General features: G+C 41.6%; 1 protein-coding gene and 1 long non-coding RNA gene across 2 annotated transcripts; one reads left to right on the forward strand and one right to left on the reverse strand.

Moving 5' to 3' along the window:
- Positions 1 to 22,571: 22,571 nt before the first annotated feature.
- LOC125346220 lies at positions 22,572 to 23,110 on the reverse strand. Its single transcript, XR_007209881.1, has 3 exons — positions 22,804 to 23,110; positions 22,637 to 22,640; positions 22,572 to 22,596 (listed from the first exon to the last, which is right to left on the reverse strand). It is a non-coding gene; the product is annotated as an uncharacterized LOC125346220 (long non-coding RNA).
- A 647-nt stretch (positions 23,111 to 23,757) lies between these two features.
- Positions 23,758 to 59,972, forward strand: Rad23b (RAD23 homolog B, nucleotide excision repair protein). The gene is made up of 10 exons (XM_048338579.1): positions 23,758 to 24,023; positions 37,646 to 37,727; positions 40,328 to 40,407; positions 42,260 to 42,531; positions 43,424 to 43,479; positions 47,990 to 48,117; positions 49,966 to 50,101; positions 52,411 to 52,538; positions 53,385 to 53,582; positions 58,310 to 59,972. The coding sequence occupies exons 1-10, from the start codon at positions 23,958 to 23,960 to the stop codon at positions 58,421 to 58,423; spliced, it is 1,260 nt and encodes a 419-aa protein (XP_048194536.1). The 5' UTR covers positions 23,758 to 23,957; the 3' UTR covers positions 58,424 to 59,972.
- Positions 59,973 to 72,089: the final 12,117 nt, after the last annotated feature.

Below are 72,089 nucleotides of genomic sequence, written 5' to 3' on the forward strand. Positions count from 1 at the left end.
GAGATCTTATTGTCTCTGTTGGAAGCCAGCCCTGACAGAAAAGTCCATGAGACTCTTATTTCCAAATAACCAACAAGAAGCTGGTATAGGTATAGCTTAAGCGTGGCACAAGCTTTGAGCGGAAAAAGTCAAGGAAGAGGATAAGAGCTCTAAATTCAAGTCCCAGTACTGGAAACAGATGATAGATAGATAGATAGATAGATAGTCATCTGATTTCTTGAGCCACACTGGGGGATAGTTTACTATATATAATTTCTTTTTTTTTTTTTTTTTTTGGCCAGTCGTGGGCCTTGGACTCAGGGCCTGAGCACTGTCCCTGGCTTCTTCCCGCTCAAGGCTAGCACTCTGCCACTTGAGCCACAGCGCCGCTTCTAGCCATTTTCTGTATATGTGGTGCTGGGGAATCGAACCTAGGGCCTCGTGTATCCGAGGCAGGCACTCTTGCCACTAGGCTATATCCCCAGCCCCCTATATATAATTTCTCTGATTGACTCTCTATAAATGTTTAAAATTTTAAGCCAGTGTAATGCACTGGCTCATACCTGTAAACCTAGCTACATGGGAAGCTGAGATCTCAAAATTGTGGTTTGAAACCAGCCCAGGCAAGAAGCTGTTGAAACTATCTACAATTAACTTCCCAAAAAAGCCAGAAGTAGAGCTGTGGCTCTAGTAGCAGAACACTGCCATAAGCAAAAACACAACTCAGGGATAGCATCCAGGCCCTGAATTCAAGCCCCAAGACCAGCACACACACACACACACACACACACACACACACACACACACACACACACAGAGAGAGAGAGAGAGAGAGAGAGAGAGAGAGAGAGAGAGAGAGAGATCAGTAGTGGTGAGGGTGTCTCCTGAACTCCAACTTATTATGCCAAAGATTTTTTCAATATTTTTTAATTTCAGATTATAATCAAGGTAAATTTCTTGATCCAAAGATTTTTAAAGCTGTTTCTTTTTTTTTTTAAAGAGTGAAGAGTGCAATATAAGAATAGGCCCCTTCACAAAGGGTATAATAATCTTCTACATCATGCCTAAGGATTGCCAATTATTTCCCTTCTCAGATATTTCTATATAGTTCATTCGTTGCATTAAATAAAAGTGAATGATGGCATAAGCTTATATGGCTATCACTTGAAATCTCTCCAAGGACTTATTACTTTTAAACACCCCATTACTATAATTTATTATGATATCTCACTCATTTATATTACTCTGAGGGCTGTACTTAGGAGCCCTGGAGAGCAACACAGGGGCATAGGGCCATGTGCTAGCCATATTCTCAGAGACATTTACTAATTTCTTACTATGGACACAAATTTCTAAATGCCCCCAAACTCAGAAAAAACATGGGAACGATCCACCTTATACTCAAACCTTCTTCCATAATTCTAAGTTTATAATAAATCTTATTTTGTATGTACCTCCAACCCCTTTCCTGACACTAGACATCATTTTAGATTCCTACAAACCCTTCACCGGAAGTTTCACAGTCCTCTTTGTGAATAACAACTCTTATCTTCCTGGAGCTGTAGACTTGCTTGTCGATTTACAGCCTAAGTGCAGCCATCACAGAAGGGGAAAAAAAGCACATTTCCCAAGGTATTCTAGTCAAGTCACACAGGGTTTTCATCAACCATGTAAAGGAGGGTTTCACTGTTAGCTCAAACAATAGTGAAGCATCAGACAGACAGGATGGGTCACTGAGGGCAAATGATACTTTCTAGTTTAACCTGCCCAGCATCTGTGAACATCTGTAATCCTTATTTTGCCATAAATCTCTCCTCTGAGAGTGCCTTGAGTGAAAAAGCTAAAAGAAAGTACCCAAGCCCTGAGTTCAAGTCCCAGAGTGAGCATGCCCCACCCCCCAGAGATATTCTCTGGGTTTTTTTCCCCTTTTAAAAATTGTTTACCAGTCCTGGGGCTTGAACTCAGGGCCTGGGCACTATCCCTGAGATTCTTTTTTTGCTCAAGGCTAGCACTCTACCACTTGAGCCACAGTGCTACTTCCGGCCTTTAGTACTGAGGAATTGGACCCAGGACTTCATGCATTCTAGGTAAACACTACCACTAAGCCACATTCCCAGCCTATAAAAGGGTATTTTCAAACTCCAAAAAGAAGCATTTAAACTGCAAAAGGTCTGTCCTGAAAATGATTTTAAGCATAAAAAACAGAATTAGGACAAAACTAAGAGAACCTGGCACATCAGCCTCCAATGCTATGTTTGCACTACTGTATACTTGTTCCTGCTTAAAACACCAGCCATAGGAAACACAAAAGTTTGGAAACTGGGTATTTGTGATTCTGCTTGTGCCCACTAAGACTCTGAATTGTATAGTAGACTAAAGTGCTGCCTTGTCACTACCCTTGTTCCCCCTGTGTCTCTCAACTACAGCCCCAGAGGCCATATCAGATAGCTAAGTTCTGTCTCACTCAGCCACTGTGCCAGGATTCATGATCTGACCACGATGAGTCATTGTAGGGGTGGACCTTACTGGCCTGCCCTAGCAAGGAGGCTTCCTTGCTGGCCTCTTCCCCCAAGAACTTCAAGACTTCTGTTTTAAGTTCCTGATTTCACATGTGATCCAAACCCAGAGGCCTGACTCAGCCTGCTCTCAGAGATGGCGCCACCTCCATACTCCGGAAACCACAGTGAAGCTCCTGAAGTAGAAACCACCTGAAACCACACTGCCCCCTGCTGGATTCTTCCTGCTAGGAGATTCTTCCACAGTGGGGTAACTAAAGATTTCTTTGGGACCAAACTGGATTGTAATTTGCTACATCTGTGGAAAAACCTAATTTGGACTGTTGTATATTCCCCAGTGGTGTGCAAGGGATAATGATAAATTTTCAGAATTTTTGCAAGTTGGACTGTTAAACATAATCATTATTAAAAATTAAAATTATGTTAACATATCAAAAACTAAGATCATAGTCAAAATGTGTCACTCTTTATCTTATTATATTTAACTATTATCTATGTTCTTGGGTTATTTATAATATATTGTTACCTGTACAGTAGAATTTACTCCATCTGTCAAATCATGCTTGAATTACTTACTGTAGGTTATCAAAACAAGTTTCACCAAAAATCATTGAAAGCAATGTGTGAGAACCAATTGCCCATGTGTATTTTAATAATAAAATTATTTGTATTCAATTTTACTTTTAAACTTTTATTATCATCAATTAATTTCACAGGTTTCATTTCAACATATCCATATATGCTTATAATGTAGCTTGATCAGACACACTCCATCACTCTCCCTCATACCTCTTCAATTAAATTTATATAGTAATAAATAGTTGTTCACCAAATAAATAGTTGTTCACCATTTCCCAGCATACTACCATCTTCCTTCCACCCACTCCAGGGCCAGTTCGAGAGTCTCATTAACTCTCTCAGTTCAGATTGTCTACCATACTGATTTAGAGCCTGTTGAAAGGTAGGAGGGTCAACCTCAACCCACTCCTGGTTTGTCTCATCTATGCAGAGAAGCATTCTTACCCTGAAGAGGTAAAGTAAACCCCATTTTCAGGCAGCCCCAATTTTGTTGTCTGTTTAAACGATGAGTAACCCAGGCCACCAATTATCCCGGCTAGCAGGACAAGCTTATTAGGGCCCAGCTGGTCAGGAAATTCCCTGCTTAACTCTAACTGCCCTGGAATACCTTGAGCCCTGAGCCAATCAGATTTATACCCGTATCCTAATCTTGCTTGAACACCTGATTGCTGTAACTTTGGTTTTTGCCTTTATAAGCTCTGTGAAATCTCAGCTCGGGGCCTTCCTCCTAACCTCTGCTGCTTCGGTGGGTAGGACGAGGCCCGACCTGCAGCTCGCCTGAATAAAGCCTTGCTTTTGCATTTCGGAATGTCTGGCTCTCGGTGGTCTTCTTGTTGGTCTTCTTGCGACTTGGGCATAACGACCCTACCAGCCCTAGGCTTCTCTACTCCCTCCACTCTCATTCAGGGAGGTGGACTGACTTACTTAGTTGGTGAGTTTAGATGCAAGCAAGTCATCTATAGCTGGTTCTATGGCCTTCCTTTGGATCTACCCACAGGAGGGCCTTCTTTCTCCAGAGGGAAAGCCTGCTCTGTTCTGGTGCTGCCTTAGGCCAGTGGCTAAGCTGGATTGGAGCTGTTAGGAGCTCCACTTGCTCAAAGATGGAAGCTACACTCTCCAAAGGAGCATAAGTTGACAATGAGGACCATATATTGACTTCTGAGTGCTAACTCTTTTGTGTCATTTCTCAGTAAGTTCAACAACTGAGTAGAAAAAAAAAAATGAACTCTTATTCTGTTCCTTCAAAACTCCAAAGGTTCCTCTTCATCAGCCATAGAAGCCCCAAAATGCCTGTACTAACACTCATAAAAAGTACATAAGGGCTGAGAATGTGGCTTATCAGTGGAATGCTTGCCTGGCATGCATGAAGCCCTAGGTTTGATTCCTCAGCACCACATAAACAGAAAAGTAGAAGTGGTGCTGTGGCTCAAGCAGTGCTGTAGAGTATTTGCCTTGAGCAAAAAGAAGCCAGGGACAGTGCTCAGGCCCTGAGTTCAAGCCCCAGCACTGGCAAAAAAAAAAAGAGTACATAAGGCTTTTTCTAAGAAAACTTGTTGCCTATTTCCTAGTCCTTTTATTTCCAGCAGATATTTAATAAGCATAGTTCTTCCACATTTGAGTATCTTGTAGGTATAATATTATATATATAAACTTCTTGTGGGCTCTGAAATATAAGTATTATCAGCCCTTTTTATAGATAAGTAAAATTATAACCTAGAGTATGGAATTTGTCCAAGGTAACAGTGACCACCAAGAGCATTATTGGATTCCCAGGCCTTTCCTGTTCTTTGCATTATACTTCCCCTCCCTTCCTTGTCCCTTCCATTCCTGCAGTCTTGCCTCCTCCTCTCTCTTCTGTCTTGCACCAATTCCTACCCTGGACCACAATCTTTCTCTCACTCCTACATTTTTTTTTTTGTCGGTTGTAGGGCTTGAATTCAGGGCCTGGGCACAGTCCTTGACCTCTTTCGCTCTAGGCTAGCACTCTACGACTTTGAGCCACAGCACCAATTCCAGTTTTTGAGTGGTTGGAGAGTCTCACAGGAACTTTTCTGCCTGGGCTGGCTTTGATTGGAGATCCTCATATCTGAGCTTCCTGAGTAGCTAGGATTCCAAGTGTGAGCCACCAGTGCCAGGCTCACTAATACACTTTTTAGTCCTGAGACACTACAGAAAACTAAAGAAGCATTTGAAACCTGAGATTTCCGTAGATAAAAATACACTACAACATCTTTACCCCAACAGCTTAGCCAAAAAAAAAAAAAAAAAAAAAAAACCTGGCAGCAGGTTGTAGGAAAACTGTGGCTGTCTTTTTAGAATCCTCCTCAGGTTTCTCACAAGGAATGTCCAGCATCCTATTGAAAGGCCTGGGGGAGGAGTGGGAGAAGGCCACAAAGAAACTAGTGTGCACAGAGATCATAGCACTTCATCAAGCTGGATCTGTCCAGGCTCCACCTGGGAGGCTGGGTACTGTGCTATAAAGGCAGCCTTTCCACAAATGGTGTACATGCCTTTACCTCTGAATCGAGGTTCCTTTCCCTGAGGTCAATAGTTGTTTAACAAGTTTAAAGATTCAACAAATTGTTTGGCAATTACTTGGGAAATGGGAGAAAAGTGAGGAGAAAAATGAAGGAAAGGGGGAGGAAGAGGAAAAACAAATATGCTTGTCGTATTATATTATATCTCATGTTATCTATCATATTACTTTCCCTCCAACATTGCCTCCAAAGGGAGTGAAAATTGGTTCTTGCGGGAGTAAAATAATCTTAGGATTATTAATACCATTAAGCTATATGCTCTTAATTATGTCCCTAGCAGAGCTTAGAAATAATTCATGCATTCTTGCATTCATGAGGCTGTGGTAGAATCACTAGCATGTGCACACACACATATCTTATTTTTTAACATGTAAAGCTCAGATATACACTTAATACCTAAATAAACACAGTGTATATATATGGTCTTAAAATCTCATGGAGAGATTTATTCCAAAAAATATAGTGTTTAAACTGTGTTTCAATGGACTGTATTATGTACTTTTTGCTGAATTTTCTGTAAACACAATTGCCTGGTTCAGTTTTGTTGTAGATTGACTTAACATAAAATGCACTGTTGCCAGGCACAGGAAGCCCACATGTGTAATCCTACCTACACAGGAGGCTGAAATCTGAGAATCGCTGTTTGAAACCAGCTTGGGCAGGAAAGTCTGTGAGACTCTTATCTCCAATAAACTTCTTAGAAAAGGCCAGAAATGCTGCTGTGACTCAAGTGGGAGCTAAGGATCAGTACCCAGGCCCTTAGTTCAAGCCCCAGTACCAGGATCAAAAGAAAGAAAGACAGAGAGAGAGAGAGAGAGACAGAGAGAGAGAGAGAGAGAGAGAGACAGAGAGAGAGAGAGGTGTCTATAAGTTATTAGGAGAATAACAAAATATTATTCATATTGTGATAAAATACATGATTTAAACCTAAAAGGGAAAAGATTTAGGGCTGGGAATTTGGTAGAGTTCTTGCCTCGCAGGCACAAAGCCCTGGGTTCGATTCCTCAGTACCACATAAACAGAAAAAGCCAGAAGTAGTGCTGTGGATCAAGTAGTAGAGTGCTAGCCTTGGGCAAAAGAAGCTCAGGGATAGTGCCCAGGCCCTGAGTTCAAGCCCCAGGACTGGCAAAAAAAAAAAAAAAAAAAAAAAAAGGATATACTTTTGCCTCATGGTTGCTATAATATGGAGGTCAGATCTGGCCGGTGCCATCATTGGCTGTTGAGGGGTGTCAGATTGACTCCATCTCAGATTAGTTAAAGAGATCAGAAGCAGACTCCATCTTCACTGAGATCTCCCCAACCCTATCCAGGGAAGTTCCCCTTCGCTGTGATAAGATTGTGTAAACTGCTTGACCATCTGAGTAGTGGAATGTTCAAGGTTAAACCAGTGCCCTCCCATGAGTAGGCTTATCTGCCTGCATCATGTGAGCCCCACCAAATCCGTGCGCCAAGTCTAACTAAAGTGATAGGTTGGTTCAAACAGTTGCTATGAGGCAGATTGTAACTCCACTGGCCACTTGAGTGTGACCTGGCATGCTCTGTAAGTGTTGTAACCTCATTGACCTGCATGTGGCAAGCTTGACCATGTGGTATTTGCCTTTACAACCCAACCCCGAGTCCCGAGCCTGGGCTGTGGCCCTGGTTCACCAGCCTGCTTTTTACCGCTGCAGTCCCAGCTCCCGAGTCTAGGCTGTGACCCTGGCCCATCAGTATACTTTTTGCTTCCCCAATAAATCCATCTTTTTACTTGAGAATGTCTCTGAGTGGTGGTGGACTCTTGGAGGGATGGGGGATTCCCCCCCCCCCAGGCCCCATTATATTGTAGTCCCCTCCCTTGAGCAGACCCCATTACAGTTGCAATGCTTTCAGTTCAGAGTATCTGGCTCTGCTGATTCTGGACCCAAAGTAAAGCAAAACATCATAGCAGCAGAAGCATATAGCAGAGGCTATTTCATGGTGACCAGGAAGTAAAAAGAGAAATAGGAAACGGACCAGGGATAAGATACCCCTGAGGACTTACCCCCGTGATATACTTTCGCCAGCCAGGCCATACCTCCTAATGTTTCTAATACTTCCAAAATAGCTGCAGATGATACCTTAAAAATGAACATATGGGGGCTGGAGATATAGCCTAGTGGCAAGAGTGCCTGTCTCGGATACACGAGGCCCTAGGTTCGATTCCCCAGCACCACATATACAGAAAACGGCCAGAAGCGGCGCTGTGGCTCAAGTGGCAGAGTGCTAGCCTTGAGCGGGAAGAAGCCAGGGACAGCGCTCAGGCCCTGAGTCCAAGGCCCAGGACTGGCCAAAAAAAAAAAATGAACATATGGCTGGGATGTGGCCCAGTGGTAGAGTGCTTGCCTCGTGTACAGGAAGCCCTGGGTTCGATTCCTCAGCAGCACATATATAGAAAAAGCCAGAAGTGGCACTGTGGCTCAAGTGATAGAGTGCTAGCCTTGAGCAAAAAGAAGCCAGGGACAATGCTCAGGACCTGAGTTCAAGCCCCAGGACTGGCAAAAAACAAAACAAGAAAAAAAGAAAAAAACGAAGAGTTCCCTCTTCCTCATATCCAAATTATAACATCCCATCCCAACTTCTATAAGCTCATATCCATCTCATAATGCAAAATACGTTTACTCCATCTCTTAAAAGTCCTGGTAGTTTGAACAATTCCAGCACTTTTCTTCCCCCAGCCAGTCCTTGAGCTTGGGACTCAGGGCCTGAGCACTGTCTCTGGCTTCGTTTTTTTGTTTTTGTTTTTTTAAATTTATTCATTAATTAAACAGAAATTTTTTGATGTGTTGTGCAAAAAGGGTACAGTTACATAGTAGGGCAGTGTGTACATTTCTTGTGCTATCTTACACCCTGTTTTTCTTTCCCTTCCCTAGGTCAGGCAGACATTTATACAATACCCAATGTACCAAGAACATATACAGTATCCACGAGGCCTAGGCCAAAGAAAATTCGCCTAGGACTTTAAATGTAATGTCGACATTATCTGGCTTCATTTTTGCTCAAGGCTAGCACTCCACCTCTTAAGCCACAGCATCGCTTCTGGCTTTTTCTGTTTATGTGGTGCTTCATGCATGCTAGGCAAGCTAAGCCACATTCCCAGCCCTCCAGCACTTTTGAAAAGGTACAGTGACACGTGCCTATAATTCCAGATAATCAAGAGGCCGAGGCAGAGGATTAAGAATTCAAGGTCAGCATGAACAAAGTTAGCAAGACCTTATGTCAAACCACAAAAACCAAGAAAAGGTCTATGAAAGGGAGGCATGATTTAAATAGTGAAGTACTTACCTAGTATACGTGAGGCTCTAGGTTGAATGACCAAAAAAAAGGTGTTAAAGCTCAAAGTCTTGGCAGTAGGAAGTTTGGGACAGACATGTTGAAACTCTTGCTATTTACAGGTCACAGATCATTCTTAAGCAAGTTCCAGGGCTGGGAACATGGCCTAGTGGTAAAGTGCTAGCCTCATATACATGAAGCCCTGGGTTCGATTCCTCAGCACCACATATATAGAAAAAGCAGGAAGTGGTGCTGTTGCTCAAGTGGTAGAGTGTTAGCTTTGAGCAAAATGTCAGGAACAGTGCTCAGGGCTGGGAATATGGCCTAGTGGCAAGAGTGCTTGCCTCATATACATGAAGCCCTGGGTTCGATTCCTCAGCACCATATATATAGAAAATGGCCAGAAGTGGTGCTGTGGCTCAAGTGGCAGAGTGCTAGCTTTGAGAAAAAGAATCCAGGGACAGTGCTCAGGCCCTGAGTGCAAGGCACAGGACTGGCAAAAAAAAAAAAAAAAAAGGAATAGTTGTCAGGCCCTGAGTTCAAGCCCCAGGACTGGCAAAAAACAAAAACAAAGCAACTTCCACTTATTTGCTGTGGCTTTCCTTAAGAGACATTCCACATTTCTGACATCTCCTGTAAGGATTCTGACTCTGTTTCACGTTGCCTGGCCCCTAAGTCTTCCTCTAAAACCTCAATGGAAGCTTCTATATCCCATAATTCTTTTCTTTTTTTTTTTTGGCCAGTCCTGGGCCTTGGACTCAGGGCCTGAGCACTGTCCCTGGCTTCTTCCCACTCAAGGCTAGCACTCTGCCACCTGAGCCACAGCGCCCCTTCTGGCCGTTTTCCATATATGTGGTGCTGGGGAATCGAACCGAGGTCTTCATGTGTAGGAGGCAAGCACTCTTGCCACTAGGCCATATTCCCAGCCCTATCCCATAATTCTTGCATTCTCTATATCCATGAAACCAGTACTACATAGATGATATCAAGGTCTGCCATCAAGCAGCTCAAGTAGAAGCTTTTGAGTACCTGTTGGCTGAACATGGGGTAACACTTCTCTGGCTATCTCTGTACTGGTGGGGTTCTCCAAGCTAAAATCCACTGAGCTAAAATTTCTAGCCTGGCCAATTCTTGAGAATGCCTGTAGACCTATTTCCTGTTGTCAGTGCTTAGTTACTCTTAATGTCTTTGACCTCTTTATCAACCATGCCTTCCTTATTCCCATACTTTTTTCTTTCGTCAAACAGCAAGTTGTTCATGAAGACTTTGGCTCTTCCTTTTTCTACCAGTTCTCTGTAAATCTGGCTCAAAGTAGTAACCACACTATAGCTTGAATGCTATGCCACCTTGAAATTTCCTTACTAGGTCAGTTAATCTGTCATTGTTCAACTCAGCCTCCCCAAAAGAATCAGGATGTGGACAAAATGTCTCAGTCCTTATTCCCTGGCTCTGCTGAGGCTGGGCCCATGATGAGGCAGAACATTATGGTAGCAGGCACATGTGGCAGAGGCTACCACCTTTTCGTGGCCAGGAAGCACACAGAGAGATGTAAAGGGACCAGAAAAGTTACCTCCAAGAACCTTGATACAGTGATCTTCTACTTTTAGTTGGATGCTACCTCCTAAAGTTTCTATCCACTCCGTGTGTGTGTGTGTGTGTGTGTGTGTGTGTGTGTGTGTGTGTGTGTCAGACTAAGCCAGCAAAATATGAGCCTTTTGGGAGGACACTGTATATCCAAACTGATGGGATGGAATCAAGAAATTGGCCTTTGCCTTGGGCCTCACTGCCCTAGGCTTGTTAGGGACTTTCGTCACAGCTGTACCTAAAGTTTCAATCTCCTGTTACTGACAATTCCCATAGTACCTATTAGCAACAACCCTAGCTTTCTCCAACAGCCTTATCCCTACTCTTGGTTCATCTCCTGAAAACCCACAATCTGTATAAGGCACTCTCCATCTGTTTTCTCTCTTAGGTGTATGGTCAGGACGCCGAGAGACCCGCTCAGGTTTTCTCTAATAAAAGCTTATCTACCATCAAAGTCACTCCTATCTTTAACTCTCATTGTTTGCTCTAACCTCAAATGCCCTTCCTTCCATTTCCTAGTTCCCAAACCTAACTTTCACTACACAAACCACAACAAATAAAATTTTAAGCTGGACAGTGATTGCTAATGCCTATTATCCTAGCTATTCAGGAGGCTAAGACCTGAGGATTGCGGTTCAAAGCCAGTATGGACAAGAAAGTCTATGAAACTCCAATTAACCACCAAAAAGCCAGAAGTGAAGATATGGCTCAAGTGGTAAAGTGCCAGCCATGAGCAGAAAAAACTAAGGGGTAGTGTCCATGCCCTGAGTTCAATCTCTAGTACTAGCACCAATAAATATTTAAATGTTGTAGAGTCTAGCAGAGAATGCAATAGAAAATAAGTGTTTGATATAAGCAAGCTATGGTTACCATTATCATAGCTTTTGTTATATTCCCACAACCTAATTAGAGAATCTACATCAACCCTATAGGTTACAGTGGAGAAGCTGGTACTGTAAAAGTTCACACAAACTTAGTTTATGGTAGATCCCGCATATGGTCAAGATCTGAATTGCCTGCAAATCTAGAAAAATGTATAATTCTTGCACACTATTGGAATGAACTCTAGAACACTAGAAAATACTTGTGTACAATAGTGCTTTTTAAATAAAACAGTATGCAGATTATCATAAATGCCTGCTGTGATCCTATAAACAATAAACATGTATATTGTGCTTAGAGAAAATGCTGGACAGGTTCTTATCATGCTATTAGTTCTCTGCACGTTTGCGGAAAAGTACATATCTAATAGTTATTCTTAAAACATATGTTTTCATTATACTTACTGTACAAAGCAGTTGCTCATACAATACTTTATGAAATCATCCTAATAACCCTGCAAGGTCAGTACCATATCCTCATTTGAAGATTCAAGAAGCTGAAGCTGGCTGGACAAGAGTGACTTATGCCTGTAATCCTAGCCACTCAGTAGCCTGACATCTGAGGACCACAGTTTAAAGCCAGTTTAGACAGGAAATAAGACTCTTATCTCCAATTAACCACAAACAAAGCCAGAAGTGGAGCTTTGACTCTAGTGGTAGAGTGCTAGCTTTGATCATAAAATCTCAGAATCTCAGAGCCAGTACTCAGGCCCTGAGTTCAAGCCCCAGAATACACAAAAGAAAGAAGAGGAGGAAAAGAGGGAGGAGGAGGAAGAGGAGAAGGAGGAAGAAGAGCAGTTGCTGAAGCTTAGCTGGGGAATGGTGGGTCACATCTATAATCCTAACTACTCAGAAGGCTATGATCTGAAGATCCTAGTTTAAAGCCAGCCCAGACAGACAAATCTAAGAGAATGTATCTATAATTAACCAGCAAAAAGCTGGAAATAGAGTTGGTTCAAGTGGTAGAGAACTAGCCTTGAGTAAAAAAAAAGCTAAGCAAGAGCAGGAGGCCCTAAGTTTAAGACCCAGCACACACACACACACACACACACACACACACATGCACATGCACACTCACACACATACACACACACTGTCTCTCTCACACACACCTGAAGCGTACAGAGTTCACTTAATTACTTATTCTCCTCAGCAATCCAGCAATAAGTGTTGAAGCAAGCTTCCTTTCTACTTCCATATTACCTCTCTATTTCTTTCCTACAAATAAAGAAGACACATGAAATGAAAAACCTTTGGAGAAAAATGTTACATGCTGGGACTTGGAGACTCCCTTGTGAATGATAGTGGCCGTGAATATATACCACCAATCCATTCAAGAACCATTAAGTATAGGGCTGGGGATATAGCCTAGTGGCAAGAGTGCCTGCCTCGGATACACGAGGCCCTAGGTTCGATTCCCCAGCACCACATATACAGAAAACGGCCAGAAGCGGCGCTGTGGCTCAAGTGGCAGAGTGCTAGCCTTGAGCGGGAAGAAGCCAGGGACAGTGCTCAGGCCCTGAGTCCAAGGCCCAGGACTGGCCAAAAAAAAAAAAGAACCATTAAGTATAAAACTAGCATGTAGCAGAACCTGTTGAGGCTTCTCAAAGATACCCATTACTAAGTTTCAGGGAAATAAAACCTCATCAAAAGAGGTAACATTAATCAAGACATGTTGTACTCAAAACCTGACTTCTAGAATTGAAACCCCTATGTACAACGACTTAATAAATAGTTTTTAAAACCATCAAAATAGACTATTGAAGGCTTTTGAGGTGCTGTGAAATTTGACACATGGAATAATACTAAGGGTATAAATGCTGAAAATGAAAAAATATGACATAAAAATGAATAGGAACATTCTGGGTACCAGTTTTTATTTCAGGACTACAGCTTCAAATGTAGGAATGATGGGTATTTGGCTACGTAATGGAGAGCTTTTTCAAAGACTGAAAAGAATATGTTTAGTTAGAGACCAACTCATCTGGCCAAAAGGTCTGGAAAACAGGTGGGAAGGAAAGAAAAAAATGTAGATAAAACTGAGATAGGTTTCCATGAATGATATTAAGGAGGGCCTGGGACAAGTTCCAACAGTGAGGCAGATTCTGAGTAATTCGATGAGAAAGAATTGGAAGGACACTCGAAAGGAAGTGTAAGTAGCAGATGTCCAGACATAATGAACAGAACATGTGCAACATGGTCGCCCTGAGATTATAGGTTTATTGGTAAGACCTAGTAGATACCACGGAGAGGTGGCAGAGTAGCATGCATCCTTGGGAGCCCAGTGACAGCAGGATGAGCTGTGCAGCTGTGTACAAAAGACCTGTTAGGAGAAGGCAGAGCAGCATTGTAGGCTGGGATGCCAATGGATTCAGAGGAATCCCTGAACACTTGGATGCAGATGAAAGGAGACAAGAACTGAAGTAATGCTTTTGTGGAAGCAGAGAGGAACCACATGGAGGAAAGACATGAAACTGGCAAGCTTGTATGATTAATGAGGATAACACCCTGGGTGCTTCATTCAGATAAAAGCAGAGTTCTTCACTTATTTTCCGAAAGAAGAAATAAAATAACTGAGCTCTAGTTAGACATTATCAATGGGAAGAAGTAATTTGGCAGAATGGAAGAGATGAGAACCTAGTGACAGTACCTGTCATCATCAACAAAGGGCAAGGATGACCTGGAACAAAGACATACACAGGACATTAGGAAGCTAGATTTCAAAATATTTTATGAGAATATAGTATAATTGTACACTTTTTTTATTTATTTATTTATTATTTTTTTATTTTTTTTATTTTTTTGGCCAGTCCTGGGCCTTGGACTCAGGGCCTGAGCACTGTCCCTGGCTTCTTCCCGCTCAAGGCTAGCACTCTGCCACTTGAGCCACAGCACCGCTTCTGGCCGTTTTCTGTATATGTGGTGCTGGGGAATCGAACCCAGGGCCTCGTGTATCCGAGGCAGGCACTCTTGCCACTAGGCCATATCCCCAGCCCAATTGTACACTTTTTTTTAAGACAGTGGCAGTACCAGCAAGCTTCGGGAAATTCCAACGAAGAGAAAAAAAGATGAATTTTGTTTTTGTTTTTGAACAGTTCTAGGATTTGAACTCAGGCCTCATGCATGCTAGGCAAGCGTTATACCACTTGAGTTGTGCCCCCATTTTTACTGTTGCTTTAGTTTCTTTTTTAAATAGAGTCTTATGCTTTTTCCCAGGCCTGTCTTTAAACCATAAGCTGCACAGCTTGGATTACAGGGGTAAAACAGGTATTTGTTGGCTGGTAGTACTGAGGTCTGAACTTGGTCACAGACTTGCTCAGCTTGCTTGATCTGCTGGTATTCTACCACTCAAGCCATACTTTCAGCTCAACTTTTTGCCAGTTATTTTGGAGATGGAGTCTAGGGCACTTTTATGCATGGTCTGGCTTTGAACCTCCATTTATTGAACTTTAGCCTCCAGAGCAGGTAGGATTATAGGCATGAGTTTTTTGAGATAGGACATGCTACCTTTTTGTCTAGACTGACCCCGAACTTTAACCCTCCTATCTCTGCCTCTAGAGTAACTGAGATTAACGATAGGAGACATCAACGCCCAGCCCCATATAAAGAGAATTTTTTTAAAGGAACTAGACATGCAAACACACCCTAGTAAATACTAAGGAATAATGAAGACATGAATTAACAAATACATGTGAGTTGAACAAAGGGTAATGTATGATTTAACCTCAACATAAATCAGGTGCAATACATGATGCATTAAAATCAATCTTAACTGGAAATGAGAGATGTTAGAATTTTTTTTAAAGACTACTAGGGGGGCTGTGTAATATATTACACATCAGCAAAAGAACTATTCACAATTTGCTAACAATTTGTTTAACTCTCTTAACAAACATGAGAAAATCAGCTCAAATAAGAAAAAGGAATGTTGTGTAAATGGTACTGTTCAAACATAAAAAAGTGAGTGATAATCCTTTGCCCCAGTGACCTGCTGACTACACCAAAACCAGTTTTCCAAACCACATTACATAGTTAAGCCCAGCAAAGTAGCTTCAGGAGTATTCACGTAGAATGAGTTACACAGATTTGAAATTCTAGAAATTAAGAATCATATGGCTTTCCAAAAAATTAACATTAACTCACAAATGAACTAAAAAAACACTCCAATTCATTTTTTATATTGTTGATATCATTGGAAGTTATTAAGTCTTAACTATTTAATATATATAATAATATCATTTTGTTTCAACCTGCCTTTTTTAACCAGTGGCTGCTTTTGTGAATGTATATGTGCATTAATACTAGATTAAACTTTCCTACCCTGGCTGCCTTTGAGTCCTGATCCTCAAATCTCAGCCTCCTAAGTGGGTAGGGTCACAGGCATAAGCTACCAGAGCCTGAGACTAAGTTCACTTTTGTTATCAACTGAGCTATTTCTCTACTACATGCACATGGCATTTTGCAGGTCCTGGGGCTTAAACTCAGAGTCATGTGGTTTCACTAGGCTTTTTCCTTTCACAGCCACACCTCCAGTTCCTCAGGTACAAGTCTCAGTGTTTTAAGAATGTGAATGATGGGGCTGGGAATATGGCCTAGTGGCAAGAGCACTTGCCTCGGATACATGAAGCCCTGGGTTCAATTCCCCAGCACCACATATATAGAAAATGGCCAGAAGTGGCACTGTGGCTCAAGTGGCAGAGTGCTAGCCTTGAGCAAAAGGAAGCCAGGGACAGTGCTCAGGCCTTGAGTCCAAGCCCCAGGAAAGGCCAAAAAAAAAAAAAAAAAACAAAGAAAGAATGTGAATGAAACTAGGTGTGGTAACACACACCTATAAGCCCAACTTTCTGGAGGCTGAAGGAGGATCTGGAGTTCAAGGCCAGCCTTAGCTACATATTTGAGACCTTGTCTTAAATAAAAGGGGGGGAGAGGGGATTATGAATTCCCAATGCGAAGATCTCTGTTTTCTAGCAGAGGAGAAAAACAGTAAAAATAAATAAATACAATAAAGAAATAGTTATGCGGTATATTTAAAGGGGGAGGGGGAAAGGAGGCAAGATAAGGCATATAGGGATTGTTGGAGTGGGAAGCATGGACATGATATCATATTAAACAGGGTCATCAAAGGGTCAGGGTAGGGTTGCTTGAGACTAAGAGATTTAAGAAAAGATTGGAAGTAGTAAAGGAAAAGGTAATCCATGAAGTGTTTCATGAAGGAAGAAAAAAGTCCTTAGGGGAAGAAGGTCTGGCCAGTTTAAAGGACAGCAAGAAGCCAGAGTGAGTAGAACACAGTGAACCTGGGAAAATGTAAGCCAATGAGTCAGAAAAGAAAGGGGAGGAGAGGGGACAGATGGCACAAAACCTTCTCAGGACTTTACTGAGTGAACTAGGGAGTCATTAACAAGATTTTGAGCATGAGTGAGCTGACTGAATTCATGCTGTGATAAGATCAGGCTATATCTAGCTAGACCTAGTTTATTCTACTTAGAAAAGGCTATTGGGAGACAAAAGTAGAAGCATCATAGACCCCCTAAATGGGGTGATCATGATCATGGTAGCAGTGACAGAAACTATTGTGGGGGGGGGCCTCAGCATAGACTTTTACCAAGTTATTTGTTACTAATATCTCTGAATGACCAACTTAACAGAAGTCTGTGTCTGGGGAATCAACAAACCTCTCAGTAGTAACTTAACTGCATTTCAGCCCTTTGCATGCTGGAAAATCATGAAATTCATTCATACTGAGGTAGACATTTATTCCTGGCATATTTCCATTTTCTGCCCTTAGAGCTTCTGTCTAGAAGTTAAGAGTTTCTCATCCATAGCATAGCATCTCACCCAACATATCATCTAACTAAGGTGGCCTGCCCAGAGTATCCTCTAAGTGAAAACTTTCCTGTGAGAATTAAAGTTATCCATCAGTGCTTCCTGGGTAGTACAGAGCCACTGAACGTGGAGATGCCAGAGTCCAGGAAGTTTGTCCGAACAGTGATTATTTGGACATGATAATGTAATAGATAGTTTTAAGCCAGAGGTGTCCATACTAGATGAGACTTTGTCAGATCTACCTACATCATTCTCCTCTTTGGGTGGGTATTTTAACGTTGTTTTTGTTGTTGTTGTTGTTGTTTTTTTGCCAGTCCTGGGTCTTGGACTTGGCCTGAGCACTGTCCCTGGCTGCTCAAGGCTAGTACTCTTCCTCTTGAGCCACAACACCATTTCCGGCTTTTTCTGTTTATGTAGTGCTGAGAAGTTGAACTCAGGACTTCGTGCATGCTAGGCAAGCACTCTACCACTATGCCACATTCCCAGCCCCATCACTCTCCTCTTTAATTTACTTATTTCACATGGGAATTTACCAGCATGTTTGAAAACTTTCCCTGCCAGGTGGCAGAGTATTAGATTAGCAACAAAAGCTCAAGCCTTGAGTTAAAGCTCCAGGACTAACACAAGACAAAAGAAAACTTTTCTTCCCAGTCCTGCTTTCTTGTCTTTTTCACAATCGATTAAAAAAAAAATCTTAACCTTCTATTTAGTATCTATTTCCCAGGGATCTGAATTTACATAGTTGCTGAATCTCTTGTAAGAGATTTCATAGAACTAAGAAACTTGGGGGGTGGAGTACAGAAAGTCTATAGATTTCTTAAACTTCAGTTGTTAAACCCTGAAATTGCTTTAAAAAGTATTACAAATTATAGTATAATCCTGGAATGCTTTTAATAATGAAGTGAAAACTTTTATTATAATAAGGAAATATTTTCATTCTTAGCAAAATGTCATCATTCTACAAACATCTAGTTTAGAAAAGGTCTTACGAAAACAAAATTTGTATCATAAGTACTAATGAATTTATAAAGGAGGGGAAAGGGAACTACTGCTCAACAGCTAGGAACATATGAGTTTTCTTGTAGTGTTGGGAATTGAATCTAGGGCCTGCGCATTCTAGAGACTGAGCTATATCCTCAACCTTGAATTTTATTGTATTTTCTTTCTACTTTAATGTCGGGTCTCTTGAGCGTGGCCATTAGCCAAAATAACTACTTTCTAGGAGAATCATGATTGGTGAAGAACTGTGAAGAGAGGTTCATGTTCAGGTATGTCAGGTGAGACCAAAGAGAGGAAATAAAAATGTAAGTGTAATAAAAGAAGACATTGGTAGTTAGGAGAGTCAACAGGAAACCTATGGGAAGTATGGGGGCATGACATGCAAGTGGAAACCAGAGGTGGAGATAACTGTGGGCTTTGCCTTCATTAAGGTCTACGCACACTGTCACTTAGGCTTTCTCATAAGGACTGATGAAAGAAAACAGATGTTGGGGAGGGAAGGCTGTATACTTATTATGACTCCAGTGTTAACTATTAGGTTTTACTGTGGTCAGCATCTGTGGGATACATGTTTTGAGTCACTCCAGTGAGGAATAAACAAGCTATATTACAGATGGAGAAAAGGAACTTTTAATTAGGACAAAGATGATGGGGTACAACTGCACTTCAAATAATTTATATCAGACTTAAAATAGATGTAGGGCAACAACTCTATTAAAGCAATTAATGATAATGTTTTTCTTACAGAAGAGGTTAAATCAAACACTTCTATGCTTCTGAGGATCCACAATCACACTTGGTATATGATTGTATTTCTAACATAATTCCTGGGCTGAGTAGATGCTAGGGAGCATTTGCTGAACAGACTGGTACCATGAAGAATCTCATCAGTCAGGGTAAACCAGCTAAATAAGGACTAGATAATATCAAGAGAATTCCCTACCATAAACTCACATCTAGTGACCTGTCTCTCACATCACCCATCATTTCTACCAGCAAAGCTTCTCTGTCTTCAATACATCCAGATACCAGCTACTCCTCACTAAATATAGAAAGATTCTACCCTGATTGAAGATTCTACCTGGATTGTGTTCGTAATTTCCTGACTGATCTCTGCATCCTTGCTTCTCCTAGCAAGTTCAACAGAGCAATCCTTTCAAAACGCATGTCACTGAGCGTTGTGGCATATGCCTGTAATGCTAGTTACTCTGGAGGGAGGAGCTCAGGAGGATCACAGTTTGAGGTCAGCCCAGGCAGAAAGCTCCCCATCTTAACTAATCCCTAGGTGCAATGGCATGCATCTGTTATGCCAGCTCCATAGGAGCTGGAGATAGGGAAGGTCATAGTTACAGAATATCCCAGACACAAAAAACTTGAGAAAAACTTGGGCATGGAGGAATATGTCTGTCATCCTAGCTACATCATACATGGAAGTATTACAGCCCAGGCTGACTCTCAGGACTCCCCGCCCCGCCCCCCCCCCCCACCCCGCAAAGTGAAACCCTATCTCAAAAACAACCAGAGCAAGAAAGGGCTGGTAGTCATGGTTCAAGTGGTAGATGGCCTGCATTGCAAGCATGAATCCCTGATATCAAGCTCCAATATCACTAAAACAACAACAAAAAAGTCACTGCATGTCACTTCTCTGTTGCTACATGGCCAATGATTGCCCAGATTACTTAGAATTAAAGCCAAAGTCTTTGCCATGGCTTTCTGCCCATTTGCAACACTGTCCTTCCAGGTATAACCTTATCCACTGCCCTCTTGCTTGTTTCCCTGACTTCCTCTGATATGGCAAGGATGTTTCTACCTATGGTCTCACATCTACACATGACAGACACACAATGAACACTTATGGCTAGTGTTGTTGTTTCCCCATCTATTCTTCTCCACTCTAGTGCCACCCCTTCAAAGAGACTTTTCTTGATTAACCTGTATATCAATCTGGACATCAGCAGAAAAAAACAAATGTCACAACTTAGGGATTTTTATGGGTTGAACTGTGTTATAAGTTACACACACACAAACACACACATACACACTCACACACAATGTTGAAGACCTAAACTCCAGTACTGTAGAATCTGTACAATGTGACCTTATTTGAAAATGAGATCATTACATATAGAACTAGATAAAGTCACACCATACTAACATTAGAGGAGGTGAGCCCTTCCTTAGTTTAACATAAGCCTGATGTTCTCTAAGCCAAGTGCTGTGGCTCATGCCATTAATCCTATCTGCTCAGGAGGCTGAGATCTGAGGATCAGCAAAAAGCTGGAAGTGGACATCTGGATCAAGTGGTAGGGGGCCAGGCTTGCATGAAAGAGCTAAGCAAGAGCAGGAGGCCCCAGTTCAGGCCCCAGTACCAATACACACACACACACACACACACACACACACACACCCACAGAGAGAAAAGACTGTGGCACCATAACACGGTAGAAGGGAAGAAAGCACATGCCAGACAGAGAGCTTGTTCATTTTTATCTGTAAGCCATTCCTGAGATAACTAACCTATTCCTCTGATAATGTTACTAATCTATTGATAGGGGAAGAACCTTTATATGGGGGAAGAACCTTTAACATGAGTTTGAAAGAGGACAGTCAAGTCACATAGGCACCAGGCATGCATGTGTAATCCCAGCACTTGAGACAGGAAGGCAAGAGGATCCTGAGTTTGAGTCCAAACCAAGTTAGGTAATGAGATCCTGTCTAAAACAAACAACAAATTATCATAAAGAACGTAAAGATGAAAAAGTGATAGTCACTCACCAATTTGGAGTTCAAGGCAAAGGATCCTCAAGTACAAAGGCCCAGAGGGTAGAACCAGCTTAGCCAGTTTGAGGGGTAAAGGAAAGGTGGTATCTAGGGACACAGTGAGTGAGGGAGACAGAAGTGAACTCTGGGAATTTGGCAAGTGTTAGATCATGTGGGCTCTCAAAGGCTGGAAAAAGCTTGGATATTGTTTGAATATGTAATTATATTGTTGTTATAGTTTGGATCTTTTAAAAAGTTTCCTTTTGGGTACTGTCTCTTAGTTTTTCTTCACTCAAGGTTGGTACTCTACCATTTGAACCAAAGGTCTACTTCTAGCTTCTTTTTCTGTTTTTGTTTTGTCCATAACAAACCAAGTGGGATACTGTACATATGAAGATACAGGCCAGAGAGGTGATTTGCAACTGGTCACACAGAGATGGTCTAACTTTAAAACGTTTATATATTACCGCTCTCTGTCAAATATGACATTGAGTGAGGCACCCCATTAGGAGCAACACAACCAGCTACCTAGCTTTGAAGCCCATCATGAGTTCAAACTTGACATCTGCCACTTACTAGTTGTGTGACTCTTGGCACAATACTCAACCTCTCTCTATTTCCATTTTCTCATCTGTAAAGGACATTCATTAGACCATTGCATCTGTAGATCTATGGCACCACAGAGACTTTATTGAGGGAAATTTGTCAGTGTTCAGGATACATGGAGTTAGGTACTTTACTGGGGATACAAAAATATTCATTTTCCCCAAATTCTGCTAAAAATATGCCACCTTTTAACAAATCTAAAAATCTCACATTACTGCCTAAAGTCAGCATGTTAACATTTACTTTGCTGTTTTGGAACCATTTGCCAGATGTTTCGTAAGGGGCTATGAAATAGATCACATAATTTAAACACAACTGACAGTAGCGTGAGATGACAGTTCCCCCCCAACTGAGCTGCCTGATACATAGGTAGGAACTTGAGAACTTTTGTTTTTGAAATGTCATTATTACCACGCTTGGCGAAGCCATTTATAAGAATCCCACTAATAAGACGGGTTTACTGTACTAACATAACTGGATTGTCCATATGTTCCCAGTACTAAAGACTTAACCCGCATCATTCTAGTGACATTTTACTTATAAAGAACCCTAAGCACTCACTCATTGCACTAGTATTCTTTTATTGTGTGTTTACCACGTTTAGGCACGTTTCTTAGGAGCATCTAACAAGATTCATGCCTTTGTGCAGTTTGTCTGGGGTTTATTGAGTAACGATGAGAAAGGTAGCCAATACATTCGTTGGTTTTATGGCAATCGGAATGCTACAGAGAAAACCAGAGGACTTAGTTGGGGAGGGTAGTGTTCACTGACAAGGCCACATTTGAGAAGGCTCTCTAGGAACCGGGAAAGGGAGACTGAAGTGGGTACAACGGCCTACCTCCCTCACTAGATGGCAGAGGGCATTTCCTCTGGATAAAGAGAACCACAGGGCAGGGAACTGTTTTTTTCGGGGAGGGGTGGAGGGACAGGCGGGAAGGGGGGTGTCGGTTGTGGAACCTGAACTCAGTGCTTGGCTGCTGCCTCTGAGCCTCTTTGTGCTCAAGGCTAGCGCTCTACCACTTGAGCCACGGCGCCTCTTCCAGCCTTTTGAGTCGTTTGTTGGAGATAAAAGAGTCTCATGGACTTTTCTGCCCGGGCTGGCTTCGAACCGCGATCTCCGCCCGCCTGATGAGCTAGGATTACAGGCATGAACTTGTCGTGTCGGTACTGCGGTTTGAACTCGCGGCCTGGGTGCTTTTCCCTTAAGGCTGGCGCTCTACCACTTGGCTTTTGTTTTCCTTGCTAAGTAACTCGGATTCTCGGGGGCTTTCCCGACTGAGCTGGCTTCGAACCGTGATGCTCAGGTCTCAGCCTCCCGAGGATTCCAGGCATGAGCCACACGGGCGCTCGGCTCTTCGCTTCCGTTTTAAATCCATCTTTCTGTTTTGTCCCCCCCACCCCAAGGTTCCAAGGCTCGTGAGGGAATATAAAGATTTGAACCCAGGCCCTCCATGGCGGGAGTTGGTCCTCTCCGGGACTAAAGAAGCAGTTGTCAACCAGCACAAAACGCTCGCCTCACAGTAAGCGCCCCGTCATGGCCGGCCGACCACCACGCCGGGGACCACCACTTAGGCTCACTCTTCCCACTTCGGGTCACTCCGCCCGAGCTACCGCCCTCTAGGCCCCCCAGCTCCCGGCTCAACCTCCTCCACACGGTCGGGTTTCCACGTCGCAGCTCTGCCCCGGCGACAGATTGCGCAACCCGCGCCGAGGGGCGGAGTCTCAACGTAGGCGGCCAGGCCGTGGGCGGGATCACGCCGGCCGCGGACGCGCGACGAGGTAGTCCCTAGGCGCCGCCGACGCCCGCGGTGTGCGCCTGCGCACGCCGGAACCGGGCAGCCGACATTCCACAGCGTCCAGCCGCCCCGCCCCCAATTCCGGGGAGGAGTTCCTGTCTGCGCCTGCGTAGAACTTCGCCGCACCCTGCGCCTGCGCACTTCGTCAACCCGCCCCATTTTTTTTTCCCCCTCGCCCTACCCCTCATCACCACCTCCTACCCCACCCCCGGGTTTTTTTTTTTTCTGAGTGGGGGAGGGGGCACGTCTCGGCGAGTCACGGTGATGGCGGCCACCATCCTGTGGTGAGGTAGCGGATTCTCCGCGATCTCGGGGAGCTCCCTCGCGCCTCGGGAGTGCTCAGAGGCTGAGGGCCGGAGGAAGCACCGCGGCCCCGAGCTCGCCGGGGAGGCCGCGGTCGCGGGAGCTGCGGCGCGGCGTGGGGCGCGGGCTGGGCCGGGAGGGAAGGAGACTCGGCGGGGCGAATGTGACAAGCCCCCACCCCCACCGTCTTCCTCCCTCCCGAGAGCGCGAGCGGCGCGGCGCGGCGACCCCGGGGCAGCCCGGCCAGACCCCGCCCAGCGGCCAGCACCCGTCTCGGGGCCCGGCAGCGGAGCCACGGCGGCCACCATGCAGGTCACCCTGAAGACCCTCCAGCAGCAGACCTTCAAGATCGACATCGACCCGGAGGAGACGGTACGTGCGGCGGGGGGCGGAGGCCGCGTGCGGGCAGCGGCCGACTGCGGCCGCGCCGGGGAGCCGGGCGGGGGGCTGCGCGCGGGCCGCGTCCCGGAGCTCCGGCGGAGCGGTGGGGGGCGCGGGGCCCCGGGTGCGGGCGCGGGCGCGGTTGGGCCGCGGTGCTGGGCGGCCGACGCTTCCCCCCACCTCACCGCCCCCCCACCCCCATCAGCCTCCGCCGCCTTTGTGGCCGGAGAAGGTGGGAGTGGAAGCAGTAAGCCAGGCGCCCAAGGCCTGGAGGCAGATGGCGTGGAGGAGCCCCGTCCCCGCGGGGCGCTCGAGGCCTGGGCCAGGAGCGCGTGGTCGTGGGGCCGGCGGGGGGAGGGGAGGCCGAGAGCCGCCTGGGCGGCGGAGCCCGGTGGCCTGCGGTGGTGCTTAGGTGGGGGAAGGGAGCCGGAGGCGTTGTCACTGACCCGGAGGACCTGCTTAGGCCTGGGGAGCCCCAGGTATACACTGGAGATGATCAACTTTTTAAAACAACCCGATTGCGTCTGCAGCCGTGAAAGAAGAGGTGAGTGGGAAGGGTGGTGGAAATGGATCCTTTTGCCCCTTTCCCTCGTTAAGAGATGTTAGCCCTTTTTATTTGCGTCTCAGATCGTTTTGTTCCTTTCTTTTTTTTTTCTTTTTCAACAACGGTTCTCCAGCTACCGAACTCATACCCACACGTGGATCACACACCCTCAGACCTTTCCGTTGGTGAAAAATTTTTTTGTATTGCAAATCCAGGCCCAAATTCAACTCCAGATTTGACGAACACCCCCCCTCCCCCGTCCCTAAGTCTTGAATCCTGCACTCCCCCCCTCCTCCCTGAATAGTTTCCAAGGGGGTGGGGAGGAGAATATGAAAAACTTTGAAACAATTCTGAGTGAAAGCCTTTCAACTCTTCCAAGTCTACATGATAGTCATACTATCTTAAGCATTTTTGGTTTTGGGGAAAGACACGATGTTGAAGTTTAGTACAACTTCATACCAAGAATCAAAAACTGCCATTCATACATTCTGAAATGGTGATGTCGTCGCACGCCGCTAACATGGTCGTAATGCTAAGTTTAAATTAAACAGCGGCTTACTGCCTGTCTCTCTCCTTCTGTGTGTATTTTTTAAAGTTGATTTGGGTGGAGATCGTTGTGTTCCATTTGTGGCTCTTTAACTTACTTGCCGTGACCTGGGACAAATTACTTTCGTATCTAGAGTAGAAATAACACTTGGTGGAGAGATAGGAAAATTAAATGGTATTTAGTTGGTGGTCCGTAATGAGACTTATTTAATCAAAACAATTGTGATGTTTTACCTATTTCGTTTTCTAAGGTCTACCTCTTTTAATTGCAGTTCCTAACTTTAGGAAGATTGTGTCCTAAAATGATTTGATCAAGTTAGGTCCTTATTTGTAGACATAATGCTATCTAGTAACTTCTAAAAGGTATAGAGAATACCACTTAAATTGAGAAAGTTTTCATTGTCTTCAGAAGTAATTGCCAACACTATTTGGACTAATAACTGCTAATAGAACCAAATTCTTTTGAATTTTCCTGGGGTGTATTAGTAAGTTGAAGGATGAAAGTTTTACTGTAGTTTGGCTGTTTGATTTTAAATAATTGTGTAAAATATATCTTTGGCTTTGACTCTTGGGATGAATGATGTTAGTACCATGGGAAACGATAAACTGACAGTATTAAACTTTACTTTTCTCCTCCCTCCGCCCTCTCTGGTAGTAGGGCTTGTACTTGGCGTGGGTACTGACCCTGAGCTCTATAGCTCAAGGCTAGTGCTCTATCACTTGAGCCACAGCGCCACTTCCGGTTTTCTGGTGATTAATTGAGTCTCACCGATTTCTCTGGACTTTTCCACCCCAGCTGGCTTTGAATCACAATCCTCAGATCTCAGCCTCCTGAGTAACTAAGATTACAGGCGTGAGCCACCTGCACCCGCCTTATTCCAGAAACCTTTAGCCTTTTTTTTTTTTTAAGTCTGTGTTAATGAAGCTTCTCAGTGACTCCACACTATGCTAAAATATTACCAATCTGGCTTGAACTCCGAGCCTGAACTCTGTCCCTGAGCTCTTCAGCTCAAGGCTAGGACTCTACCAATTTAGCCACAGTGCCACTTCCCGTTTTCTGGAGGCTAATTGGAGATAAGGGTCTCACAGACTTTCCTGTCCTGGCTGGCTTTGAACCTAGCTTCCATCCTCAGATATCCACCTCCTGAGTAGCTAGGATTACAAGTGTGAGCCTCTGGCGCCTGCCAGGCATGCTGAAGTATTTATACTATGTAAAATTTGTATCGATCTTTAGATATGTGTACCTACACTAATAAAGGCAATGCTGTTTTTGTATAAATTTCTTAATCTAAATTTGTTTTACATTTTATTTCCAGGGAATGTAATACATTAGTTACACTTTGGGAAATATTCAGTAAGTTAGTTGTAGATAGTAGTTTATTCAACTTCTTGTTATAAGTTGGTATTAATACTGTGTAAAAACTGATGAGTGAGGTTTTCAAATGAGGTAATAACTCCCTCCTCTGATCCCTTCCTTAGTCTCCCTGCCTTACTAGGGAGACAATCTGGGGCCTCATGTGAAGTACTAGAAAAACACTTTACTATGGAGCTATACCCCTATCTTTTATTTTAATAACCTAGTGATAATTTTAATTGTTTTTGATGCAGTGTTTTAGAATTCCAGTTTTAAAAGGAACACCAAAAATTATCTTAATGACACTTAGCATCCTGTTTCTAATTTGCTGAGAAACTATGTAACCAGAGATATTAGAAATAGATCTAAAATAAGGGATTTTTGTGAGGTCTGTATGAATATGTCTATATTTTACAGCTTTTGACCTGAAACTTAATGTTTTGGTTATTTCAGGTTTGATCTTGCTCAATTTTTACCTAGAAGTGACAAAGGAAATTAAATACATATAGTAGGTTGTACAGAAACTCATGAACTTGAGGTGAACCTTAGCCAGAGTGAAAGAAAGTATTGAGAATCATGAGATGATGTGTTTGTTGAATAAGTAAAAGTTCAGTGAGCTCTGCTGGAAGGACTGGAAGAATACAAGGACATAAAGGAACACAGTTTGGGTCTTCTGGGAATTTCACTCACCTAATTGGGGATATTGAAAGCAGGAAAAGCAAGCAGTTTGTTTTTAAGATTTTTATTGATGTAGTTTCTGAAACTTGAAAGTTCTACCATGACATAACAAGACTTTATTATAATAACTATTTTGTACCAATTGACCATTATGTGCGCACTGTCTAGTGTTAGTTAACCTTTATAAGGATTTTGGTTTTGCTTTTTAACTACAGTATTACATTTCTTTGAACAAGTGACATGTCTATGAAATCGGGAGATTTTTTGATGAACTAGATTTTTCTTCTGTTATCTTTTGTTGGAGGTGTTACTGGGGTTTTGACCTTAGCACTGCTAAGTGATTTGATTGCATGGCTGGCACTCTACCAATTGAGCCACATCTCCAGCCATGGTTTTTGCTGTTCTGCTTTTTTTTTTTTTTGGCCAGTCCTGGGCCTTGGACTCAGGGCCTGAGCACTGCCCCTGGCTTCTTTGTGCTCAAGGCTAGCACTCTGCCACTTGAGCCACAGCGCCACTTCTGGCCGTTTTCTGTATATGTGGTGCTGGGGAATCGAACCTAGGGCCTCGTGTATCCGAGGCAGGCACTCTTGCCACTAGGCTATATCCCCAGCCCCCTGATTTTTTTTCTATTGCATACTTAAGTTTTAATTTCTTTTTTAGTCGTTGTACAAAGGAGGTACCATTTAACCAAGCAGTTTATGCTTACAATGCATATTGATCCATGTCAACCCCCTTCAACATTCTCATCCCCTACCCCCACCCCTTTTTTTTTTTTTTGCCAGTTCCCGGGGGCTTGAACTCAGGGCCTGAGCACTGTCCCTGGCTGCTTTTTTGCTCAAGGCTAGCAGTCTACTAATTGAGCCACAGTGCTGGCTTTTTCTGTACATGCGGTGCTGAGGAATTGAACCCAGGGCTTCATGTATACAAGGCAAGCACTCTACCACTAGGCCATATTCCCATCCCCCCCCTTTTCTTAATTGTGGTATGTACAATGATTTTTTTTATTTTTTTTTTACTGCTTTCTACCCCCTCTTCCTTTCATTCTTCTGCACCCCTCCCCTTGGTCCCACTCTTCATCTTTCATGTACCCATTACCTAGTGCTGATTTTTTTTTTTTTTTTTTTTTTTTGCCAGTCCTAGGGCTTGGGACTCAGGGCCTGAGCACTGTCCCTGGCTTCTTTTTGCTCAAGGCTAGCACTCTACCACTTGAGCCACAGCGCCACTTCTGGCCATTTTTCTATATATGTGGTGCTGGGGAATTGAACCCAGGGCTTCATGTATACAAGGCAAGCACTCTTGCCACTAGGCCATATTCCCAGCCCACCTAGTGCTGATTTTGTTGGGCTCTGACCTAGTCTTTCTAAAAGATTATAGTATTTGAGCTCTCTACATAGTCTGTGAATACTTAATTCATTTGTAACCACTTGCACCTTTGCATACTGCCCAACACATTTGCTTGTAGATTTATAGGTACAGTCTTATCTACTACAAATGAGGGAAACCATGCAACCTTTCTTTCTCTGGGTCTGGCTTACTTCCTTTAATAAAAAGTTTTGCAGGTCTTTTTGTTTCCTTATAAATGGTACAATATTTTTTCTAACGGATGAGTAAAATTCCTTTGTGTATATATACCACATTTTCTTGATCCATTCAGCCATTGAGGGGCATCTGGGCTGATTCCATATCTTGACTATGGTGTATATTGCTGCAGTGAATGTGGTTGTGCTGGTAGCTTTACTACAGCCTTGATGTCTTTTACTGGATAAATGCTCAGCAGTGGAATTGCTGGTCATAGGATAGATGGTTTCATTTTTTTGAGGACCTTCCATACTGCTTTCCAGAGTGGTTGAACAAGCTTATGCTCCCACCAGCAGTGTAACCTCTGGTGTTCCATTTTGGCCACATCCTCACCAGCATTTGTGGTTTGCTTGTTTTCTTCATAGTGGCATTTAACTGGGGTGAATTTTAATCTCAGATACACTTAAGTTGTACATGTGGTAGTTCTGGGGTTTAAACTCAGGGCCTGAGCATTGTCTCTTAGCTTTTTTGCTGGAGCTATGCCACTTCAGCCACAGCTTCACTTCTCAGGTTTTGGTGGTTAATTGAAAAGAATCTCACAGACTTTACTAGTTGGGCTGGCTTCAAACTTTGGTCCTTGGATCTCAGCTCCTGAGTAGCTAGGATTTGGGAGCTGCGAACAGGATACCTGAGCCCCTATGGCCTGACTTAGGGTAGTGATTTATTGTACCACTGAAAGTACATCAGAGATTAATCTTCAAGTCTTCCAAATCCTTAATACTGATTATGTGTTTTGGATAACCGGGGGTGGGGGATGTTCATAAATTTGACTTGAAAGTCAAATATACATGACATTGAATATACATTGACTATGTTTGATAAAAGAATTACGAAGGTTGTTTTAATGTGCATACATAGCATTTAGTGTGCTAGATAGATAATTTGCAAAGGACCATCTCACTCACTTTGTGGTTTACTTCTAATGGTGATTTTTATAAAATACTGCTTGTTATGTATGCAGTATTTTCTAGTAACTTGTTCCTGTTGTAATCTATTGTATTCATAAAATAGTCGTGCTAGATACATGCCTTATACCAATTTTTCTTGGTTATTAAAAGCATTTAGTATTTACATTAAAATACTGTATCATGAGATAAAATTAGGGGTTTTGGCCTATCGGAAGAGTAAATACAGGGAGAAATTAAGAAAAACTTGTTTGGTTCCTGTCAAATTATTTCACTTTCCATGCCTGACACATAATAGGCATAAAGATCTTTTGAGTGAATTAAGTGGTGAAATCATTGTCAAATCAGTGATCCCTCAGTGTAGTCTGTTTGTTTACCTGTTGATTCATTTAACAAACATTTTTGAGTGCTTACTTGAACCTGGTAAACATAAGTATGCATTGTAGAAAACAAATAGGATGAGGTTTTAATGCTTGGGGCTTCTTTTAATTGAGTAGTCACTGCTGGCTTTAAGAAAGTGACATTTAGGGGCTGGGGATATGGCCTAGTGGTAAGAGTGCCTGCTTCATATACATGAGGCCCTGGGTTCGATTCCCCAGCACCACATATACAGAAAACGGCCAGAAGGGGCGCTGTGGCTCAAGTGGCAGAGTGCTAGCCTTGAGCAAAAAGAAGCCAGGGACAGTGCTCAGGCCCTGAGTCCAAGGCCCAGGACTGGCCAAAAAAAAAAAAAAAAAAAAAAAAGAAAGTGACATTTAATCTGAGATCTGAATAATAATGAACACTTAGAGATGAGAGTGTTTTCTGTGGGGAACTCTTAGGACAAAGACCTTCAGAGTTTAGTAAGAGTATGTTTTGGAAACCAAAAAGACCTATTTTGTCTAGGTAAAGGGAGATTTATGCCAACGGCCTAAGCTTGTAGGCTGTTGAAAGCTGGGGCTTTTCAAGGAAACACTGCCTCTGTCTCTTGCTGTCACAGTGGCTCCCTCCATCCCTCTTGCACACACACAATTTTTTTGAGGGGGGAGGCACTAGTGCTGGGTATGAACTCAAAACCTCATGGTTGCCCTGTGGCAGGATTACAGGTATGATTTACCCGTGCCCAGCTCATTTATAAGTAAACGCTACCTTGATGTTTTGTGAAAACTGGATAGTAGGGTAGGTAAGAGGGGAAACGGGCACCAGTTGAGAGATTTATGCAGCAGTCTAAGCCAATGCCCTTGGGTCATGGTAGTTAGTGGCAGTGGAATTGGGTTATGCTTGAGAGGTAATTTTGAGGGTAGTTTTTGTGAGTCACTAGCACTAATTTTACTTGTTCTTGACTTTTTCCTCTTCCTTGATATAGTTGCTTTAATATTGTGTATTTTAAAATACCAAGTTGAGCTGGGCCCCAGTAGGACACTGCCCAGGTGGGACAGCACCCACACTCTTGAGTTCAAATCCTGCCAGGACCAACACTAAACATAATAGTAAAATAAGTTGAGCCAGGCACCAGTGACTTGCCTATACTTCTAGCTATTTAGGACACCTAGATCTGAGGATTGATGTTTCAAGCCAGCCTAGGCAGGAAAGTCTGTGAGACTCTTAATTCCAGTTAACCACCAAAAAGCCAGAGAAGTGGAGCTGTGGCTCAAGTGGTAGAGGGCTAGCCTTTAGGGAAAAAATGGTCTGGAACAGTATCCAGGATCAACACAAATGTGTTTTTGTGAAGTTGAACATAATTCTGAGCCTCATGGCTTTGAACTGTGATCCTCTGATCTTAGCCTCCTGAGTAGCTAAGATTACAGATGTGAGCCATTGGTGCCTGGGGAGTTGTGCTAATTTTTTTAAAATACAAATCTTGTTTTGACAATTTTCTTTTATTCCTTTACATTTCCTTTTAATCTTTTTAAGATTTGCATGAATGAGCTGTTTTCATTCTTTCATCTTGACATAGTCAATTTTGAACAATATTATAAACAGTAAAAGTTCTATGATTGTGACTTTAAAATTTTGAATTTGTTTGATATGTAATGTGTAAATTCATTAAACCTATTAAAGAAATGTGTTAAAAAATTAACAAATAAACCAGCCAGGTGCCAGTGGCTCATTTTTATAATCCTAGCTACTCAGGAGGATCACAGTTCAAAGCCAGCCAGGCAGGAAAGTCCATGAGACTCTTTATCTCCAGTTAACCACCAGAAAACTGTAAGTAGCACTGTGGTCCAAAGTGGTAAGGCACTAGCCTTGAGCAAGAGAAGCTTAAAGTCAGTGCCCAGGCCCTGTGTTCAAGCCCCAAGACAGACCAAAAAAAAAAAAAAAGGTAATAGTCCTGCTGAAGGACATTATACCACCTATTCCTTATTAATTTTAGATAAATAAGTTCTTTGTGTAGTATCTCTGAAAACCAATTTTACAACTGAATGAACTTTCTTATGAACTCCATAAGCATTGTGTCAATCTGTTCCAGCAGTGTAGGTAGGTTAGCTACAAATGACTAATAGACATAAGTCCTAGAAACTTCCAACAAGTAGGTAGAATTACTTTTCACCTTCTTTTTTCCCCTGCCTTTTTCCCTCTCTTCATTTTTGTAATGCACAAGAATGAGTTATTATTTACCTACTTAGAAACTTTGCATTCTGTAGGTATCTTAAGGTTCAAACTAATCGTATCTGTTTGGGTCTTGTTGAAATCATAATAATCTGGAATGTCTTTAGAAGTGATTAAATTGCTGGGTTTAGGTTAGCTTAAGAGTCTTAAGCCATTTTACAGTTTGTTTTGGATAAATGGATTATGAGTTTAAAATAATAGCCTTTTGGATCATAACTCTTAATTTGAAGGTTGCCTCTGTTTACTGTCTTCTCATAATATTATATTTTATTTCAACAAAATGAAATTTTCTTTTCCTGTACTTTTTTCCCTTGCATCCCTTGGGTCTACTAAAAAATTTTCCTCTGCACTGAATCAGCAGATATCTGTTAAATTTGTATAATTATCTAGAACTTATTTCATGAAATACTCCTTAGTGCTCCTTCCCTTTCCTTTCCTTCCCCTTTTCCTTCTCACCTCTCACCTCTAATATGATACTAGGCCATCAGTGCCTGAACTTGTGCCTTGTGCTGGTGTTTCAAATGAAAAACCATGCTGCTTTTTAATGGTGTGTGTTTGCGTGCATGTGTGCATGCCAGTACTCAGCTTGGGTGCTGCCCCTTAGTTTTTTCACTCAAGGCTGACACTACCATTTGGGCCACAGCTCCACTTCTGGATATTTAGATTTTTTTTTTTATTTTTTTATTTTTTTTGCCAATCCTGGGGCTTGAACTCCGGGCCTGGGCACTGTCCACTCTCTACCACTTGAGCCACACCACCATTTCTAACTTTTTTTGTAATGTGGTATTGGGGAATCAAACCCAGGGTTTCATGTATGCCAGGCAAGCACTCTACCACTAAGGCACATTCACCCCTTTTTAGATGTTTTAACTAGAGATTGTCTTTCCAGGCTAGCTTTGAAACAAAATCCTCAGATCTCAGCTTCCTGAATATTACAGATGTGATCCATTGATGCCTGCTCAAGATACTATTTTTATACCACCAACGTATAGTGTGAATTTACTGAACAGAAGTGACTAAGGTTGTTGTTCATTATTAACAGTTATGTAATCATATTGCTGGCATTTATGTAACTAGCAGCAGAGTAGAGTTTATACCACCATCATCACAAATATGAGGAATGTGTTATATCATATCATATATCATGTTACTGTGTTGTTGTGATGTCACGAGTTCATAAGAAAATTTTCAGTTCAGTTATATTAAGAAAATGGAAAATGAGGTAGAAGTAGCATCTCAGGACTAAGTTCTCAGTGAGATTTGGGACCAAGTATAGTGAGAAGTTGTTGAGAAGTAGGAATTAGAGAATGATAACTTAAAATTTCCAGGATACAATTTTAGACTAAGATTTTAGCCTTTGATGACCTGTGAGATAAGTTGTATGGATTAGAAGTAAAGATGATTATTGTACTGAGGCAAAGGAGCAGCACCCATATTTTAGAACCTGTCCCAATGTCTGGTATGATATTTACACAAGTAGTATTGCTTGCTGAATTTAGTGCTCCTTCCTCACTTGAAGATTTTGAGGCAATTGTATGTTCAAAAGAATTTTATGATTTGATTGATACTTTCATTCTGGGAGTGTAGTAAAATTAAGACAAGGTTAAGGTTTGTAGCCTAAGCTGTCCTTGAATTTGAGGTCTTCCAGCTTCCACCTCCAGAGCATCTGGGATTCCAGATACATAGTACATATGTGTTCTTATGTAAGTACAATTGTTTTTACTTGTTTGTTCTCATCTGTTAAAAAAAAGTTTTATTAGCATAAGTTATACGTTTTCATTTTCTATCACAACAGTCCCTCCTTTCTTAAAAATAATTTTACCTGGTTTCATTGTTGTATTTTCATACATTGGTTCAAGAATATTATTTACTTCTTAATTTCATTTGCATATTTTCTTTGTTCCCTTCCTTCTCTTTTCTTTCTTTCCTTTTCTCTCCTTTCTCTCTTTTTCTCCCTCCCTCCTTCCTTCTCTTCCTCCCTCCTTTTCTTTTTTTTCTCCCTCCACCCACCTTTCTTTCCTTTTCCTTTTCCTTTCCTTTCCTCTTTCATTCTTGGTATTATCCCTGCGCTTCTGTGCTCTTGGCTGCACTTTATCACTTAAGCCACAGCTCCACATCTGGCCCTTTTGATAGAGACAGGAGTCTCAAAGACTTTCCTGTAAGGGCTAGATTTGAACCTCAGTCTTCAGATCTTCCCTTCTGAGTAGCTGCAGTTACAGTCATGAGCCTTTGGCACCTAGCTCCCATATTACTTGTATTTCTTTGTAGTTTCACTCTTTCCTCTCTTTCTCATGTCACAGTTTGAAGCTCAGGCTGGCTTCAAACTCATCTTCTTCCTCCTGCCTCATTTTCTACAGTGCTGGGATTGCAGATGTGCCTGTACCACACTGGCCTTCAACATATTTTGTTACAGTCCTTTATTCATTCAACACATGGTAACTGAACCCTCATTATGTGCTGAACCACTGTGTAAGTTTTGAGAATTGGGTTTACACATAGTGGGACAAGTAGCTTGTAATTCAGTTGTGGTTTTCACGAAGTAATAGCATTTAGAAATACTACATCTTTTTCCTTTGTCTATAAACCATAGAGTTTAAAGAGAAATTTAGCATTCACCACAGGGCACTCCATCTGTGTTATGCCATCATTTAATTTTTAGTTGAGTTTGGCCATACCATTCAGCATTTTTTATTTAAAGACTCCTTTACACTTATAAGTTGTTGAGGATGCCCAAGTAACTTGCCTGGGCACTTAAATTTATAGATATTTGTCTTTAGAAATTTGAGAAAAATTATTCAAAAATGTTTAACTATCTCATTATTAAATTACTTATTAGATAATGTTTTGAATGTTTCATTTTATGAAAAGTAATCTTCAAAGCAATGAAGACTAACATTAAATTTAAAACTTCATTATTATTAAATTGTATTATTAAATAATATTCGCTATTATTAAATATTGTACAAAGGGGTTTCAGTTCTAGAAGTTGGGTTATGAGTACAATGCATCTTGATCAGTATCAGGTGTTGGCCCTTCCATTATTCTCCTTTTTTCCCTATCCCATCCCTACCCTCAAGTTATGTAGTTCAGTATTTACATTTTATTTATTGGTAGCACAAATCCAATGTTTGGCTTAATGGAAAATAACTAGACTCTTGCTTCTACACTGTCTTTCATGTGATATAAACACATCTAAGAAAATAAGAGTTTGCAAAAGGTGATTTGAACTTTTCTCCTATCTGAAAAATTCTTACGTCAGGAATGAACCATAGTTGTTAAGGAAGATGTGGGCTTTTTCTATTTCTTAAAATTCTAAGCTATTCCTAACAGAGAGTTTTACCATCTTATTGAAAAACGTTATACTAAAGTAGTTATAACTAATTTGAGTTTAATGCTGAGGTATTTTCTGAAAGTGGTAACTGTTTTGTGTGTGGTGTTGGGGTTTGACCCCAGGTTTCTACCATTTGTGCCATGCTTCCCACTTTGCTTTTAGTGCCTTTTCCTTTTTCAGATATTGTCTTACTGCTTTTTGCCTTGGGTTGGTTTCAAACTGTAATCTTTGCCTACTTTGTATCTGGGATTACAGGTGTGAGCCAGACATCCATCCTAAATTCTCTTTTAAATAGTGTTAGATTTGCCTTTAAAATTTAGAGCAGTGGGGAATCCTACATTGTGGTTTTTGTAATGTCAGGGAACATCAGAATAGCAATGGTGTTAACTGGCCTGTTTTAGGAAGATAAGTATACAAGTTTGATTTATATGGGCGCTGTGGGGGAGTCACATAGTTTTAGATTTTAGCTATTGCTACATACTAATGTGATGTGAGTCTAATGTAATGTCTTTATTTCCACTTTCTTATCTATAAAATTGAGTGGATAATAATTTCCATTGGTCTTAAGAGCTTTGAAGATTATGCTGAATTTTCTCTTTAATATATTTGAATTTAAGCACTGTTGTCTTTTATTTTTGAAATACTCCATCTCTTTTTTATTTTCTTTATTTTTATTTTTATTTTTTTTTTGGCCAGTCCTGGCTGGGCCTTGGACTCAGGGCCTGAGCACTGTCTCTGGCTTCTTTTTCTGCTCAAGGCAGCACTCTGCCACTTGAGTTACAGTGCCACTTTTGGCCCTTTTCTGTATATGTGGTGCTGGGGAATTGAACCTAGGGCTTCATGTATACAACAAGGCAAGCACTCTTGCCACTAGGCCATATATCCCCAGCCCTCCATCTCTTTTTTTTCTCAGAGAGATCTTGCTTTGTAGTCCAATCTGAGGATCCTTTCACCTTAGTCTCCTTAGTGCTGAATTATAGTTGTATACAACCATATCTGGCTTTCTACCATCACTTCTTAAAATTTTTGTTTTGTTTTTAATAGTACTGGAAATTGAACTCAGGGCCTCAGCTTCTAAGACACCTTAAGGGTTCTACCACAAGGAAGGGTTTCTCTTTATGACTATAGTGACCTGGATTTTGATCCTCCTTGTGCTTTCTACGTCAGTGGGATGACATACAGGCCACTGTGCCTAGCCATTGTATGTACTTCCCCTGTAACAGATGAGAGCCTTGTGCCACCCCTCCAGCCATTGAGTGAGATGGACTATTGTGCCTATGCCGTCGTACAGCTTTGTGAATACATCCCCTTCCCACATATCCTGTAGCCTCCACTACTCTCACTCCTTAATTTTACAAAGAAACTCTTTGTATCCCTTTTTCTCAGATAGTTGTTTTTTTTTTAACCAGAACCAACTTAGATAATTTTCAGAACTATTCTGGGAAATTAGAGGAAGTGAAATCTATCCCTTGATTGTGTGCCTTCAAAGTGATGCAATTTTATTATTGGAAAGCCAACTTAGCTCATCTTTTTTAGTCCTGTACCACCCTACTTATCATTTTCACAAGTTAATTAGATTCCTTTTCTAACTCATTTATAGTGAGCTGTGGTTCAGGTGTTAGAGCACTAGCCTTGAAGGAAAAAAAGGCTTAGGGACTGTGCCCAGGCCCTTAGTTCAAGCCCCCCAGGAACAACAACAACAACAACACACACATACATACATACACACACCTGCTCTTCTATGCATCCTACCTCAAGGAGCCACAAAGGGCATTCATTCCAGTTGTCATTTAAAATAGCTTAGTAGTTCTCAGCCTTGGTGGCTAAACTTTGGAACCACCCATACTGGTAAACTCACGACTATGATCCTGGCTACTCTAAAGACTTGAGATCTGAGGGTCATGGTTCAAAGCGTATGTGTAATATAGGACATTTTTTAACTTAGTATTGGAAAGATGTGAGCTTTTGAATATCTGGAAGCAATAAAAATTGTAATTTTGTCTTGCATCAGATTTTTCAGTTTGGTTTGTGATTTTTTTGTTTGTTTAGGCTATGAAGATTTTTATTTTACCTTTATTTTTCCTATAGGTGAAAGCACTGAAAGAGAAGATTGAATCTGAAAAGGGGAAAGATGCCTTTCCAGTAGCAGGTCAAAAGTTAATTTATGCAGGTATGAATTAAATAGTGAAATTAATATGCCCTGTATTGTTGATAGTGACATTCTTTTTATTTTAGGAGTACTTTATTATATATTGTAGTAATTCAAATAGATTAAGAAACATGATTACAAATAAAGTCAGTGATCAATTATTTGAAAATGGCATTAGTATTCAATCTTCTCTTTATTCACATTTGCTCCATACATTTTGTTCATAGAATGTAATTTTCATTTCTTACTACTCTTGTAGTTCTCATCAAAGTGTGAATTTTGGACTTTTTAATATATTGTGTTGGAATATATACTGATTGTTCATTAGTGTACTTGATAGAATTCCTCTAACATTAAATTTTAGTGTATTTTTTATATTTTGGAAGGCACAGAACTGAGGTTTGAACTCGAGTTTTGCCGTGATTCTGTTTCAAAGTAAACTAGCAAAAATGATTGAAGACTAGAGAAAGCCTTATATATTAACATATATATATATATATGTTAAGCATGGTGGCACATGTTTGTGATGACAGCATTTCAGAGGCAATCTAGGCTTACATAGTGAGACCCTGACAAAAATTTTTAAAAAGGTGGAACAGGAAAGGAAAAGGAAAGAAAGGGGGGAGAAAGTGACAGGATTATAAAACATTAAAAAAGTAACAAAAGGATGCGCCAAATTTATTTATTTATTTATTTATTTATTTTGCCAGTCCTGGGCCTTGAACTCAGGGCCTGAGCACTGTCCTGGCTTCTTTTTGCTAAAGGTGAGCGCTAGCACTCAGCCACTTGAGCCACAGTGCCACTTGGCCATTTTCTATATATGTGGTGCTGAGGAATCGAACCCAGGGCTTCATGTATGTGAGGCAAGCACTTTTGCCACTAGGCCATATTCCCAGCCCTGGATGCTCCAATTTTAGAAAGCAGATAGCTATGGATACATATGTGTGTGTGTGTGTGTGTGTGTGTGTGTGTGTGTGTGTGTGTGTGTGGAAAGTTTCAGATTTAACCTCATTAATAACCAAGAAAGTGTATGTTAAAATAGATTTCATCCAAACTTAGCAGAGAAAATTTTCATTTTTGTTTTGAGAAGGAAATTCTAAACACTTTATCACTGTGGATGTCAATAAAAAGTGGTTTGTTGATTTCCTGCAATTCTTGTCCTTTTACTTGATAGATTTTTATGGTATTTCCTTTTATGAGGTAGTTTAGAGGAAATGCTAGCCCAGTGACTCATCACTACTATTTTTATATGTCAAAGACTAGAAGCCTCAAGAAGCAGGTATAAAACTACAAATTGTAGCTGGGCGCTAGTGGCTCAAGCCTGTGATCCCAGCTACTCAGGAGGCTGCCATCTGAGGATCGCTGTTCAAAGCCAGCCCGGGCAGGAAAGTCTATGAAACTCTTTATCTCTAACCACCAGAAAACTGGAAGTGGCGCTGTGGTAGAAGGCTAGCCTTGAGCTGAAGCTCTCAGGAATAGTTCTTTTTTTTGTTTTGTTTTTTGTTTTTTTTGGCCTGGGCCTTGGACTCAGGGCCTGAGCACTGTCCCTGGCTTCTTCCCGCTCAAGGCTAGCACTCTGCCACTTGAGCCACAGCGCCGCTTCTGGCCGTTTTCTGTATATGTGGTGCTGGGGAATCGAACCTAGGGCCTCGTGTATCCGAGGCAGGCACTCTTGCCACTAGGCTATATCCCCAGCCCCTCTCAGGAATAGTTCTCAGGCCCATAATTCAAGGCTCATGGCTGACCAAAAAAAGAAAAACACTACAAATTTTAGTAAATAACCTGCTTCTCATTCCTATACAAAATAGAGACTACATTCCTTTCTTTTTTAGTGTTCCTCAATCAGTAGTAGTAGGGCTTGATCTCAAGGCTTGGGTATTCACTCAAGGTTGGCACTCAACCCCTTGAGTTACAGCTAGTTAATTGGAGATAAGATCTTACTGACTTTCCTGCCATGGCTGGCTTCAAACTCTGATCCTCAAATGTCAGCCTCCTAAGTAGCTAGGATTATAGGCCTTAGCCCATTAGTACCTGCCCGTTTATCATTTTTCATACAATACTTAAAAATAGAAAACTAAATGTAGGGGAAAGGATGAATGAAAGTGTTCTTACCAAACTTTCTGACCTTCAGTATAGCCACAGTCTTATGTGCTGTGTTCATTAGTGAGTTTTGTACCATCTTCCCTTTGTGTGTGTGAATAGATAGATTGATTCGACACATTTCAGTTTCCTAACATTGAAATATTTCTGATCTCTCAAGTATCTGGTATTTGGGCACTGGGAAGTTAGTTCTCCCCTTCCCTCCTATCAGAAAAAAACATGCAGGGTATTTCACAGGAGATACCTGGATAAACAAAATTTTGTTTTTCTTTAAGATCTCCTCTTAGGACACACTCCATGTTCCCTAGTACAGCAAGTCTTAATAATTAAGCATTTGATTTTTTTTTAATTGCTTAGCATTTTGTATACAGTAAATTTGTTTGACATTGTTTAGTCATATGCTTGCACATTTTTGGTTGTTTTACTACAAGGACTTAGTATGTAACATTGATTAATACAAAGTTGGTTTGACTTTTCATAAGACAAAGTTTACTTTAAATAACTTTTTTTCTGAATATTAGGTAAAATCCTCAATGATGATACTGCACTCAAAGAATATAAGATTGATGAGAAAAACTTCGTGGTGGTTATGGTGACAAAAGTAAGTTTCAGCCTCATTCTGTATATCTTGAATGTGTGCAAGTATGTGGCAATACTGGTTTTGTTTGTTTCGAAACTAGGCCTTGAACTCAGCCTGCGTGCTATCCCTTAGCTTTTTCAAGGCAAGGTTAGTTCTAGTTCTCTATTACATGTGTCACAACTTACTTCCAGCTTTTTGGTGGTTAATTGAAGATGAAAATCTCACAGACTTTAACCTGCCTGATTTTCAGATCTCAACCTACTGAGTAGCTAGGTTATGTACATGAGCCACTGGCACCGGGCTACAGTACTGGCTTTGAAATCTTGGTGTCATGCTTGCTTGCCCAACACACTACTGTTTCAGCTATGCATGCATAAATGCTTAAAAACACAGTGATACTAAGTCCATGAAGTGGACATATATTTGGTATTGTATATTTAACTGCTGTTAATAATTTTAAAATTAGATCATCTGTAGGCTCATTCATAATAATTTTGTTCATTTGTGGTTTTAATGTCATTTTTATGTAAAATGAAACAATTGAAATACAGAACATTTAATTAAAATTAGTTTTGCTGGAGTAGTTAAGTCACTATGTAATTATATTTAAGCTTAGCAATCAAATTAATTTCTTTCATTCCGCGGCTTTTAATAAGGATGTCTTGAAGGGTTTTTATGTACTAGAACTGAAAAATGCTTTACAGGAGTAAAGACATATACTCTAAGCTTGTTATTACGGTGATACTTCTTGGTGAAGAGAGAACTTTAAAAACTAAAGAAGGCAACTAAAATTTTTTTCGTATGATTGTTTCTTTGGCAAGTCCTAGGGCTTGAACTCATCAGGCCTGAGCACTGCCCCGGGCTTCTTTTTGCTCAAGGCTAGCACTCTACCACTTGAGCCATAGCTCCATTTCTAGTTTTTTCTCTTTATGTGGTGCTGAGGAATTGAACCTAGGGGCTTCATGCATGCTAGTCAAGCACTCTACTACTAAGCCATATTCCCAGCCCCTGGCATGACTTTTAAGGAAGTTGATTGTGATTTATGAACGTGAAACTTTTCACTGTAAAATAGAGAATATGTGTTTTTGTTTTTGTGCCAGTAATGGGGCTTGAACTCAAGTGCTTGCGGTCTTCCTTGGCTTTGGCTTTTTTGTTCAAGGCCTAGAGTTCTACCACTTGATCTCCTGGATCTTGATCGATAGATAACAATGTAATGAGAAAGTTAAGCCAAGTTAGGGAAGTTGTGTTTAATTTTCAGAATTGAATTGTCATCTGATAGGTCAGCTCTTTGTTACTATAATGAAATGCCTTGTGCAGTTACTTTATATGAAAAAAATATTCATATCAGTAGCTCAGGTTTGAAAGCCAAAAGTCTATACATCATGGCACACGCTCTGGCAAGAGTCTCTCTTGGCTACATCATATGGTAGAAGCCCATATATTTCTGTGCATCTTTCAGTGTGCAGTCACCCTCCTGATAAAGCCACCAAAATTCAGTCCTGGAGGCTCTACCCTGATGATGTCATTTCATCACTTCTCAACCTGATTAAAGTTTCAGCCCAGGCACATGAAGATTTTTGAAAAAATTATGTGAATACCTTTCAGAGGATATACATACGCTGTGTATTTTAAAATACTGACTATGTATCAATACTAAATTGATAGGCTGAAATTAATGGCTTAAGCTTATTAAGGTTGATAACAGAAAATCTCTTAGAAACTTGGAAATGTGATAAAGTGATTCACTTTGCTATTGATCATTATGGCATTTTACAAAATTTTGTTCATGTTACAAATTTGTATTTGAAGCACCTGTAGTCTTAACTAGAAGAAGTCTCTTAATATAATTGTTTTGCTTTTTTTTTGTGGTTAGCCTAAGGCAGTGACAACATCAGCACCAGCTACAACTCAACAATCCAGTCCTACTACCACTACTGCAGTTAGTTCCTCAACCACAACAGTTGTGGCTCAGGCTCCAACCCCTGCCCCTGCTTTGGCTCCTACTTCCACACCTGCATCCATTGCTCCAGCACCAACTGCAGCAGCATCTTCTGAACCTGCACCTTCTAGTGCAACTCAGCAAGAAAAGCCTGCAGAAAAGCCAGTGGAGACACCAGTGGCTACTAGCCCAACATCAACTGACAGGTAAAACAAGGACTTTAGGAGATTAACTTTCCTATGTTAAGCTTTTATTGTTTTTGTTTGCTTTTTGCCAGTTCTGGGGTTTGGACTCTGGGCCTGAGCACTGTCCCTGGCTTCTTTTTGCTCAAGGCCAACACTCTACCACTTGAGCCAAGAACATGCTCTCCTCTGACCTTTTCTGTATATGTGGTGCTGAGGAATTGAATCTAGGGCTTCATGCATGCAAGTCAAGCACTCTACTACTAAGCCACATTCCCGTGTTTTTTGTTTTTTTTTATTCAAATTGTGTTAAGTTTTTTTGAGCTCTGGGTTGGGGGTTTAGCTCAGTGGAAGAGCCCTTGCCTGGCAAGTGCAAAGTTCTGAATTTTTTCCTCAGCTCTGAAAAAAAAAAAAGACCAAAAAGATTTAAAACACAAAACAAAAATAAAGCAACTAAACATTTAGCTTTAGCTCAACTATATACTGTGTCTATTTTGATAGTCATTTTCTGAGCATCCATATTTCTGCACTAAGAAACTAAGATTGAGTACAAACAAATACAAATGAATAAAAAGGACAAGAATTATAACCTCCTGAGTAGGTTTATAGGCATGAGCTATCCACCCATATTTGCCTAGATTATTTTAGTTGTGCTTTATCTTTTTCAAATTGAAGTAATCTGTCCGTTTTGAGGGATAGATTTTCAGAATAGGAAGTGTTAAAATAAAATTTTGGCTAGGTACGTAGGTCAAGTTGTACAGTGTCTGCCTAGCCAAGTACAAGTCCTTAAGGGCAAACCCCAGTACAAACACTATAGCCAGACTTTATAGTCAGAGAATTGTAACTAGTTCCTAGAACGATGAAAATTGAATTTTGTTTACTTTTGAAATGTAATTTTTCTCAATTCCTTTCACAGTACAGCAGGAGATTCTTCTCGATCAAACCTTTTTGAAGATGCAACGAGTGCTCTTGGTAAGTAACATGAATATGCTTCACATTTATATTAATTCACCTCTAGTTTTTGTTGTTTCAGTATGTTGGCCTAGGTTCCCATTTTCATCCTGTTCATTATTTATTGGCTTCTAGCAAAAGGCTAACTTTTCCCCCCAAAAAAATCACTTATTAAATAAAGCCTTTTCTTCTCACCTCTATCAGAATCACTCAGCATTTTTTCCATTCATTGTGGCATCTCTGATACAGCTCCTGCTGACTTGATTTATTGGCTGGTAAGCCCATTCCTGTTCTTTGATACACTGGGTAGAGGCTGGAAACAAGTTCACTGGAGTATGTGTTCCTTCAAAAGCAGTAGTGGTGCCTCATAAGATTTGGGGTTGTTTCTCTGACTTAGTTCACCTTAAACTCTTACTACCTATTTATTGAAAATAGTATATGCTGATAAAATGTTTAAGATTTCCAGAGTTCCAGCACTCAGATTTTATTGGTGCTGTTGAGAGACTTTCCCAGGACCCCTTTGCCATGAAATCCTTATGAGGAAAATGAAATCACTCTCCTTCAGACGCAGAAAGCCATCTTGGGAAATTGTTACAAAGGTATTAGAAGGGTAGAAGAGGCTTGCCCAGAGACTATGGTCTATAACCTCAGACACCAACTGGAAATTGTCTCTACTGCTACTGAAGGCTCTGCTGCCACAGTTAATTAGGATGTGTCTGTGCTGCTGAGCAAAAGCCCAGGTCTCCATGGCTCTCACTGCCACAGCTGCTGCTACTGATGTTGTTTTATGTCACCTGTTCCTTCTCAACTTCGTGATCTTTAGGTCTCTTTGTTCTTTACCTTCACTTTGAGGGGAAAGGGGAGGGTCCTTCTTGAAACTCTTCTCTTTTTGGCTTGTGTGAAAACATTCTCCTTCTAATCTGTGTACCTCATGCTTTCTATAGTTTCTTTTCATTTTTCCTGACCCTATGTTTGGGTTTTCTGTGGTTTTGCTCTAGGCCATAGTTCAGTTTAAACATTGAGAATGACCAGTACCATGAGTATGTTGTAATGATTTCTGGTTGCAACACTAGTACAAATCTCTGTCTAAGCTCCAAGACTTATGTATTTACAATGCCAAGTAGAAAATCCCTGTGACTGTCACAGATCTGAGGATCTCAGTTTGAAGCCAGCTAGGGCAGGAAAAGTCTGTGAAACTTTTTTTTTTTTTTTTTCAACTTGAACTCCTGGCCTGGGCACTGTTCGTGAGCCTCTGTGCTCCAGGCTAGCACTCTACCACTTGAGCTGCAGTACCACGTCCAGTTTTTGAGTAGTAGTTAATTGGAAATAGGAGTCTCATGGGGACTTGTCTTCCCGGGGTTGGCTTCGAACCACGATCCTCAGATCTCAACTTCCTGAGTAGATAGGGTTACAGGTGTGAGCCACCAGACTTGGATGGTGAAACTCTTTATCTCCAGTTAACCAGCAAAAAGATAGAAATGGTGAGGGCTGGGGATATAGCCTAGTGGCAAGAGTGCCTGCCTCGGATACACGAGGCCCTAGGTTCGATTCCCCAGCACCACATATGCAGAAAACGGCCAGAAGCGGTGCTGTGGCTCAAGTGGCAGAGTGCTAGCCTTGAGCGGGAAGAAGCCAGGGACAGTGCTCAGGCCCTGAGTCCAAGGCCCAGGACTGGCCAAAAAAAAAAAAAAAAAAAAAAAAGAAATGGTGGTGTGCATCAAGAGGTAGAGGTACCATGATTTACCTGCCATTGATACATAACTATTATACATCACATCAGTAATCTCTTAAACCCCAACCTCATTATCTTTAGGAGATAAAGTAGACCTTACAAGGTTATGATAACCTTAATAAGATATACCTTGCTTAAACGTAAACTTATGATACTCTTAAGATCTTAAATTTGTTTCTGTTGATATCTTTGGTAACTAGGTGACAAAATGTTTGGTCACCTCGAATGGCTTTATGCCAGAGTTGCATCAGTGAATAAGGAAGTAAAATACTAAAAAGTGTTTCATAGAATGAGAAAAGTTACATATCAGCTTGTTTTTTTTACATATAATGAAATGCCTGCGGTTGAGCCTCTTATAAAAAAAAGGAAGTTGATTTGGCCCACAGTTGTAGAGCATGGCACTGGCATCTGCTCAGCTCTGGTCTTGTAATGGCCTTACAGTGAAAGGGTGTTTGCAGGGAAGCATTCACATGGTAAGACAAGCAACCCCAAGTAGACCTCACTTCTTCCATTCTCATACTGACACCAAACCTCTTTACAACTTTGATGCTTACGTGAACAAACTACATCCACATTTAGGTTTGTAAGCTATTAAATACTTTTCTCTTTTGCAGATTGTATAGAAAAAAAATTATTTGACCAATAGTGTCATTAAAACTGGTGCAAAATGACATGGTCCCTTTCTAAATTACAGATCATAATAATATTAAGAATACAGACAACTTTACGTAAAGAGAAACAGGACTTTTTTTTTTTTTTAGAATGTCTAGGCATTGCTTTTCTTTTAGTAAGTTTTTAATTTAGAACTAAAGGGAGTGAAGGAATGGCCCCTTTGATGCTAGTGTGTGAAAAGGGCTAGTGTAGGAAAAGGAATCCTTTACTAAGCAACTCAGAGAAGATGAATGTAGTGATTGGAAACTTACTGAGGGTTAGAAGCCTGAAATGGGTTGTGTTCTTATTTATTTGCCAGTCCTGGGGCTTGAACTCTGGGCCTGGGCACTGCCCTCACAGTTACTGTCCTCAATGTTAGAGTTGACACTCTACCACTTGAGCTACAGCGCCACTTTCAGCCTTTTCTGTTTATGTGGTACTGAGGAATCAAACTCAGGGCTTCATGCCTGCTAGCCAAACATAACTATGACTGCTATGACTAAGCCATAGTCCCAGCCCTGATGTGTTCTTTTTTCAGTTCACTCTTTCTTTTAATTTTTTGCCAGTCCTGGAGCTTGAACCTCTGCCTCAGCACTGTTCTTGGCTTCTTTTTGCTCAAGGCCTCAGTGCCACCTCCAGCTTTTTCTATATATGTGGTGCTGAGGAACTGAACCCAGGGCTTCGTGTATGCTAGGTAAGCACTCTACCACTAGGCCACATTCGCAGCCTCTCAAGTTCACTTGTAGCTAGCTAAGTACAAATTGTAGGCTAGCTAGTTTTGCATGAGGACAGTGAAAAAAAGATGGGATCTGGACATAATTTACAGGTAGGACCTACCATGTCCACAGCTAGATTTGATGTGGTAGAAGGGAAAAAGAAGTTAATAGCCAAGCTTTCTGGTCCTAACACTTGGGTGTGTAGATGTGCCATTTATTGAAAGGGAAAAGACAAAGAACAGGGGGGCACATTTGGGCAAAGTTAAATCCAGATGAGAAGACTCTGGTGAGATCCTGAACTTGCTGATTCCTGACCTCCTTTTCTCCATCATTTTGATAATATAAGATATCAAAAGAGAGTGGCAAATTTGTTATATTGGAGTTGATTGCAATGCTCTCATACCAGTTTTCATTGTTGAGCTCATTGGTCTCTTCCTAATGATTACCTTTCCTGACTTGCTATGTTTCTGTTACCTGACTTATCTGTTGTACTAATGAAACAGTTTTCTGTTGATACTGTAATAAATTACCACAGAGTAGTGTAACAACACGAATTTGTTATCTTACAGTGTTTTAGTTAGTAGTCTGACACTTGTCTCAATGCAAAGGGGTCAGAGTGGCTGGGCACTAGTGACTCATGCCTGTGACCTTAGCTACTCAGGAGGCTGAGATCTAGGTTTGAGGCTAGCTCAAGCAGCAAAGTCATCCCCAATTAACCACCCAAAGCCTGCTTCTAAAGACTCATGTCGTAAGATTGTGTCTATCCAAAAAGTTCTGGCTAAGTTTCCTATTTTAAAGATGCTTAACTAGGGCTGGGAATATGGCCTAGTGGCAAGAGTGCTTGCCTCATACATGAAGCCCTGGGTTTGATTCCTCAACACCACATATATAGAAAACAGCCAGAAGTGGCGCTGTGGCTCAAGTGGTAGAGTGCTAGCCTTGAGCAAAAGGAAGCCAGGGACAGTGCTCAGGCCCCGAGTTCAAGGCCCAAGACTGGCAAAAAAAAAAAAAAAAAGATAATTAACTAATGATTAGCTGTCCCAACTTTATTCAGGAGTAGGGCACTTTGTGTTCTGGAAGTGCCATTTGGACATTTATAATATTGAAGGACCATGCAAAATTATCTTTATAGGTAGTCAGCCAAAAAGAAGCATTTGTGACTGTCCCTTTGTGTACAAAATGATTTCATGAGCTGGTGATTTTCCACACTTGAACTGCTGCTTCACTTCCCCTTGGTTGTATAATTGTAGTTTTACTTACAGGTTTCAGTGATTAAAACATGGACATCTTTGAGGAAGGCCCATTATTCTGCCAGCTGAATATGTTGCCATTTATTCTATTACTTGTCTAGTATGTGAAACCATCTTTGTACATGTATACAGCCAAGAAATGTGTAAAGTGTTGATTAATGTTCCTCCTCTCTTCCCTTCAGTGACAGGTCAGTCCTATGAAAATATGGTAACTGAGATCATGTCAATGGGCTATGAAAGAGAGCAAGTAATTGCAGCCTTGAGAGCCAGTTTCAACAACCCTGACAGAGCAGTGGAGTATCTTTTAATGGTGAGAAACATTTTTCTTTTTTTTTTTTCTGTTTTAGAAACTAATATTTTAAAGGAAGAGTTAATTTAGTGGAGAATAATGTATGCCCAGCTAATTTACCTAATAATTTTTCCTCTAGAAGGTTATTTTTGTGCATGTGTGGGTACATGCATACGCACACATACCAATCCCAGGGCTTGAATTCTCAGGGCCCCAGTACTGATCCCGAGCTTTTGTGCTCAAGACTGGTAGTGCTCTACTACTTGAACAACAGCTCCACTTTCCTGGTTGTCTGATAGTTAATTGGCTTTGAACTGTGATCCTCAGATCTTAGCCTCTTGAGTGTCTAGTATTATAGGCATAAACCACCAGTGCCCAGCATGAATGTTAGTGTTTTTGTTGATAAAATATCACCCTTTCTGGGCCTGAGAATATGATCTAGTGGTAGTAGGCTTGCCTGATATACATGAAGCTCTGGGTTCAATTCCTCATCACCACATCTATAGAAAAAAACCAGATGTGGCACTGTGACTCAAATGGTAGAGTACTAGCTAGCCTTGAGCAAAAAGAAGCCAGGGACAGTGCTCAGGCCCTGAGTTCAAGCCCCAGGATTGGCGCACACACGTCTGTATGTATGTATCCCTTTCTTAAATATTCTGATGTAGTTTTAGTTAGAAAATATCATGACTACAGAACTGATTAGTCAGACTTAAGTGGTTCACCCTTGTAATCCTAACTATTTAAGAGTCTGAGATCTGACATGGTGGTTCAAAACCAGCCCATGAGACTCTTATGTTCAGCTACCCAGCAAAAAGCAGAAGTGAAAATATGGCTCAAGAGGTAGAATGCCAGTCGTGGGAGGAAAAGCTAAGGTAGAGCTCCAAGCCCAGAGCTCAAGCCCCAGTACCAGCACAAAAATATAAATTAATTGATTAGCCAATTGGAATTATAGCTTTCATTTATATTTGATTAGAATTCAGCATAAAGTTAATAATAGTATTATGGTCCATTCTTTAAATTTAACTTCTGGTTTGCTAGAAAATGGAAACATTTACCATCCTTTATTCAATTGTAATATCCTTTCTCTCAAAAATCTCAGAATTTGATAAAGATCTTTCAGTAATTCTAGGTGAAATGTCTATAAAATGTACTTCAAAAAAGGGTGTCCTAAACTTTCAGTAGAGTTTTAATCTGTCCAAATTTCAGGAGACGTGACGTACTGCACAGAAAGCATTGCTTATAGTTAAATCATTCAAATTTCTTTTGCATGTTTTGTGAATTTTGGAAAATAATTTTGTTTATAAGTATTATTTTCTAGATGACACTTTGTTAGAAACTGAATCAGTATGGGAGGTCCTCTTATGGTTGGTTACTTGATGTGTCTGTTTGCCTTTATTAAAAATCTGGAATAATTTCTAAATTGTCTTTAAAATAGTCTTAAGTCACAAATGCAGACCTTGTGTCACTGAATAACAGTTGGTGAAAGTTTCTAAGTAGTTAACAACAATCACCTCTAACAACAAGTACAAAAACCTTAGGTATGATTAGTTTTAGTGAAAAATGTGTGTATTGAGATTTTTCAAAATGTAAATAATTGTGATGCTGGCAGTATCATATTAGACAGCACAGTTGACATTTCTATCACTGAAAAGTTTTATTGGACAGTACTGCCTTGTATTAAATTTTATACCACAGCTGGGCCACTTCAAACTGGAATCCATGCAGTTTAAGAGTTCTTTACTTTCTTTTGAAGTAGACAACTGTTTTCATCCTTTTAGAAATTAGAAAGGCATGTTAATTAGACAATAAATTTTTGGTTAATTTTGTCTTAATTTTAAGATGTCTTAAAGCTGCGAACTTGTGTTATAGGGAATTCCTGGAGATAGAGAAAGCCAGGCTGTTGTTGACCCTCCCCAAGCAGCTAGTACTGGGACTCCACAGTCTTCAGCAGTGGCTGCAGCTGCAGCAACGACAACAGCAACAACTACAACAACAAGTTCTGGAGGTAAAGTAGAGTGAAGTGGAATCATCTGGATGAGAAGAAATGGCCCTGGATTTTTTTTGTTAAAAAATTTTTTTTGTTGAGCGTGTAGAATTTGTCAATCATTACCTTGAACTCTGGGCCCGGGCATGGTCCCTGAGCCCAAGGCTAGTGCTCTCCCACTTGAGCCACAGTGCCATTTCTGGGAGATAAGAGTCTCATGGACTTTCCTGCCTAGGCTGGCTTTGAACATGATCATCAGATCAAATCTCAGCCTCCTGAGTAGCTAGGATCACAGAAATGAGCTACCAGCACCCAGCATGGCCCTGAATTTAATCAAAAATAATTCAGCAGCTGGGCACAGGTCTTGAGCACAAAGAAGCTCTGACAGCTCCAAGGCCCTTAGTTTAAATCCCAGGACCAGGAAAAAAAACAAAAACTTCAACACTAAAGAATTATCACCAGATGATCTGGATACCTCTTTTTTTTTTTTTTTTTTTTTTGACCAGTCCTGGGGACTGGACTCAGGGCCTGAGCACTGTCCCTGGCTTCTTCTTGCTCAAGGCTAGCACTCTGCCACTTGAGCCACAGCGCCACTTCTGGCCATTTTCTGTATATGTGGTGCTGGGGAAACGAACCTAGGGCCTCATGTATACGAGACAAGCGCTCTTGCCATTAGGCCATATCCCCAGCCCCTGGATACCTCTTAAAATACATTTTCTTACCTTTTTTTTTTTTTTTTTTGCCAGTCCTGGACCTTGGACTCAGGGCCTGAGCACTGTCCCTGGCTTCTTTTTGCTCAAGCACTCTGCCACTTGAGCCACAGCGCCACTTCTGGCCATTTTCTATATATGTGATGCTGGGGAATCGAACCCAGGGCTTCATGTATACGAGACAAGCGCTCTTGCCATTAGGCCATATTCCCAGCCCCTTAAAATACATTTTCTATTAGAAAGGAAATGAAACCCTATCTAAAGAGGGAAGCAAAGTTTGAATTCAAGTAAGTGTCTTTACTGGTTAATGTTCATACTTGCATTGCCTTAGGTCTGACTACAGACCAAAGCCTGGACCCTGGGAGAGGGAGGCTCTTTCATTTTGCATTATTTCCTAGCTCTTATTGTTTGAGACGGTTCTGTGACAAAAATCCTTAAGTGTACAGTCTCATGAGGTTGTTTTCCTCTAATATCACTTACTAGGCAACTTAGTCTATGTCTCATATGTCAGTCCTGGGGCTTGAACTCAAGGCTTGGGGACTGTCACTAAGCTTTGTCACTGAAGGCTAGCACTCTTATCACTTTGAGCCACAGAGTCACTTCTGGTTTTCTGGTGGTTAACTGGAGATATGAGTCTCACAGACTTTTCTGCCTGGGCTGGTTTTGAACTGCAATCCTCACATCTCAGCCTCCTGAGTAGGATCACAGGCATGAGCCACTGGCACCTGGCTGAGGATTCTCATTAATCATAAGTGAACTAAAAATTATTTCATGTTATACATGTTTAGTTTTGTACAGTATATACAAATAACATAAGTAATCAAAAAGTCTAATTTATGTCTTATTTTGCATTATTTATAATTGTAAATTAATCTTAAAGAGTTAGATGTACTAAAACTGAAATACAATTGTAATATCCAAGAATCATTTTTGTTTTCAGGTTATATTAAGACTCCTGATCTGCAAACCTATTCTCTCAAACCCTATGTCTTTCTCTCGCATTGTTTTGTTTATTGTGTCACAAAAAATGATGTTCCTATTCTGTTCTTTGAAGCGTTTTGGTTTTACAGCCATGTGCCACCTAATGACATATTGGTCAGCAGTGGCCCTATCTAGTTATATTGCCTGATGACATAATAGCCATCTTAAATTGCAAAAGTAGATCCTGTGATACTCCTGTCATACAATTGGCCTGACAGGATATATTTCCTGTTCTCAACATATCACCAGATTACAAAGTGAACTGTTTAGTTTTACTCTTTGCATATATTGAAAGAACTTTAGAATAACTTGGAGCACCTTTTATATTGATAGAATATATTCAGGGCACAAGTTCTTATTTGTAAAAGTATTTTTTGGTAATATACCCAGGTCAGTTATAGGAAAGCTTGATTCTAAGTTCTATACTTTTGCTAACAGGAATGAATAAATATTTATGCAACATTAGATTTTGAAATATGGTACAGTCTGGAGATGTATCAGTTACCATCATTTTATTACATAGAAGAACTAGATAGTTTTCTACTTTATATTTATCTATTGCCTAACGATATGATTTAACCAGCTCTTTATTATGTATACTTGCTGTTTTTATTTTAAAATAATTTGTGTGTATTTCAGGACATCCACTTGAATTTTTACGGAATCAGCCTCAATTTCAGCAGATGCGACAAATTATTCAGCAGAATCCTTCCTTGCTTCCAGCATTGCTACAACAAATAGGTCGAGAGAATCCTCAACTACTTCAGGTGACCAATTAATTTTGGGGGAAATGTTATGTTTGGAAAGTGGGGTTGGGATTTATCCTCATTCCCTCCTTTCCATCTCAAATTCTGGGGATCAAATCCAGGGCCTTCAGCATGGCAGGCAAGTGCTGACTTTATGTTTGCTAGGTACTTGTGGGCTCCATGTATACTAGTCATATGTGCTATCACAGTCACACTCCAACACAAATGTTTTACATGTGGAAAAAATTAACACATCGCTCTTCTTCCGTTGAGAGTTGTAAGAATATTACAAGATATTACGCTCTAGATAGTTGTAATGAGTATAAAAGTTGAATTTGTTTAAACTAAGGATTAAGTTCTATTTCTATGTATAGTCTTAGAGGGTTTTTGTTTGTTTTGTGTTTGTTCTTGGGACTCAGGGCCTAAGTACTGCCCTGGCTTCTTTTTTGCTCAAGGCTAGCATTCTACCTCTTGATACACATAGCCTCACTTTCAGCTTTTTCTGTTTATGTGTTGCTGAGGAATCAAACCAAGTGCTTTGTGCATGCTAGGCAAGCATTCTAGCACTAAACCACATTCCTAGCCCCCCCTCCCTTAGTGTTTTTTAAGTGATATAAGAGATTAGAAATTTATGAAAGAATTTGTCATTTCACTGTTCACGTCTCTCAAAACTACTTTCTTTACTAATATTATAAGAAAACACTAAATATTACTTATTACAGCTTTTTCATTTGTATTTAGAATTGCTGTTTGCGTGATGTCAATATTAGTATATTTGTTTTTCAAATCACCACAGCAAATTAGTCAACACCAGAAGCATTTTATTCAGAGTATATTTGTTTTCCCTTGTTTTTCAAATCACCACAGCAAATTAGCCAACACCAAGAGCATTTTATTCAGATGCTAAATGAGCCAGTTCAAGAAGCTGGTGGTCAAGGAGGAGGAGGTGGCAGTGGAGGTGGTGGAAGTGTCACTGGTGGAGGCACTGCAGGAATTACAGAATCTGGAAGTGGGCACATGAACTACATACAAGTAACACCTCAGGAAAAAGAAGCTATAGAACGGGTGAGTTTAAGTAAAACTGAAAGTTCACTTCTTTTGTCATACTAATAACATTTCAAATGTTCACTTGGCATGTGTGCTAGTGGCTGTTAGTGGTAGCGGAGTACACCAAGGTAACCTAATTGTTACATTGTGATGTGTCACTCAGTTTCTTTTTTTGACATTTATAAACAGGCAATTATTTTGCCTTATGAAATATTTTGAGACAGAAATCTGATAATTTGGCATTATGACTTAATGTATGTAAAACCTCAAGTGAAGGGTGAGTGCTGGTGGGTTACACCTGAAATCCTAGCTATTCGCAAAGACTGAGACCTGAGAATTACAGTTGGAAGCTGCCCATGAGACTCTTACCTCCAATTAACCATCAAAAAGTCTTTAAGTGGAGAGACTCAAGTGGTAAAATGCATCCTTTAGCAAGAAAGCTAAGGGATAGCACCAGTCAGCCCTGCTCCTGGCACAAAAAGAAAAAAAATATTTTAAAATGTATGTGGATAATAATTTGTCCTTGTAAATGATGTACAGGGGACAGCATTTGATAACTACATGTTTATTAAAAGATGTTTTAAATAATTGGACTTACTTCCTGTCCTCTTAAATACACGTAAATAAGACTTGCCCCAGTTATTTTATGGCAACCATTTTTCTTTTGAGGTTAGAGTTTATTGGGTTTTAATTTCCTTGCTGGTGATAGTATTTTCTAACTTTGCATGCCAATGTGGTTTGTCACATGTAAGAGAAAATTGCCAAGGTAAGGTGGTTTACTCCTGTTTTTTTTTTTTCTCTAAAGAATATATAGCTCATATATACGTATAGGTCTGGTCTATTTTTATTTATTTACTTATTTGTGCCATTCCTGGGGCTTGGACTCATATAGAGCTGAGCACTGGTCCCCGGCTTCTTTTTGCTCAAGGCTAGCACTACTTCTTGAGCTACAGTGCCACTTCCGGCTTTTTCTGTTTTTGTGATGTTGAGGAATTAAATCCAGGGCCTCATGCACGTTAGGCAAGCACTCTACCACTAAGCGACCCCAGGTCTGGTCAATTTTGAGTTATTTTTACATATGGTGTGAATTGTGGTGACCTATTCATTGTCTTTCTATTTAATGCAGCACCACTTGTTTGAAAAGACTATTGTTAATAAACTATATTAACTTACATATAAATGCATACTTTGTATACATTATATATGTGAAGATTGTTTCTGAATTGTCAGTTCTAAACCATTGGCATATATGTTTATTTTTAGGCTAATACTTCACTGTCTTGATTACTGTGGCTTTCTAGTAAATCTTAGAAGGGTTGAGGGCCTCAGTTGGACTGCTTATTTAGAATCCTTGCATTTCTGATTAAATTTAAAGTCAGCTTGTCCAGTTTCATGGGGGAAAGGTTGTAGTTTGGAGAGGGATCGTGGTTATCTTGGAGATGAATTCGGGACAGATTGCCATCTTAAAGTTTTTTGCTATGTAGCCCAGGCTGGCCTCCGGAGTGCTGGGATAACAGGCATATGCCACCATGCCTGACAGATTGTTAACATGGGTTTCACAGGGTATGGGCGTGGTAGCACCATGGTTCTGATTCCCAGCATTCAGTAGGATGCGGCAAAGGAATCTGAGTAGGAGACCTTCTGGGTTACATAGGGCGACACGTTCACATTTGAGACTTTTTTTGGTATGTGTGCCTGTACTGGGGCTTGAACTCAAGGCCTCCTGTTCCTACTTAACTTTTTCCACTCAAGAGGTTGTTCTACCACTTAAGCCACACTTCCAACTTTTTGCTTGTCAATTGAAGCTAATATTTTGTTAGATTTGTCTGCCTAGGCTACCTCAGATCTGAGGCGCCCGAGTAGCCAAGACTACAGACATGAGCTACCAGCACCTGGCATATTTTATTTACTCTTAAAAATAAGTTAGGAGGGGTTGGGAATATGGCCTAATGGTAGAATGCTTGCCTTGCATACATAAAGCCCTGGGTTCAATTCCCCAGCACCACATATATAGAAAAAACCAGAAGTGGAACTGTGGCTCAGGAGGTAGAGTACTAGCCTTGAGCAAAAAGAAGCCAGGAACAGTGCTCAGGCCCTGAGTTCAATCCCCAGGACTGGCAAAAAGAAAAAACTGCCTGAGCCTGGATTTTTTTACTTTGGAAGTCTTACGCTCACCAGTGCAATCATTCAAGTAAGATTTCATATCTGTGAAGAGCAGAAATGATGTCTGGCCATTCTATTCCAGTCAGAGTTTTTTGTCCTGCTCAGTTTATCTTAAGTAGTTTGTTGGTTTTGTCGATGTTTCTAAAAATAACTTAAATTTTTATATTTTTAGTACCATTTCTTGCTAATTTTTTTGGTCTTTTCATATTCATGAGTATTCTCTTGGACAAAGTTTGTCATATTTTTCTTCCTTGAATGTATTGTTTTTCTTTCTTTCTTTTTTTTTTTTTTTTTTTTTTTTGGCCATTCCTGGGTCTTGGTTTGCTCAAGGCTAGCCCTCTGCCACTTGAGCCACAGCGCCACTTCTGGCCATTTTCTATATATGTGGTGCTGGGGAATTGAACCCAGGGCTTCATGTATATGAGGAAAGCACTCTTGCCACTAGGCCATATCCCCAGCCCTGTATTATTTCTATTGCAACATTGTGTATATATATTTTTAATGTAATTTTTATGAAATATATTTATATAATTTTTATGAAATGTATATTATGTAATATATATTGAATGTAATATTTATGTAATATATTTTATGGGGGCTTATAACAACATTACTTCATAGCTTCAGAACTTTAGGTGAAACATTCTAAGTTTCAAAGCTGCAGTCAAGGAGTCTTACTTGGATTATGATCTTAGCTCTGGATTCTCATCCATGTTCAATTCAAAGTTTTAACAAAATTCAACCCCTTGGAGCTTTAGAAATCACTTTTTGTTTGTTTTGTCAGTCCTGGGGCTTGAACTTGGGGCCTGGGCACTGTCCCTGAGCTGCTTTAACTCGAGGCCAGCACTCTACTTGAGCCACAGCACCACTTTGGCTTTTTCTGCATGTATGTGGTGCTGAGGAATCGAACCCAGGGCTTCATGCATGCTAGGCAAGCACTCTACCACTAAGCCACATTCCCAGACCGTAGAAATTGTTTTTGTTGTTGTTGTTGTTGTTTTTCACCTTCTTTAAAGCAAGTAGGAGAACATTTCTTATTCATTTGTCCTCACTAGAATGAACCTAGGGCTTCCTGCTTGCTAGATATGTACTCTCCTACATGCACCCCACCCTTCTCTGTAACCTTCATTATCTCCTTTCCTTTGGTTTGCTTGCTGTCTTTGTTAGTTTAAGGTAAAAGTTTTGATTATTGAAGAAGCTCTGTCTTATTAACTCTAAGCTTAGCTCTTAAGCACTGTTATAAACATACCTCATGAGTTTTGGTGTGTTCATTCATTTCTAAGCATTCCCTAATTTCCCTTATGATTTCTTTTTTTTGTCCCATTTAAGTTAATATTAATTTTTATCTATTTGTGAATTGTCCATGTTTCCTCCTGTTGATTGCTAAGTTTATTCCATTGTGATCATAAAGCATTAATTTCAGTCCTTTATAAGTTACTGAGTTTTGTTCTGTAAAACCTAACATGGTCTCTTCCTGAAACATGCCCTATGGATATTTGAGAAGAATGTGTAACCAGTCTACCAATATCTGTTAAGTATATTTGTATCTACTGTATGGAACCCCTTTTTTAGTCATAATATATCCTTTGTAGTAAGTTTAAAAACACTTCAATGTAGCTACTTTGCACTGTTGATTATTATATTTGTGTGATAAATACCTTTTTTCTCTACATATTTATGGTTTTGAATCTCAAGTAGATGTATCATAAAAGCATATAAATGGGTTGGTCTTCTGCTTCAGCTATCCCAGCGTCAAAGTGGGCAAGACTCTGCCTTGGACTGAATATTCTAAGTAAATCTGCTCTTATAGGAAGGTGGAGACAGTTGAGGAAGGTGGTCGCAAATATAGTACAGAATAGGCACATGAGATAAATTAGCTGATAATTCCATTTAAGATACATTATAAATGTTAAGCCTCTAAAAAGAGATACAGTGTGTCTTGATTTCAAAAGATAGCATGATACTGATAGCCACCTATTTTTCTATATGAATTGTTGAGAATATTTAATCCAAACGTGTAAGATGTGAGTTAATCATATTCACCAGTGTGGGAGCATAACCCTTTCTAGATTCCTCATATGCTTACGTTGCTTGTGCCAGTCCTGAGGTTTAAACTCACGGCCTGGGCTCTTTTCTCTGAAGTTTTTTATTCTAGGCTAGTGCTCCACTACTGGAGCCACAGAGCTCCACATCCAGTCTTCAGATCCTCAGCTTTCTGAGTAGCCAGGATTACAGGCGTGCACCACCAGTGCCCAGCTTCTTATAATAGGGCTTTTTAAGCCAGAGCAGTAGCTACTAATTCATAGTGTTGATGCCACAAAGTTCTTGCATGGTACCTATTAATCTAAGCTTTAACTAGGAACAAAGACCCTTAGGTGACTGAAGGTTCCATATCCCTCCTAGCATAGGACAGCAAATCCACATTCATATGGGGCTGAATTCATTGTAACGTTTTGCCAGGAGCATTGCTTTGTGTGCTGCATATTTCAAGTGATGATCTCAGCAGTGTTTCTGATATGTGTAGAGTGTTCAGTGTCCTGTTACCAATGAGTTGGATTTAATTTCGCTTTTCTTTTTTGCAGCTAAAGGCCTTAGGATTTCCTGAAGGACTTGTGATACAAGCTTATTTTGCTTGCGAGAAGAATGAGAATTTGGCTGCCAATTTTCTTCTACAACAGAACTTTGATGAAGATTAAAAGGGACATTTTTGTATCTCACACTTCACACCAGTGCATTACACTAACTTTGTTCACTGGATTGTCTGGGATGACTTGGGTTCATATCCACAATGCTTGGTATATGGTAGTAGGTTGTTGGGGGTGGGGAGGGAGGGCTAGGACATAGGTCAGGGATAAATACAGTGCATGTCTGCTTCAATTAGCAGATGCCGCAAATCCACACCGTGTATAAAATATTCAACCAAAAAAAATCAGCTTTTGCAGGTCTTTATTTCTTCTAAACAGTAGGTAACTTTTCCTAGGTTTCACTCTTTTTAGTGTACTAGATCCAGAAATTTAGTGTAATGCTCTGCTTTAATTTCTTTGGCTTACTGTTGGTTTCCAAAAGACTCTTTGCTACCTAGAATTTACAGTATATTTCATGGCAACACTGGATAATGGCTTTTTGAAATTGAAAAAAAAATTTTTGGAGCAACTGTAAACAGAAATGCCAAATTACTGATGGTTATTGTTGCTGCTTCATATAGGTATAAAATTAATGCATAAGGAAGCCCATTCTTTCATGTTAAACATGGGGTGGGGGAGGGGAGAAAGGGAACTTTTTCTTAAAATGAAAATAATTACTGCTATTTTAAAATTTCCTGATGATTGAATGTGAGAAACTTCTAACATGATTTGAGAAGCTGTACAAGTATAGGCAAGTTATTTTCCTGTTTACATTTCTTGTTTGTTTTGGGGACAATTGGTAGGTGTCTAATGACTGTTTACTTCATTGTTATATTGCAGTAAAAGATTTGAAACAACCATTGCATGTTTGCTTTTGATGTAACCCTTTGTGAAATTAGCACTTTTGGGGCCAATGAAGAAATGCAGCATTCACTCTCTTCCTCTCAGCCTTTCCTTAGCAGATATGTGTTTATTAGCAAGCTGTGAGTCAAACTGCTGCCTTTAAAGAAAAAATTCACAAAACTGAGTTCAAAATTAAAGCAAGTGTTCCAAAACTGGGTCTCTGATATTTGTAAAACTTTTTTTTCCTCTATTAAATAAGAATGTTACCATTAAAGTCATTAGTATTATATTGCTTTCAGAAAGACACAATGGACAACTATAATCCAGCATCTTAATGCATTGAAACTTTTTAGAAGGGTTGGGAAATGTGGCTGGAAAGGTTCTTTGGAAAATAGATAATCAAGGTACTTCATGGCATTTTAAAAAAGGAATGTCTTTAATAACAGTGTTGACCTCTATTTGGATTTTTTTCATCCTAGTTTTTTCTTTAGAACCTCCCTTCATTGGAATTGTTACTTGATCATAAAAAGAGGAGGTGTGGATATCTACTTGTTGAGTTTATCAAATCTGTTTTCCTGGATATAAACAAGACTATTTAAAGAAATAATATTTTTTTTCTACCATCTGGTACTAAGAATATGAATTTGTACAGATTTCCCTGCGTAATCTCTTGAAATATCCTTGGCACAGTTTGATGATGACTCCTAAGCTTTTTCGTCATGCACTCATAATCTGTCTCATAAAAATAAATGAAACCGTGATTTTCCTCCACAATGTACCATGTCTAATTTCCATGTGTTTATTCCATCAATGGATAGATGTTTGGACTTTGTATTGCTTGTATGTTTTATATTGGATCATGCATAATGTCTCAGGAGAATAAAATAAGGATTGTTAAGTACATTTTTCAAGGCAGAGCATTGAGTTGGGAATGGGGGTGACATTTCAGGTCAGAAAATGGGAATATTCTTCTTGGTACCTTAATGCTCAGAACAGTGAAAACTGGAAATGGAGGGAACAAGTAGATAGCACTGTTCCTTTTCTCTGGACAGTGGCAGCACAAGTTGGTGGTTTGGAGCTTTTCTTCTTGGACAGCAAAACTGCAGATAATAGGATGGATAATTATCAGAAGACAGCTCAGGCCAAGGTTTGATCACTCTTTAATAATACTTTGTTACCTGCATTAAGGATCTGAGACACCATAAATGGGATGGGCTTCTGTGCCTTTTGCTGTTATTGTTTAAGTTACAAATAGTTCTGGTACATCTCTTAATGTAAGTGGCTATTTGACTTTGGAATTTTGCATTTGAGCTATACTGTCATCTATTTCTTGAATACTTTTGTTTAGCTGCTCTAGAAAATGAGGAAGCCTGAATTTATATTTGTATAATTCTTTACCACCTTTAGTTAAATATTTCCTTTCATTGTTTAAAAATAATTGACGTGTTCCATCATATACTTTTTTCATGTACTAGATGGTTAGGATTCTAGAGAATTGATTATAAAATATTTTCAATACATCCAACATTGCATTTCTCATTTTTTATATTTTCTCACGTAGACTCAGAGTAAAAGATGACACTGCCTCTCACAGATACTACCGTTTTCTTAAGTAATTGGTGAATACGACATGTCAAAGGCCAGGCACTAGATGGATTCTATTGGGCCTCCTGTGTTTTCAACCACCCCATCAACACAGAGATGAGATGGAAACTCGTAGGATGTGAGTCATGGATCATCAAGGCTGTCAGATTGAAGTAGAGTACCCATTTTCCTATATTGTTTTACAGCACCCAACCCACTGCTAGAAAACATTTCAAACAGTTATTTCCTGTTCACATCTACTGTGGTGGCTGCCTTAACAGGTTGGAGTACATGTCCTTTCAGTTGTCTTCCCCTGTCCTTTGTCCATTTCATTCTATGCTTGGGGAACTAAGGAGCGTGATAATGACAAATAATTGGAAAGAACCTCGCCTATCAAGATATAGCTAGATTTGTGCAGCAGTGGTCTTAAGTAGGATTTACCAGGGAGCAGGGACTGAGAAGACACATTTATCTGTGTGTCTGCCATTGAGCAGAGAAATACTGTGACCGACGCCATTTTAATAGTCATGGGACCTTTAATAGGATGACCCCCACTGGCAATTGTTTTGCCAGTCCTGGAGCAAAAGAAGCTCAGGGACAGTGCACATGCCACAGCACCACTTTGGCATTTTTGTGTTTGTTTTGCCAGTCCTGGCACTTGAACTCAGGGCCTGAGCACTGTCCCTGGCTTCTCTTTGCTCAAGGCTAGCACTCCACCACTTGAGCCACAGTGCCCCTTCTGGCTTTTTCTACACATATGTGGTGCTAAGGAATCGAACCCAGGGCTTCATGTATATGAGGCACTCTACCACTAGGACATATTCCCAGCCCAGCATTTTCGTTTTATGTTATCTGAGGAGTCGAACCCAACTAAGCCACATTCCCAGCCATTGGCAATTGTTTTCAGGAGCACAGGTTAGGAAGCGGATGATCCAAAAGCTTCCAGCTTTTTACTGGTTGATAGAAGATAACAGTCTAACAGACATGCCCAAGCTGGCTTCAAATGATCCTCAGATCTCATTGTCCTGAGGTGCTAGGATTACCTACATGAGCCATTCCCAGATTTTATCAATTGGGGGCAGGGGGTGGGGGGTGTCCCTCTGCTCCATTCATTTTCTGGTTAACTAAGAGTCTCAGACTTTCCAGCTGGGGTTGGGGGTGGTTTTGAATCGACCCTCAGATCTCAGCCTCCTGAGTAGCTAGGATTATGGGCATGAGCCACCAGCATCCAACTAAAATATACATTATTATTTTTTTGCCAGTCCTGAGGCTTGGACTTGGGGCTTGAGCACTGTCCCTGGCTTCTTTTTGCTCAAGGCTAGCACGCTGCCACTTGAGCCACAGCTCCATGTCTGGCCTTTTCTATATATGGTGCTGAGGAGTCAAACCCAGGGCTTCAGGTATGGTATGCAACACTACCACTAGGCCATGTTCCCAGGCCCTAAAGTAATTTGTAAAAAGAAGGAGGTACTAGGGGGAGAAAAAAGAGAGCTGCTGTAGTGGTTAGATTTTTCCCTTTTGGACCTGTTAAATTTACCTGGAAAACTACTTGGAAGGGTCATAGGTTGGAGACACAAGTTGGAAGACAATCTGAGAACCCCTTTTAGGTACCTTCATGCACGTCAGAAAACACTAAGCTTTCATTCTTCATAAACTGGCTCCAGTGCATACCTTCAGCCTAGTCCTGCCCACAAGGCTTGGGAAGAGGGAGAGCTCATCTGAAATTGTAGAAGTAAAAAATTATAAACCTAAATAAATGAGTGGAGTGATGGGAGAGAAAAACAGGATGGAAAGAGGAGCGGCATGTTCTGACACGCCCCCTTGTGGCCAGAGGGAAGTGAGGCCGAGCTTCTATTGCTGGGGAAGGAAGGTCCTGACAAAGTGAAGAAGAGTCCCCTTCTCAGAGACTGGACTGAGGGGAAGGAAAGGTGGTCTGCAGACCCAGACCTTTTTGTCCAGACTGCACTAAGGAGAGGAAAGGAAGGCACTGTACCTGAAGAGCTGCCGAGTTCCGGCTTTGCCTGCTTTGAGTTGTTTAAATCCTAAGTACTGACTGGCAGATAAGGAAACAGGCTCTGGCAGATGAGCTATGTGCCTCAGTTTTCATAACTGGAACACAGCTGGGTGAGGATGGAAACTCACACCTGGCTTCTGACCTCCTCGCGACCTCTTCATGTTTTCTGTCCAGACAAGTGTGATGGTTAAGGCAATAGTTTCCTTCAGGTCCCAGGGATAACCTTGGACTAAGGTCTGGAAGGGAGGGTTCCCTCAAAGAGCAAATAGGATTGGGGATGAGTTAAGTTGCTTTTCTCTTTCAGGTTGTTTCTTGTGCTGGGAGGAAGCTTTTCTGTTGGATGCCATCCCTTTTTTTTTTTCTTTTCTTTTTTTCTGGTGCTGAGGCTTGAACTGGGGGCCTTGAGCTTACTACGCAGCTTGCGCCTACCGCTTGAGCCACATCTCCACTTCTAGCTTTTTGCTGGTTAATTGGTGACATGACTCTTTTGAATTTGCCTGGACTCGCTTGGAATTGTGATCCTCGGATCCCAGCCTCCTGAGCAACCAGGATTGCAGGCATGAGCCATAGTGCCCAGCTATACATTTTAACATTTTTTAAATCATTTGAGATTTTCAGAAAGTTGCAAAGAGAATGTATAGACGTCTTGCACACTCAGTTTTTCCTAAATCTTTCAAGTTATACAAAGGGGATTCAATTCAACAAATTAGTTTGAAGTACAATGAATCTTGGTCATTGTCACCCCTACCATTATTCTCTACATGATACACCACTTAATTAAACCACAGTCTTTGAGCTTCTAGGGATGTCTTTTACTCTTGGAAAGTCAAATGTGAGGTCCAGGCTCCCATCTGGCATCCCGAGTTTGGGACTCTTGGGTGTAAACTTTTGACCTCTGCTTTGGCTTCCACAAAGGCTTGCCATTGCCCTGCCCCAGGTGTGTGGGGGCAGCCTGCTGATGAGGTCACGGTTGAAGCTGAGAGTGGCTCCTCTATGCTGATACATGGGAAGAATTCAGCCCAAGCCAGAAGGGTGCTTGTGTTTGTGAGGCCTATGGGGCCTGTACTGTGTACTTGGGGACAGGGGGACATAGAGCTGTGCTGTCTGAGCTATCCCAGGAGCTGCCTGCTGACAACCCCTTACACCTAGCCATCTTCACGCGCAGCCCTGTTGAAACGCAGAGAAAGCTAAGTAGGGGGTCTGTTACACAGATCTGAGTCCTAAGTCCTGGCTGCTGCTGCTCCGTGTGTGTGTGTGTGTGTGCACATCAATACTGGAACTTAAATTCACACTCAAATTCCTTAACTTTTTCACTTAATGCTGCTGCTCTACCACTTGAGCCATGTCTTTAGCGTTTTGTTGGTGAATTGGAGATAAGAATCACATATTTTTCTGCCCAAATTGACTTCAAACCTCATTCTAGATTTCAGTCTCCTTAGTAGGGAGGATTATAGATGTGAGCTACCAACACATTCCTTCAGATGCTGCTTTCTAAACTTTCGATATTCTAAGGACTTAACCAAAGCACACTGCTTATTCTTTCTTTCTTGCTTGCTTTCTTGCTTTTTTTTTTTTTTTGCCAGTCCTGGGGCTTGGACTCAGGGCCTAAGCACTGTCCCTGGCTTCTTTTTGCTCAAGGCTAGCACTCTGCCACTTGTGCCACAGCACCACTTCTGGCCATTTTCTATATATATGGTGCTGAGGAATTGAACCCAGGGCTTCATGTATATGAGGCAAGCACTCTTGCCACTAGGCCATATCCCCAGCCCTCTTCTGGCTTTTTCTATATATGTTGTGCTAAGGAATTGAACCCAGGGCTTCCTGTATGCCAGGCAAGCACTCTACCACTAAGCCATATTCCCAGCCTGCTAAATACTTTCGAAGGCAAAAAGAGACCACCGTTTCTTTGTCAGGACCCAGAAATACTCCACTTCCATCTTTGTCACTGTCTTCCTGTGAGACCTTTGCCTCATTCCAGCCCCAGTCATCACCTGTATCAAATTCTTCCTATTGAATTACCTGGATTGGGCTTTATTGTCCTGCAGGACCCAAGGGAGACCACAATAGATCAGAAAGATAATCTTAGAGGGTGACAAGTTCTTTGAAGATTACAAAATGAGTGAATGGGGTTTCTTAAGATGATTGGAAAAACGGTTCTTTTCTGGAAAGCAGATTTTTGCCCAGGGCTACTGCACTACCACTTGAGCCATAGTGCCACTTCCAGCTTTTTTTTTTCTTCAATAGTTTATTGGAGATAAGAGTCTCATAGACTTTCCTGCCCTGGCTGGCTTGGACCAGCAATCCTCACATCTCAGCCTCCCGAGCAGCTAGGATCAGAGGTGTGAACCACTGACACCCAGGCCATAAGATTCTTACCTCAATTAACCACCAAAAAAGTCAGAAGTGGAGATAGGACTCAAGTGGTAGCATGCCAGACTTGAGCAAAAATGCTAAAGGACAGGGGCTGGGAATATGGCCTAGTGGCAAGAGTGCTTGCTTCGTGTACATGAAGCCCTGGGTTCGATTCCTCAGCACCACATATATAGAAAACAGCCAGAAGTGGCGCTGTGGGCTCAAGTGCAGAGTGCTGGCCTTGAGCAAAAGAAGCCAGGGACAGTGCTCAGGCCCAAGCCACAGGACTGGCAAAAAACAAAACAAAACAAAAAACCAACAACCATAAGGAAAGCATCCAAGCTTAGATAGGTTAGATAAGGAGTGAGGTATGGGAAGATGAAGGTAAGGTTGTATAGCACTTGCCTTGTTCCCAGATTCTAACCCCAACACTGTCAGCTATTCAAGAAAATGTGTACATAAACATTTCTCATATCAAAGTTATTTAATGCTATAGAAAAAGTCATTTAAAGCCAGTGCCAGTGGTTCAGGTAGGCCTGTAATCCTAGCTACTCTGGAGGCTGAGATCTAAGAAATCACAGTTCGAAGCCTGCCAGGTCAGGAAACTCCTTGAGAGTCCTATCTCCAACTAACCACCCAAAAACCAGAAGTGGAGTTGTGGTTCAAAGTGATAGAGCACTAGCCTTAAGTAGAAAAAGCTCAGGGACAACACCTAGGCCCACAACCAGCAAAAGAAAGAAGTCCTTTAACATGGCAGAGAATCTAATGCCACAAAAAGTCCAAAGGCACACTTCAAAGGGAGGATGGCAGAGAAAGGTCATCAAAGTGAAAGGCTATGACTTCTAATGGGGAAGGAGAGGCGAGAGGAGGGGAGGAAGCTTCAGGAAGTGCTACTGGGCTCTGAACAAGGTTTGGATGCCATAGTTAGCAGGACAAGAGTGGGGCAAGTGCAAGGAGAAGCAGGGGGAGTATATCTGGGGGGAAAATATGAGTCAGCCTCTGCGGGGGGGGGGGGGGGGGGATGGGAAGATATGAGTCAGCACGAGAGACCAGCCTGGAGAGCCAGGTGCACAGGCAGACTGTGAACCAATGATTCCGGCTTTACGTGCCCAGGTTTTTCCTCTCTGTAATCAGAAAGGACAGCACCTGCCAGTGGCTCTCAGGCATGAATGAATTCTCCATTTGTTGATAGAACAGCAAGACTCAGCTGGCGGCAGACATCCCTGGCAGTGCCCATATCTATTGGTGTCTTTTTCCAAGACATTCTGGCCAACGCCAAGGCAGGGTATCCATGTGGAAGGCACGCTCAGGGATAATACTGAGCTGTCACCTGGGTGGGTGGCCCACAGTTTTTCAATTTTGCTGCATGCATCTCTCTCTGTGAAGTAGTTATATTGTTTCCTAGTGTGGTTATAAAAGCGGATGGTGGAAGTAATAGAAATGTGTTTGCACAGTTCTGGAGGCAAAATGGTTGAGATGCACATACTGGTAGGTTGATTCCTTCTGAAGGCTGCGGGAGGACGATCTGTTCTCTGCCTCACCCCAGCTCCTGGCAGTTTGCTGACCACTCTTGGTGTTCCTTGGCTTGTGGAATCATCACCCTCATTGTTGTCTCATGGTTTCCCCCCCGTGTTTCTGGGTCCCGTTTCCTCTTTTATAAGGTAATGATCATCTTGACTCAGCCTTACCCTACTGACTTTTTAGTCTGTGTGGGACAAAGTCTCTCTGTGTAAGCCTTGGCTGGACAGGAGCTTACCATCCTCTTGCCTCAGCCTTCCCAGGGCTGAATCATAGATGCATGCCACATGCCTGGCTTGTGACTTTTATCTTCTTCTTTTTTTTTTTTTTTTTGCTATTATAGAGGTATTGTACAGAGAAGTTACAATTACACAAGTCAGGTCCTTCCTTTCTTTCTCCATGGTCTGGCTTTGAACTGCAACCCTCAAATCTCAGCCTCCCAATTAGCTAGGATTACATGCATGAGCCACCAGCACCCAACCCTAGTGTTTTTTAATTCTTTGGATTCTTGGGAAGAAATGTATCCTCGCCAGATATGTGGCTCTCAGGCAAGTCTTCACACATCTGAATTCACTGAACTGCTCCTGCACTTTCTGTCTGAACATGGAAATGTGTACTCAGAAAAAATGGGGGCGGGGAGGAGACAAAACCACACACCACTGACTTCTCTTTGGGTTCCCCTTAAGATGAAGAATCTTGCTATTTTCTTTTCATGGCTTACCTTCAAATAAATGTACTCTACCAAAAAAAGGAAGGGAGGGAGGGAGCGAAGAAGGGAGAGAGTGAAGCGGGAAGGCAGACAATTTCGAACAGCAGTGTGTTTTGAAAATGTTGGGTTTTTTATCTTTTGTTTTTAGTTTTGAGCATCATCACAATATACAACGAACTTAAAAAAGTAATAGTAAACAGAGTAGAGGAAAAATTTTAAACAATTAAAAATGTTTCAAGGAAAGAAAAAGCTACAACTCTAGGTCTGTTTTCTCACCAGAATAATGTAGACATGGAAAGTCTCCACCTGTTGGCCATATTTAATTGTCTGTATTCCACCCAAATCAAATCTTGATTTTTATTTGGAGGATCACGTTTTGGTTCCCCTTCTCTTGGAGGCTGGGTGGATGTTGAGTGATCACATGATTCAAGTCTGTCCAATCAGAATGAACCCCAGCACTTAGAGGTGGTTCAGACTTCCCATCCTCTAGAACCAGATAGCTCAGAGCCTCAGTTGGTGTCCCCCGGGAGCACCCACCAGAGCTGAGTGTAAAGTCACAAGTTAGCTGGAGAAGAAAAAAGAAGACTCCATAATGTCATTCACATCCCAATTGGAGCTGTGAGTAAAGCTAATCTAAGGCTCTTCCTGCTGTTTTCTTGGCTGAGTCTCATTTTTGCATACAATAACTGCATGAAACAGTCCTCAGTGATTCTTCCAAGGCCTACAGTGAGGATTCAGTGAGAAATTCCAAGCCCTTAGCCCTAGTACTTTCACAGGACAAAAGTTAGCTGTTCCCACATTAACCTAATAAGAAGTAACCACTATTGCTATAGTTGCCATCTTTGTTGTTGGCTGTTTCTGAAGCAGCTTGGCTTACAGTTGTGGCTTAGGCAGACTTCCAGCTGCAGAGATTTGGGGCCGACCATGGCTGGGCTCCCCAGGGCTGAGTTTGTTTAGAAGCTGCCTCTTAGTGCGCACTCCCAGTGGCTTCCCAGCGAGCATGTAATGCCATAATTGCAGCTTTCCCAGCTGTCGGCCATGGAGACAACCCAGAAAATGAGGTTGGCTCAGTAAATATTGAACCAAATTATGCAAATGACTTCGCGGAAGAGACTCAGCTGCAGAGACCCAGTGTGATTGGTGGGCCCTGGTGTACTTTGCAGGAGACTCCGCCCCTGCAGGCTCTGTCGGCCCAAAGCAGACACCTGGGATGACTAAGGAGCTGGGCCAAAGCTGGTGCTGGGAGAGGGCGGGGAAAATGAGGAGGGGGTCCCCCTAACTTGTTGGGATTGAAGTGCCAGACACGTGAACCCCATTTTAGAATTAAACCCTGAGCCAATCAGATTGTACCTGTGTCCTAATCCTGCTTGCACAGCTGATTGTTGTAACCTTGTTCTTTGCCTTTATAAGCCCTGTGTAATCACAGCTCAGGGCTTCCTCCTAACCCCCGCTGTGTCGGTGGGTAGGACGAGGCCCGATTGGCAGCTCATTAAATAAAACCTTGCCTTGCTTTTGCATTTCGGAGTGTCTGAATCTCGGTGGTCTTCTTGGGGGTGGTCTTGCGACTTGGCACAACAGGGATGACAGGGTGAACTGCTCTGAAGGAAGAGCTAGTATTCCGTTCCTCCTACAGCCCTGTCAGCTTCCTCAGGAAGAGGTGGCTTTGGCACCCAAGCTTTAAAGGCAGAAATTTGGCCCAAGCTGATGGCGTCTCTGTGATAACTGTCCAGAGCATGGACCTACCAGGTGAGCTGGGATCATGGACTTCCCCTCCTATCTCCCCCTTGCTACCCCGGAAGGCATTTCCAAGGCTTCTGTGGAAAAGGCCCATGGTTCAGAGGTACTGAAGAGGGTAGTAAGGGACAATGCAACTCTTTCTTTTTGTGTCCCCCCCTCCCCCGCCCGTGCTTGAACTCAGTGCCTGGGCAGTGTCTCAGCTTCCTCTTTCAAGGTTGATACTCTACCACTTGAGCCATAGCTCTGTGTGTGTGTGCATGCGTGTGTTTATGTGTGTATGTGCGTATGTGCACATGCATGTGTGCTTGTGGTAAATTGGAGGTAATAGTATCATGGATTTTCCTTCTCAGGCTGGATTCAAACTGCAATCCTCAATCTCAGCTTCCTAAATAGCTAGGATTACCGGTGTGAGCCACCGCCAGCTTCTGAAGCTCTTTTGTAGTAATGGAAGGTATCCCTAAGGCATGGCAGGGATTAAAAAAAAAAAAAAATCAGGGCTGGGGATATAGCCTAGTGGCAAGAGTGCCTGCCTTGGATACACGAGGCCCTAGGTTCGATTCCCCAGCACCACATATACAGAAAACGGTCAGAAGCGGCGCTGTGGCTCAAGTGGCAGAGTGCTAGCCTTGAGCGGGAAGAAGCCAGGGACAGTGCTCAGGCCCTGAGTCCAAGGCCCAGGACTGGCAAAAAAAAAAAAAAAAAAAAAAATCAATCAGGGCCTGGTGCTGGTGACTTGCCCATAATCCTAGCTACTCAGGAGGTGAGATCTGAGGATCGAGGTTCAAAGACAGCCTGGGCAAGAAAGTCAGAAAGTCTATGAGACTCTTATCTCCAATTAACCACCAGAAAACTGGAAGTGGCTCTGTGGCTCAAGAGGTTGAGTGCTAGCCTTGACCTGAAGAGCTCAGGGACAGCGTCCAGGCCCAGAGTTCAAGCACCATGACCGCAAGCACCATGACCAACAGGAAAAAAAAATCAGGGTGAGAAAATGCAGTCATTACAATCCATGCATAGTACGTAAAAACTGAAGTACCTAACCTAAGGGTAGGGACAAGAGGATGAAGAGTGGGAAGAACAATGGAAGGGGTGACATTGATCAACAGGCATCATCACACTCATAATCTGACTTATGAAAGTGTAGCCTTTGTATAAACACACACACACACACACACACACACACACACACACACACACACACACACACGACAGCCCAGTCTCATGATTCCAACTCTTCCCGGATTCTGCACCCCGAGGAACAAGGCTGCAGGGCAACACTGAAGATGCTGAGCAGTGACGACAGCAGGGCTCCCCTGAGACCCAGATGCCCGAGTGAGACATGAAGGAGGGGACAAAGCCGCCTTTCAGCTCCTTCACGGATAATGGATAAGGATAAACTATAAGGGTTTGGGAACTTAGCTGCTCCGTGTATCCTGCGGAAGGGTCCCTTGGGCTGGGCCCGGGTGCTCACAGGCAGTAGTGGCGCAGCGGGTTTGTGGCCATGGGGGTACCACCCATCACCAAAGCGACCCGAGTGGAAAAAAAGGTGGGAGATGGTAGTGGAGAGAACAAAGTTTCCCAGGCAGTTTAGGTACTCTATTAGCTTCCTCTCTCCCTTCCCTTCACCTCTCTATCCCCTGCCTCTTTCCTTTCTTCTTCCCTCCCCACCTTCCCACTCTTGAAGCTGCTCTTCAATTCACACTCCGCCTGCCTCAGCCTCCCCCGGTTCTAGGATTTTAGGAGTGTACCACCATACTCACCTATAGTTTCCTATTTTTTCTATAACAAATGACCACCACTTTAGTGGCTTAAACCAATGTAAATTTATCATCTTGTAGATGTGAAGGTCAGAAATCCCCCATGAGTCTCACTGGGCGAGAATCAAGGGCTGCATCTGGGAGAGAATCCATTTCCTTCGATTCCAGGGGCTTCCCACCTTCCTTGGATGGTGGCTACATCACTCAGGCCTCAGTGTTCACCAGAAGATTGACTGCTCCAACTCAAATGCTCCTGTCTCCCTCTTTTTACTGTTATTGTTGATTACTTAGATAAATCAGGATAACTTCTCTATTTTAAAGCCAGCTGATTAGCACCCTAACTTCTCTAGCTCTTGTAAACGAACACCATCATAAATTCCAGAGATTACAATGTGGACATCATTGGAGCAAATGTGTCTGTCCCTCATAAGCGTAGACTATGAAAACTGAGGTAAGGTTGTTTGACATAACTTGAAGGCTTCCTGTTGGTTGGCAAGACCTGAGGAAACAGTGAACAAAACAAGTGCCAGGGACATGACCTATGTGTGAACTTAGAAATTGTTACTTTCTAGGTCCCATCTCTTAGTATAAGTTTTGGACACCCTAGTTTTAGTAAGAAACTTATTTTTTTTAATTTTTTTTTTTGCCAGTCCTGGGCCTTGGACTCAGGGCCTGAGCACCATCCCTGGCTTCTTTTTGCTCAAGGCTAGCACTCTGCTACTTGAGCCACAGCGCCACTTCTGGCCATTTTCTGTATATGTGGTGCTGGGGAATCAAACCCAGGGCTTCAAGTATACAAGGCAAGCGCTCTTGCCACTAGGCCATATCCCCAGCCCAGTAAGAAACTTATTAATCTATGAGTATGCATGCTGGTGTTGAGTCTCCCGCTCTTCCTGGGACTATTCACTCAAAGATGGCACACCACCACTTGAGCCATACCTCCACTTCAGTATTTTTGCTGGCTAATTGGAGATAAGAATCTCTGTGGATTTATCTGCTGTTCTGGCTTTGAGCCCAGATCCTTAGGTCTGAGCCTCTTGAGTAGCTAGGATTAGAGGGATGAGCCACAGGTGCCGGGCATCTCCCTGGTGTTTTGTTGTTGTTTTGTTACTGATTCTTTGTGGTTGTTGTTGTTGGTGGTAATACTGAGGTTTGAACTTAGGGTGTTACTCTTGCTAGGTAGGTGCTTGGAGCACTTGAGCCATGCCTCAAGCCTGTGTCTAACCC

Source organism: Perognathus longimembris, chromosome 1 (genome assembly GCF_023159225.1).
Source record: "Perognathus longimembris pacificus isolate PPM17 chromosome 1, ASM2315922v1, whole genome shotgun sequence".
Lineage (NCBI taxonomy): Eukaryota > Metazoa > Chordata > Mammalia > Rodentia > Heteromyidae > Perognathus > Perognathus longimembris.

Coding starts and splice junctions, on each gene's coding strand:
- Rad23b (XM_048338579.1), top strand. CDS start 23,958: ATGCAGGTCACCCTGAAGACCCTCCAGCAGCAGACCTTCAAGATCGAC. Junction 43,480..47,989: donor AGATGCAACGAGTGCTCTTG/GTAAGTAACATG, acceptor TCTTCCCTTCAG/TGACAGGTCAGTCCTATGAA. Junction 50,102..52,410: donor TACAACAACAAGTTCTGGAG/GTAAAGTAGAGT, acceptor TGTGTATTTCAG/GACATCCACTTGAATTTTTA.